The sequence below is a fragment of the Bubalus bubalis genome, chromosome 1 (genome assembly GCF_019923935.1).
Source record: "Bubalus bubalis isolate 160015118507 breed Murrah chromosome 1, NDDB_SH_1, whole genome shotgun sequence".
Taxonomy (NCBI): domain Eukaryota; kingdom Metazoa; phylum Chordata; class Mammalia; order Artiodactyla; family Bovidae; genus Bubalus; species Bubalus bubalis.
The window spans coordinates 9,363,710-9,434,990 of record NC_059157.1 but is presented as its reverse complement, the minus strand read 5'-3'; the positions used below and the strand labels follow the sequence as shown (position 1 = coordinate 9,434,990).

General features: G+C 49.8%; 1 protein-coding gene and 1 long non-coding RNA gene across 2 annotated transcripts; one reads left to right on the top strand and one right to left on the bottom strand.

Moving 5' to 3' along the window:
- Positions 1 to 25,468: 25,468 nt before the first annotated feature.
- SFRP1 (secreted frizzled related protein 1) lies at positions 25,469 to 69,388 on the bottom strand. Its single transcript, XM_006078626.4, has 3 exons — positions 68,611 to 69,388; positions 63,497 to 63,574; positions 25,469 to 28,885 (listed from the first exon to the last, which is right to left on the bottom strand). Exons 1-3 carry the CDS (start codon positions 69,134 to 69,136, stop codon positions 28,563 to 28,565), a joined length of 927 nt encoding a protein of 308 aa, XP_006078688.1. The 5' UTR covers positions 69,137 to 69,388; the 3' UTR covers positions 25,469 to 28,562.
- LOC123329709 lies at positions 28,622 to 29,760 on the top strand. The gene is made up of 2 exons (XR_006545258.1): positions 28,622 to 28,760; positions 29,535 to 29,760. It is a non-coding gene; the product is annotated as an uncharacterized LOC123329709 (long non-coding RNA).
- Positions 69,389 to 71,281: the final 1,893 nt, after the last annotated feature.

Sequence of the window (71,281 nt, the reverse complement as noted above, 5' to 3'; positions counted from 1 at the left end):
AAACAGCAGAAGGTGTCGAGGGCACTCAGAGAAGAAGGCACAGCAGGCTCGCTGTCAAAGCAGGACAGACCCAAGGTCCATTGCCAACCCCGATTCAGCTGGTTAAGTCAGCAGAGCTTGGACTTGTGCAGAAAATCCAGAGAAAAGAGTCACCCCAGCCAGAGCTCTGCAATGGAAGTGAACAGAAATGGTTCAAGTGTGTGCGTGCTGAGTCACTTCAGTCATCTCTGACTCTTTGCGACCCCTGTCCACCAGACTCCTCTGTCCATGGGATTCTCCAGGCAAGAATACTGGAGTGGGTTGCCCTTCCCTCCTCCAGGGGATCTTCCTGACCCAGGGATCCAACCCACATCTCTTACATCTCCTACATTGGCAGGTGAGTTCTTTACCCCTAGCACCACCTGGGAAGCCCAAAGAAGTCATGCCATGAGTTATCTCTTTTAAAAAAGAATAATGACAAAGAGATCTTAACAATAGCAACACTTGGCATGAGTCAGAGACCTCACTCAAGATCTTACTCTGTCCTTAACCAAGTTTTTGATCCTGAGTTGATGGCGTCATTCTTGGCTTGAAAGTGTGAAAGTTGTTCAGTCGTGTCTGACTCTGCGACCCCATGGACTATACAGCCCATGGAATTCTCCAGGCTGGAATACTGGAGTGGGTAGCCTTTCCTTTCACCAGATATCTTCCCAACCCAGGGATCGAACCCAAGTCTCCTGCATTGTAGGTGGATTCTTTACCAGCTGAGCCACCAGAGGAGCTCTTTAAATACAAGAAGGGCCATAGAGGTTATGTTAAATAGGCTGTTGGTGCTAAATAGGCCAAAGATCTGCACTCCACTTCCCCAGTCTAGGCTCTGCTGGGAAGCAGCCAGGACTACATCTCCCAGACCCCTTCATCATTGGCTCTCACCAATGAGTGGAACTAGTTGGAAGTCGTCTAGACTAAAGTAAATAAGAAATGAATGTGCCTCTTCCAAACTCTCTCCTCCTGTGTCCTGGCAGTCCTGGAACCACATGTCCAGAGCTCCCATCAGCTCATGTCCCTGAAACCTCATGTGGAGCAGTGCCCCGTCCCCATGAATGGAACTCTGTGTGAGTGAGAAGTAGCCGTTTATGTTCAACATGTGAGATGATAAGGTTTCACTGTCAAAGCAACTAGAATGAACTGATACAGTCTTGAACCTACATGTTTATGGCCAATTAACTGTTTACAAATACTTTCATTTTTGTGCTGAGAGGATGAGATGGTTGCAAATCATCACTGACTCAATGGACATGAATCTGAGAAAACTCCAGGAGATAGTGGAGGACAGAGGAGCCTGGTGTGCTGCAGTCCATGGCGTTGCAAAGAGTCGGACACAACTTAGTGACTGAATAAGAACAGCAGCAAATTTTAAAATCAAATTAAATCACATGGTGTGTTTTATTATTCTGCTTTGTTCTCTTAACATTCGATGATAGATATTTTATTGCCGTTAAATGCTTTTTCAAAATGCCATATTTATAGCTGAATATTTTTAGACCTTCAGGTTGTTTATAATTTTTAACGATTAGACAAGGACTGTGATGAACATCCTTAGACATAAGTCTTTAATCACATTCTGATTATTTTTTAGGAGTTACTTGGAGGTGACATTACTATGACAAATGACAAATATTTTTAAGAAAACTCTTATGGTTAAATTGTTTCCAGTAATGTTGCATCGATTTATAGTCCTAACAGCAATGGGTTCTTGTGGAAGCACTGCAAAACAAGTCACTGTTTTAAATGTTTTCCAGATTAATAGGAGGAAATGCTATTTCATTATTTTGGTTGATATTTCTTTGATTAATGACACTATTGACCAGTTCTTAGGTTTGTTGGCCATTTGGATTTCTTCTATGAATTGCTTGTTCATTTTCTTTCATCATTTTCCAGTTTGGATATTAGTATCTTTTTATTGACTTGATGTAATTAAGGCTCTTATTCTTTGTCAAATTTATTGTGAATATTTTTTGCTATTTTTTCATCTTTCTTTTAATGTTTATTATAGAGGGATTAAAACATAATACAGACAGTTTGGGGTTTCTTGTTGATCTTATGTAGTTAAATCTGACAGTTTCCTCTATGACTGATCCCATGGCTTTATGTTTAGAAAGCTCTCCCCAACCCAAGATCAATTAAATGTTCCTCTGTTGTTTCTTTTAAATAATTAAGAAGATTTATAAAATCATAATATATAAGAATTGGAAAAACTCTATGTTCTTCATCTTATAAATGAGACAACTCAAGCTTAGGAGGTAACATAACTCAGAAACCAAAAGACAGCCAGTGAGTAGCATAGCCAAGATTTTATTTCCAATTAAAAGTATAATTAGCACACAATAAAAGTCACAGATCTTTGGTATTCAGCTTGATACATTTCAACAATGTACATCTTCCGTAACTACCATCCACACCAAGATACAGAATTTGTCCACCATCAACATTCCCCACTATATGACTTTTCATTATAGACTATATTTGCCTATTTTGGGATTTTATAAAAATGGGATCATAAAGTATTTTTTTGTGACTCCCTTTGTTTACTTACTTAGTATAAAATGTTTAGGATTCATTCATGCTGCTTGGCCTGTAAGTTGGTAATTCTTTTTCATTGCTGAATGTACTATGAATACAGTAGTAATTAGTCACAAGGATATACTATGTAATATAGTACATTTTTTCATTCTCCTATTTATCAGTGTTATCAGTTTCTAGTTTGGAGCTTTTTTGAAAAAGACTGATGTGAATATTCTTGTAGAAGTATTTGTTTATACATGTGATTTCATTTCTCTTGAGAATGGAACTGCTGGATCATTGAATAAATGAGTGTTTAACAGCTAGGGTTTGCAATCGGATTCTAAAAAATATGCCCTAAACTATTCAACCATGCTGGCCCCTAGAGATCCAAGCATTAAGAGATAGAGTTCAAATCCTAGCTCCTCCATGTCCTTGCTGTGTAAACTTGGGGAAGTTGCATCACCTCTCAGGGCCTTGTTTCCTCATCTGCACCAACCCATTAGGTTATTATGGAGATGCATTAACACAAATAGAGCACTTAGAATGGGACTTGGCACATGATCAGTTTTTATTATTATTATAAGAGAATGTGTCTGTATTTACTCTCTCAGATACTGGATTCAGAGAATGGTCCCTCTTAACCAGTGGGAAAGGTTTCCCTGTTGAGAATATTTATGGAAGAAGACTGCCCCTTCCCACAAATTCAGCTGGACCTGCCACCTAAAGGCCTATGGTCTGGACCTAGGGTCCTCAAGCATTCCTGCCAGCTCTGAGGGTCTCATTCTCTGGTTCTTGCACTTGCCCTCGCCTGGTTCTACATACACTCGGCCTCTGTACCTGCAGGTTCCACATCCGTGAATTCAACCATCGTTGAGCATCCTCAGAGTTTGGTACCCATGGGGATCCCAGGGGCTTCCCAGGCAGCACTAGTGGTAAAGACCCGGCCTGCAATGCAGGAGACTTAAGAGACGCAGGTTCGATCCCTGGGTCAGGAAATCCCCTGGAGAAGGAAGTGGCAACCCGCTCCAGTATTCTTGCCTGGGAAATCCCACGGACAGAGGAGTCTTGAGGGTTACAGTCCACAGGATCACAGAGAGTCAGACACAACTGAAGTGACTGAGATGCATGCACACATCAAAATGATGATGATGAAATGATAAATATCATGTTCAGGATACAGGTTGTCTTCTGGGGCCAAGTCATATGATAAATGCACTTTATTTGTAGAGTATAACTGAGAGTATTGGGGGAAAGATGTTTCCATTCCATATTCATCCAGTGACCATTATCTGTCAGCCACTGCTATAGACGCAAGGACCAGACAACCGTCCCCTTGTCACTTGCATCCTTCTTGCTTCTGGGGCAGAAGCCCCAGTCTGAGAAGCAAACAGCTGACAGCTAATGAGGGCCTGGAGGTGTTGGGGGAGGGGAGGGGGGAGCTCGAAGCCACCCCAGTGGAGTGCAAGGCCAGTTCAACCTGCAAGGTCCTGGGAGAGGGACAGGGAGGCATGGTGTTGCAGAGGCAAGTGGGGTTTTGCATCTAGATGACCCAAGCAGTGGAGCATCAGGACGAAAAAGAAGGGAATCCTGCTCCAGGCCTCGCCCTGCAGCTGAGCCAAGTTCAGCAGAGACTGGATGGTGTGTTCCCTGCCCCTAAAGAGCTCGCAAATTAGTTGTGACAAGCATTCATTCAGCAGCCGGTTCAACAAATGCTTTCTTTTTTCAATTTATTTTTTTATTGAAGGATAACTGCTTTATAGAATTTTGTTTCTTTCTGTCAAACCTCAAGATGAATCAACATATAGCCCCTCGGTTTTGAACCTCCCTCCCCCCTCCCTCCCCATCCCACCCCTCTAAGTTGATGCAGAGCCCATGTTTGAGTGTCCTGAGCCATACAGAAAATTCCCATTGGCTATCTATTTTACATACGGTAATGTGAGTTTCCATGGTGCTCTTTCCATACATCTCACCCTCTCCTCCCCTCTCCCCATGTCCGTAAGTCTATCCTCTCTGTCTGTTTCTCCATTGCTGCCCTGTAAATGAATTCTTTATTTTTCTAGATTCCATATATGTGCGTTAGAAGATGACATTTATCTTTCTCTTTCTGACTCACTTCACTCTTCTGAATAAGCGTGCCGACATCCACACTAGAGAACCCATCTTCCCAGCAACCCAGGAAGAACCTGATGCCCAGCCCCCGCCATCAGAGACGGGAGGCCCCAGGGCCCAGACAGCAATGAACCTGGGAGAGTTACGAGGTGTCCTCGCCTCCCGCCCGACTCAAGTACCTGCGTGTCTCTTCCTTAAACATTGTTAATTCCCCACGTCCTGGGCCCTCGCGGCCTCAGCCCCCAGGAGCAGCAGGCCTCAGCCATAACTTTGCAAATTCAAAACATCCACTCAAGGAAGATAAATTTCTGGCTCGGGAAGAGCTGTTTCAAAGGCTCACCCAGGGCGATTGGCTGCTCCCAGCAAGACTGAGCGTCAGCCTGGAGAAGGAAAGAGTTTGTCAGCGAGTCAGAGACCTGGGTTTAAGTCTCAGCTCTGCCGCTAGCCAGCTGGGTGACCTTGGGCAAGCGCTTAGCCTCTCTGGGCTTCGGTTTCTTCACTGCTAAAAAGACACAGTTGGAGCTCTAAGGGGTACCGCAGCTCTCATCACTGGATCATTTTCCAGGGCTACTGAGGGGCCACTGAGGAGCTTAGGACAACAAAAATGGAACATCCAACAGTTCTGAATATGCAGATGACACCACCCTTATGGCAGAAAGCCAAGAGGAGCTGAAGAGCCTCTTGATGAGAGTGAAAGAGGAGAGTGAAAAAGCTGGCTTAAAACTCAACCTTCAAAAAACTAAAATCATAGCATCCAGTCCCATCACCTCATGGCAAATAGCTGGGGAAACAATGGAAACAGTAACAGCCTTTATTTTTCTCGGCTCCAAAATCACTGCAGATGGTGACTGCAGCCATGAAATCAAAAGACACTTGCTTCTTGGAAGAAAAGCTATGGCCCACCTAAACAGCATATTAAAAAGCAGAGACACTACTTTGCCAACAAAGGTCCATCTAGTCAAAGCTATGGTGTTCCCAGTAGTCATGTATGGGTCTGAGAGTTGGACCATAAAGAAAGCTGAGCACCGAAGAATTAATGCTTTTGAACTGTGGTGTTGGAGAAGACTCTTGAGAGTCCCTTGGACTGCAAGGAGATCCAACCAGTCCATCCTAAAGGAAACCAGTGAATATTCACTGGGAGGACTGGTGCTGAAGCTGAAGCGCCAATACTTTCACCGGCTGATGCGAAGAACTGACTCATTGGAAAAGACTCTGATGCTGGGAAAGATTGAAGGCGGGAGGAGAAAGGGATGACAGAAGATGATGGCATCACCAACTCAACGGACATGAGTTTGAGCAAGGTCCGGAAGCTGGTGATGGACAGGGAAGCCTGGCATGCTGCAGTCCATGGAGTCGCAGAGTCAGACACAACTGAGCGACTGAACTGAACTGAATAGTTCTCAAAGCTGGAAGTGCAAGATCAAGGGGTGAATAGGACAGTTTCCTCTGAGGCTGTGACAGACTCTGTTTCAGGCTCTCGGTTTGCTTGGATTTCCTTATAGAAACATCTCGCAATGTCTGCCTGCATGTTCACGTGCATTCCTCTGTGTGTGAGTGTGAGTGTGTGTGTGTGTGAGTGTGTGAGAGTGTGTGTGTGAGAGTGTGTGAGTGTGTGAGTGAGAGTGTGTGTGTGAGTGTGTGAGTGAGAGAGTGTGTGTGTGTGTGTGAGTGAGTGTGTGTGAGAGTGTGTGTGTGTGTGTGAGTGTGTGAGTGAGAGTGTGTGTGTGAGAGTGTGTGTGTGTGTATGAGTGAGTGTGTGTGTGTGTTCACAGTTACTCTTTTCCTAGGACATCAGTCCTATTGGAATCAGGGCCCACTCTACTCCAGTATAACCTCACCTTAACCACGAATACCAGAATGACCCCATTTCCAAAGAAGGTCACATTCTGAGGTGCTAGGAGGTTAGAAGTTCAGCATGAGTTTTCCGGGGTGGGGGCGGGGGGCACAGTTCCACTAATGACAACCCTGAGTCTCTAATCCCCCTCCCACGGGCCTCTAGGTGGACCATGACATCTGTCTATCAAGCAGGACGTTTTGAGAATGACAAGTATCACCATGAACAATTATGAGAGACGACAGGCGTAACTGGGAACTGACCCAGGCAGACTGGGATGTATGGTCCCCAAAGGGCCTGTCGGGTCCAGCAGAGGCGTCTGCCACAGGCTGGAAAGCAGGGCTCAGGACTCTGCTCCTGCTTCCTGCTGGTCACTCTGCACCAGGCTGAAAAGCACACCCTCTCCTAAGATGAGAAATGCACAGAGTAGGGGGTGGGGGAAGGCAGGAAATAGTGCCTGGGAAGCGCCGAAGGCTGGGAGAGGCTGGCACTGCGGATGTCCACACATGGGGAAAAACGTCCTGCCGTGTCAACTCTTCCCCGAGATCCAAATATGGACTTGAGCCCCGGTCAGACCTGCAGGGTGTATGTGAGACCATGTGATGCATGGAAATGTCCCCTTGATGAGTTTTCAGTCTTTCTTGAGTGACACTGATTCACATGAGTAATGAGTAAAGAGCTCCTAGGCTGTTTAGTGCAACCAGGGCTCAGGAAAGGAGGCAGTCAGCCTTCCCTGGTGGTCCAGCGGTAAAGAATCTGCCTGCCAAGGCAGGAGACACAGGTTCGATCCCTGGTCTGGGAAGATCCCACAGGCCTCAGAGCAACTAAGCCCATGGGCCACAACTACTGAGCCTGCATTCTAGAGCCCACGAGTCACAACTACAGAAGCCCACATGCCCTAGAACCCATGCTCCCCAACAAGAGAAGTCACCGCAATGACGAGCCCATGCAATGCAACTAGAGACTGGCCCCCGTTCGCCACAACTAGAGAAAAGCCCGCATGCAACAGCAAAGACCCAGCGCAGCCAAAAATAATAAGTAAATAAAAAGGATGTTAAAAGAAACAAGGAAAAGGAGGCAGTCAATCTAATCAGGAGATTTCTAGTTGTGTAAAAGGTACTTGAGACCGGAGGAGCTAAGACCACAAAGTACAAGGGACCACGCCCAGTCAGCCTGAGTAACACGGGCTGCATAAAATGAGCTCATAAGTGTCCCCTCTTCCTCTGTTTTCTAAATTTGTGTTGGATTCATGTAATTTCTTCTTTAAGTGTTGGATAGAATTTTCCAGTGAAGCCACTTTGGTCGGAAGTAGTCTTTGTGAGAAGGCTTTAGATTATGAATTCAGTTTCCTTCATTGATTGGGATCTACTCAGGTTTTTCCTTCTTCCTGAATCAGTTTTGGTTGTTAGTGAATTTTTTTACTGCACTTTCCCTGTCATCTAGGGTGTCAAATGTATAGGTGTAAAGTTTACGAGATAATATCCTCTTATTATCCTCAGATTGCTTATGGGGCCTCTCGTGTCTTCTCTTCCATGCTAGATACTGGTCATTTCTGTCTCTCTCTCTTTTTTTTTTTTTTTTTTTTTTTGATCAATCCAGCTAGAGGTACATCGGTTTATTGTTTTATGCAAGGAACCAGCTTGGAGTTTATAATATTTCACTTTTTTATTCTTTATTTTTCATCAGTTTCTACTCTTCTCTTTGTTACTTCCTTCCCTCTACTTATTTTGGGTATAATTTACTCCTCTCTTTCTACATTCCCAAAATGAACACTTAGGATTTTAGACCTTTCCTTCCTCATATAACTATTTAAAGCTATAAATTCTCCTCCAAATATTTCTTTAGTTACATTACACCTGACAAATTTTGGTATTTTTACGGCTTTAGTTTTGCTCTGTTCAAAGTACTTTCCAATTTTCCGTAAGACTTTTTAAAGTGCATCTCTAGTAGATAGCATATGGTTTTCAACTCTAGAAGTTCTAATTGGCATCTTTCTCCTCATTCTCTTCTTATTTTCTATTAGATCTTTGAACATATTGAGCACAGTCACAATAGCCCCTCTATTTAAATAAACTATTTTGAATAACTTAAATTTACAGAAAAGTAAAGCACATCTGTGCTTAAAGACAAGCACAAATTCCCAGTTTCCCAATTCCCAGTTTCTCTTAATAGCAACATCTTACATAACTACGGTACATTTCTCAAAACTAAGAAACTAACACTAGTACATTTTATGGACTAAACTCCAGACTCGACTTTACTGGATTTCACCAGTTTTTCCACTAATGCCTTTTTTCCTGAATCCAGTCCAGGATATCACACTGCATTTGGTCATAGTAGTTCCTTTATTCCCTCTGGACCACAGTGCAATATTTCTCCACCTTTCCTTGTTCTCATGATCTTGACAGTTTTGCAGAGTACTGGTGAAATATTGTCTAGAACATTTCTCCATTGACGTGTCTCATGTTTAGACTGGGGTAGTATATCTTGAAGAAGGTTAGTGGCTTCGTAGAAGTAGAGATACGGACGTGATCTCTCTCTCTCTCCAGGGTCAAGCAGAGGGACTCTGGGGTAAGAGCAGATGTCAGTAGGAAAGTTCCCAGAGGAGCATAAAAAGTGTCCCCTGGAGCTGAGAAGTCCTAGGGTCACATGTCTGACTGACTCTCAGCTGTAGACCTTCGAGGGCGGAGGGTGGGTATTCATTCAGAAAGGCGGAGTGATGAGAGGGCTGCCCTGGGAGTGGCTTCGAAAGCCAAGCTTTCCCTCTGGACCAGAAAAAGTGATTTGGAGGAGCCCACCTAGAGGCTGGGCTTCAGGAGATCCAGGCAGACAGCTCTGGGCTCTACTTCCAGAAGCAGTATCTGATGGAGATAGTTTCTCAGCAGGAAAATGAGGGATCTCCATGGGTTATTCATTTAAAAAAATAAATAAAAATGAGAGGAAGAGTCTAGTTGGAAGCACCATCCAAATTAGAGGGCCCCTACTGCAGACACTAGAAAGACAAGAACTTCACACACTGGGGGGGTCCCAGTGGGGGAGGAAGCAGGGCAAGGGAGGGGGAAGACCCCTGCCCTTTCTCCCCTGTAGGTTGCAGAGGCTGGGGGGTGGGGGAGGTTGGGGGAGAGAAGTTGAATTTGAATAAGCACTTAGCACTGTTAGATAGTCTGGACTCTGATCCCTGAAAACAAGACTCCTCCTCCGTACCCACAAGGGACCAGAAAACTATGGAAGCTGCCTGAGTTCTCAGGATCGGATCCAACCGTACAGGTAGGAAAAGCAACAGTCAGAAGACAAGAGTCTCGTTTCCTGACTTCAAACCAAATCCGGTTCACGGAGCAAACCAGTCACAAATATGTGGAAACAGGTTTATGGGAAAAGAGCTGGGACTCCAGAGAGTCAAAGACAGAGAGCAGCTGCTGCGGGCCTCCCCCAAGTCCACGCCGGTGGCCTTGCAGTGGCCAAACTGGGGTCCAGACCTGCCTCATGGCCCACAGCGCCCCCGCCAGGTGGGGGTCCGAAACGGCAGCCCCTGCTCTCACAGACGCTGTAGACGCGGGCCGGCCCCACTGTGCAACTCCGCACGGCTGAGCAGACACTGCGTGTGCCACGTGTGGTCCATCCCAAGAGGGCAATCAGGCCGGGCTTCAGACCCCAGACCTCCTCAAACTGTGGGGGAGAAGGGGGCTTGTTTCAGGAAGGACCACGGGGGTAAGCTGACGGGGTGCTCCTCTAACTCTCTGTCGTGAAAGACCAGTGGTTTTTTTCTTTTTTTTTAACTTTTTATTTTGTAACGGCCTACAACCATTAACAATGGTGTGATCGTTTCAGGTGGACAGCAAAAGGACTCAGCCACACACAGCCCTGTATCCATTCCCGCCCAGACTCCCCTCCCATCCAGGCTGCCGCACAGCACTGAGCAGAGCTCCCTGTGCTATATGGTAGGTCCTTATTGCTTATCCATTTTAAATGTAGCAGTGTGTACATGTCCATGCCAAACTCCTTAACTACCCTCTTCCCCACTTTGCTCCCTTGCAACCACAATTTCATGCTTTAAGCCTGTGTGTCTGTTTCTGTTTTGCAAATAAGTTCATTCGTGTTCTTTCTTTTTTATATTCTGCATGTAAGGGATGTCATATGATATTCTTCCTTCTCTGACTTACTTCACTCAGTATGACAATCTCTAGGTCCATCCGTGTTGCTACAAATGACATTTATTTCATTTTTTTATGGCTGAGTAATATTTCATTGTATGTATGTACCACTTCTACCTTATCCATTCTTCTATCTATGGACACTTAGACGGCGCTCCACATCTTGGCTGTTGTAAATAGTGCTGCAGTGAACACAGAGCTGCATGTATCCTTTCAAACCATGTTTTTCTCCAGGTTTAAGCCCAAGAGTGGGATTGCAGGGTCTGGTCTATCAGGGAACTCTATATTTTGAAAGCTATCATAGAAACAAATTGTTAGAAAAAAAAGTGAATAAACACAAAGCGTACAAAATACAAGCTCAACATTTGTATCCTTGGATTCGCCATGAAGTCACTCCATCAACTGCCACTCTCTGCAGGTATTTCACACCTTCAGTGACAGCCCTCCAGAATCTTGCTCCATGTAGCACAAGCTGGGTCAGCTCTATTGTAGCCACTCGCTTCCCAAGCAGTAATGGACAGACCCAGGCTGTGTCTTCCCTCCTCCCCGGCGGTCCCTCCAGGCGCCTTCAAGTTCTTTCTCAGTAGGTCCGGCTCCGGAGCATCAGTGGTTCCCACGGCATTGGCTCTGCACCCTGATGCTCTCTCTCAGTGTCCAAGCTGTCCCTTCTGCTGGGACACCCTCTTCCTGACTCGGTCTGTCCCATCCTCGCTATTCTCTGGGGCCTGACTTCATGCCACCTGCACGCCTCTTTCCGTCAAGCTGGATGGCATTGTTCTGAGGCTGCTCTGATCTGGTGCCCCCCTCTTTCCACCAGCCCTGTAGTCATTTAAGTCATGTCCTCCCTCCCCAGGGCTTCCCAGGTGGCTCAGTTCAGTTCAGTTGCTCAGTCGTGTCCAACTCTTTGCGACCCCATGAACCACAACATGCCAGGCCTCCCTGTCCATCACCAGCTCCCAGAGTCCACCCAATCCATGTCTATCGAGTTGGTGATGCCATCCAACCATCTCATCCTCTGCCGTCCCCTTCTCCTCCTGCCCTCAATCTTTCCCTTCATCAGGGTCTTTTCCAATGAGTCAGCTCTTCGCATGAGGTGCCAAAGTACTGGAGTTTCAGCTTCAACGTCAGTCCTTCCAATGAACACCCAGGACTGGTCTCCTTTAGGATGAACTGGTTGGATCTCCTTGAGGTCCAGGGACTCTCAAGAGTCTTCTCTAACACCACAGGTCAAAAGCATCAATTCTTCAGCACTCAGCTTTCTTTATAGTCCAACTCTCACATCCATACATGACTACTGGAAAAACCATAGCCTTGACTAGACGGACCTTTGTTGGCAAAGTAATGTCTCTGCTTTTTAATATGCTGTCTAGGTTGGTCATAACTTTCCTTCCAAGGAGTAAGTGTCTTTTAATTTCATGGCTGCAGTCACCATCTGCAGTGATTTTGGAGTCCAAAAAAATAAAGTGGCTCAGTGGTAAACAATCCGACTGCCGATGCAGGAGCCACAGGAGACATGGGTTCCATCCCTGGGCTGGGAAGATCCCCTGGAGGAGGAAATGGCAACCCACTCCAGTTTTCTTGCCTGGAGAATCCCATGGACAGCGGAGCCTGGTGGGCGGCAGTCCATGGGGTCACAAAGAGTAGGACACAAGTGAGCGACTGAACACACTTTCGTCGCCTGGGGGACAGCAGGATACTTGGGAGCAGGATTCACTCTTCTCTTACCTTTGCTGCCTTCATAACAGTGCCCAGTGTTTACCCAAGAGAGTTGGCTTTTATCAACAGTTGAAAACAACAGAACGATCTCCCTCAGTCTGCATGGAGCAGGCCGGGCGGAGAGAAATGGTCGTTTGTCCGTTCTTCCTACCTCCAGGGCCAAGGAAGCCCAGGCCCCAGTGGCCCCAGGCCAGAGGAAGCCAGCAGCCCTAAGGAAAGGGACTGACTGCTACGGGAACCCTTTGGAAGGACTCCGCGCCTCCCAGAGCGCTCCAATAGTGAGGCCACGAGCGGCCCCCTGCCTCAGTCGGGCAGGACGCTTCCTTTCATCTCCCTCTGGCCCCTCCCTGCCCAGCGGAGGGTCAGGGACTGAGGCCCAGTTGGCCCAAGCTGGAGATGCAGACCTGGCAGCTAGAAGACGGGTCGGCGGTGTGTGAAAGGAAGCACTTTTGTTTAGAGTCTCGTGTACATGCACAAGGCTTGATTACAGGGTGCTGAGCGGTGGGAGGAATGTGCTGCGTAAGCTGGAAAACCCATCGTGGCTTGTTTTTGTTTTATTTTTTTCCAGCATCCGAGGATGCACCGGGACAGAGGGCGGCACGCAGGCGAAACGCGCTACATTTCAACCCTGCGGGAGCTGACCCGCGTTCCCCTGCAACTCAGAAAGACTGCCACCCCTTCAGTTCTGCTGCCCAGCCGGCTTAAAGAGGCTCGAGTCAAAGGCCGCTGGAAGAGGGTGCCTGAGAAGCCTGAGAGGCAGGACGGCCCCGAAAGGATCCGGTCTATCGAGGATTCTGACCTACGCGGACAGATCCCCGACTGCGGTCCTGCCTGCGGGAGAGTCCCCGCTGAATCACGCCCCAAACCAGAGTCTCCCAGCCCAGGACTGTATCTGGCTATGAAGGGGAGACAAGGAAAATAGGAAGGTTGAGGCGGACGAGGGAGGGGCGGGGGGGGGGGGGGGGGAGGGCGGCAGGGGGCATGGGAGGGGCCAGAGGGAGAGCTTATAGGGAAGACGGTTTTTGTGCCTTTGAACATTTTTAAGGAAATACATATGACATATAATGCTGTGTAAATGTCAGGTGTGTGACATGTTGACTCAATACATGTGTATGTTATCATATGGTTGCCATTGTAGCGATAATTAACACCTCGATCATGCTATATATAATTACAGTTGCTTTTTAGTAGGTGGAATAATGAAGATCTAGTCTTTTAGCAAGTTTGATGATTATCATATGCCCCTTCTGTTTATATTCACTATACCGGCCATTAGATCTCTAGGGCTTATTTACTACTTGCTGTAACTTTATACCCTTAAACCTCATCCTATCTCTCAACACAAAAGCAGGGTGGACCATGAGAACATCGTGCTAAATGAGTTGCACAAAAGGACAAATAGCGTGTGATATCAGTGAGACGTGGAATTTGGAAAAGCCAGACTCGTAAAAGTGGAAAGTCATTCAGACATAGAAAACAATCTTATGGTTACCAAAGGGAAAAGGGAGGGATAAATTAGGAATTTGGGGTTAACATATACACACTGCTATATGTAAAATAGATGAAGATTAAAGACCTACTGTATAGCACAGGAAACTGTATTCAATATCTTGGAATAACCTATAATAGAAAGAAATCTGAAAAGCATATATATATATATATATCTCTCTCTCTCTCTCTCTCTGAATTGGGCTTCCCTAGTAGCTCAGTTGGTAAAGAATCTGCCTGCAATGCAGGAGACCCCAGTTCAATTCTTGGGTTGGGAAGATCTGCTGGAGAAGGGATAGGCTACCCACTCCAGGATTCTTGGGCTTCCCTGGTGGCTCAGTTGGTAAAGAATCTGCCCACAATGTAGGAGACCTGGATTTGATCCCTGGGTTGGGAAGATCCCCTGGAGAAGGGAAAGGCTACCCACTCCAGGACTCTGGTCTGGAGAATTCCAAGGACTGTATAGTCCAAGGGGTCGCAAAGAGTCAGACACGACGGAGCCACTTTCACTTTCACTTCCATAACTGAATTACCTTGCTATACACCTGAAACTAACACAGCATTGTAAATCAACTATGTGCCAATAAGAAAATGGAAGATTATTTTTTTAATCATCTTCATTTTTAATTTAAAATTTTAGAATCATCATCTTAATTTTTTTTTTAAATAAGAATGGAAAAGATAAAAAAGACAGAAAAGAATCAGCAAGGAAAAAAGGAAAATAAAGAAATAAAAGAAGCTGTGGGGAAGAGATGGCAAATAGGAGGTGATGTTAACAGAGCCTGTTACATCTTGAGGGACAGTGTTGCTTGGATGTGTCCCCTCCGAGGAGGGGCCCTTGGTTCAAGTCGCCGCTTTCTCCCACCAGCAAGGAGCAGGGCCACACAGGTGAGCTGTGAGCTTCTCATTGAAGCCCAAGGCAGTCCGATTCCTTTCTCTTCCCAGAACAAGTCCTGGAGGCCCAGGGGGCGCATTCAGGGCTCCACCCCAGTCCAGCCAGGGTACTGGGAAATGGCGTCATCTTGCACAGGACAGGGCATCTGCTGAAGCTAGCTGGGAAGTACATGCAGTGTGTGTGTGAGAGTGTGTGTGTGTGTGTGTGTGTGTGTGTGAGTGTGCATGCATGTGTGTGGGGAGGGACGGATGAGGAGGAGCTCAACTGCCCGGGTTGGAAAACCTTGCCCCCTGAGAATTCTGCTCACTTTCACTTTGGGCGGAGCTGTTTTCCTCTTGTAATCCCCAGCGCAGTGAGCAGAGGGGGTGGAAAAAGCACCCCGGGAGGCTTTCTTCCATGAAAGAGGCCACGAAAATGTGCAAGGAATTCAGAAATATGGGGCGGCTGCACCCATAGCTTCCAACTCACGTCTTCCTGGGCTCTGAAAACCCTCCTTTGTCCTAGAAACGCCCAGGAGAGATGGAACAGTAGTTTTTTTAAACTATTTTTAAATGTGGTAAATATATATACCAAAACTGACCATCTTTTTTTTTTAATTTTTTATAGAAGTATAGTTGATGTCCAACATTGCGTTCACTTCTGCTGTCCAGCAATGTGACTCAATTATACACATATATACATTCTTTTCCAAATCCTTTTCCATTAGAGTTTATTACAGGATACTGTATACAGTTCCCTATGCGATACCACCGGACTTTGTCATTCATCCATCCTGTATATAACAGTTTGCGTCTGCAAATCCCAGACTTCCACCCTATCCCTCCCCTCCCCTCATCCTCCTTGGCAACCACCAGTCTATTCCCAAAGTTTACCATCTTAACTATTTTTAAGTGTAGAGTTCAGTCGGGTTGAGTACACTCACTTTGTTCCCTTTTCATCTGACGAACTTGAAACTCTGTACCTGTGAAACAACTCTCCACTTTCCTGGCCCCCGGCCCCCAGCAGCCACCATTCTGCTTTCTGTCTCTGTGAACTTGACTATTCTACAGATCTCCTCTAAATGGAATCACACGGCACTTGTTATTTTGTGGTTAGTTTGTGGCTCAGACAGTAAAACGTCTGCCTGCAATGCAGGAGACCTGGGTTCCATCCCTGGGTTGGGAAGATCCCCTGGAGAAGGAAGTGGCAACCCACTCCAGTATTCACGCCTGGAAAATTCCATGGACCAAGGAGCCTGAGGGGCTACAGTCCTGGGGTTGCAAAGAGTCGGACACAACTGAGTGACTCACACTCTGTTCCTCTGTTATTTCACTTCACATAATATCCTCAAGTTTCATTGGTGTTGGAGCGTGTGTCAGAATTTCCTTCCTTTTAAAGGCTGAAAATATTCCATTGTATGGATACACCATGCTTTGTTTATCCACTCATCTCCCTTTTGGCTTTTGTGGATAACGCTGCTGTGAGCATGAGTGCACCAATATCTGTTCAAGACCTTACCTTCTGCTCTTTTGAGTGTACACCCACAAATGGAATTGCATGAATCACATGGCAATTTACTTTTCATTTTTTGAGAAACTGCCATATTATTTTCCACAACCACCCCCCTAGCTTGTAGTTTTTATTCGCATTTTCCTAATGATAATAGTGATGTTGAGAATCTTTGCATGTGCTTATTTGAATATCTCTTTGGAGAGAGAAATGACTATTCAATCCCTGGCCCATTTCTTACTAAGGTTCTTTGTTTTGTTGTTGAGTTGTCAGAGTTCTGTATATACTCTAGGTCTTAACCTCTTACCCTGTGTATGATTTGCAAACTCTTCCATTCCATGGGCTGCCTTTTCACTCTGCTATGTCCTTTGGTGCACAGAAGTTTAAAATTTTGACATAATCCAACTCATTCATTTTTTTACCTTTGGTTTCCTATAAGAAGAGGATTTTAACCAATTGCAATGACATGGCTCTTCTCAAGATGTCTTTAAGGGAGAGAACAAGATAACACCCTGTGCTGACATGTGTCCCAGATCTCAGAGCAGCCCCAACAAGCAGACATGGACCAGGACAGGAGCTGACCTTCTCTTTCCGTTGTTTCCCATGTCAGAATCTGCATGAAGTTCTAAGATATCCTTTTTTTCTTTTCTTTTTTTTTTTTTTTTTTTTTTGCAGACCTGTGTTAAACTTAGGAGTTTGGTTTTTGGCTTCTTTGTTTTGTTGTTGCTGGTTGGGTTTTGTTTTGATGCTGGGGTTTTTTGTTTTTTTTTTTCCTGTGCCTTATGAGTACACATTTTCAAGTTGTACAGCATGAAATTCTAAAGAATTAACTTCACATGTAAGATCCAAAACAAGCCACTTACTTAGGAGAAAACATCCCAGGCTTTCTGGCTGGTTCAGATCTCCATTACTTGTATCATCAGATGGGATCCTTCTAAAAAATCAATAAAGGGTTCCCAGGGGAGTGAGCCAAACGCGGACATTTAATGGCTCTGAAAGATAAGCAGCTGAAAGCATCTTTGAAGAAAGAGCTCAGCGTGAATGTCCTGGCTCTGCGCTTTATGAGTCCTAACTCTGTTCGGTGTCAGTTGCTGGGTCCTCTGCCAAAGAAACACTGGAAAGCCAGCTTTCCCCTAATTTCCTTGGTATGTCAGCAACTGATGGACACTTTCTGTGAAGCCAGACCAACCTTTAATACATTCCAATCTACTGGCATGAATTCACCACTTTCCTCTCATAATGGAAAAACAGCAAAGCTAGTTTAATAGAACTAGCTTCAAGCCAATGGTGCCCCAGGAGGTGGGGAAGCCCTCCCTCTGAGTAACTCTCCTTTCTTCTGGGGGACCCCATATAGGGTCCCATCTGCTGATTCAGAAGTCCAGCTGTTTCCACCCATTCTCTTTCTAAACCATGAAGACAAGTTACCCAAGTACTGGCAATACTGTGGAGGGGTTGACCCAGAACTACCATCATGCAGGTATCATAGGTATTATAACGTGTAATATAAGGTACAATGTATATTACATTAGCACACCTCACACGCCTACAAACATGCTAAAGGGTTTAAAAGACATTCCAGGAACACGAGGGACCATATGAGACAGGCTTGGCACTGCACAATTTAACACCCCATTATACATCAGGTATGGCGGACACTAGCAGAAGAGGGGTCTGTGAGGGGGGAGCCCCCCTCCCCGGCCTGATAGTGTAACCACATCACACACACAGACACCAACACCAATGCAAGCACACACATCCCAACACCAACTCCTGCACACTCTGACACTCACACACACACACACACACACCATCCACACACACCCTGAAAAGAGATGTGTTCCCCACACACCAGCTCAGGGCTTATTATGTTCAAGTTCTTCCGCTGAAGGAAATAAGAAGTGGACAAAAGCCCATGGCTTCCTAAAGAGGTTTGGTGGCCCAAGAAGGCACGCCTGGCTGATTTTATTTTTATCAAATTATTGTTGATGTATAATGTTGTGTTAGTTTCTGCAAAGTTATTCAGTTATGTGTTGTGCTGTGCTTAGTTGCTCAGTCATGTCCGACTCTTTTCGACCCCATGAACTGCAATCCACCAGGCTCCTCTGTCCATGGGATTCTCCAGGCAAGAATACTGGAGCAGGTTGCCATGCCCTCCTCCAGGGGATCTTCCCGACCCAGGGATTGAACCAAGGTCTCCCTCATCGCATGCAGATTCTTTACTGTTGAGCCACTAGGGAAGTCCTGTACAGCAAAATGATTCAGTTATACATACATAATTTTTTCCTATTACTTTCCATTATGATTTATTACAATATGTTGAATGTAGTTCCCTGTGCTATACAGTAGAATCTTGTTGTTTATCTATTCTACATATACTTGTATCTGTTAATCTCAAACTCTTAATTTATCCCTCCCCTACCTCATTACCCCTTCTGTAACCACAAGTTTGTTCTCTATGTCTGGAAGTCTGTTTCTGTTTTATAAACAAATTCATTTGTATCATACTTTAGATTCCACTATAAATGATATCATACGGTATTTGTCTTTCTCTTTCTGACTTACTTCACTTAGTGTGATAATCTCTAGGTCCATCCATGTTATTGCAAATGGCAATATTTCCTTCTTTCATGGTTGAGTAGTATTCCATTGTATGTATTATCACATTTTCTTTATTCACTCATTTGCTGATAGACATCTAGGTTGCTTCCATGTTCCAACTATTGTAAATAGCACTGCTATGAACACTGGGATACATGTGTCCTTTTGAATTAGAGTTTTCTCTGAATATATGTCCAGGAGTAGGATTGCTGGGTCATTTGTTAGTTCTATTTTTACTTTTTTAAGGAACCTTAATACTGTAATCCATAGTGGCTGCACCAGTGTACATTCCCACCAAGTGTAGGAGGGTTCCTTTTTCTCCAAACCCTCTCCATCGGCTAAATTTATATTAAGTCATCATCTTTTTGCCTTATTCCACATATGTTGTATGTGTAACCCATAAGAAAATGCACCCTAAACTTCTGGAACGGTTGGGCTTCTTGGGGGAGTAAATCAGTGTCTGTGGGAAGTGGTCTCTGGAGTTTCAGATGAAGGAGAGAAGCGACAAGCATGGAGTGTCCATCCCAGAGTTCCGAGTGTTCTTGTGGATAAGTGTTTATTCCTGTGAACAGATGCCGGCCTCTCTTTTCATGGACTCTGGCTCGTTTCCAGCATAGGTCAAGTTCAAATGTTTCGTGCTGCCTGGACAGTGACTGGGCCGTAAGAAAATCCAGGTGGTTCTGATCAGGTCTGGAAATACAAGGCTTGTCCAATAGAGACCTGGTTGATTCCAAAGGGAGGAATTCTTTGCCTCTGATCCAAGTTTCATTCCTGATGGCACGCCGCTTCCCGGTTCAAAGTCAAGACCTTCCATTCCTTCTTCCCACCTACCCTCCTCACAAAAGGTCATATGAAAAAAAAAAAAAAAAAAGGTTGGCTTTGAATAGAGGCCCTGAGGTTTGTACATCACCCATCCCTTGTAAATCAACATTTTAATGAGTTAAGTACACAGCAAGAAGCACAGGGGTCACATTCCTCTGAAATACTTGGGGTGGGGGTGCATTTAGCTTAATCCCAAATCAGGAAATAAGCCAGGCCTTTGTCACGTCTCCTTGGTCCCCATGTTTGGCCCAGCATCTGGGACCCCAGGTGGGCAAGACAGAGCAGGAGCTCACAGCCCTACATCCTGTAGCTGGTGGGTGAGAGCTGCCTGACAGCCTGCCTGGGCGGGGGGCAGGAAGGGGGACACCTGGCTGCATAATCGATACCAACAATACCAACTACCAACAATACCAGCAGCACCCAGATGGCCTCCCTGGCAGGCGGGCAGGCAGAATAGGAGGCAAGCGATAACGAGAACAATGAAAGGGTCTGACATGGAAATTTCATTAGGAAACAAGCAATTACATGAGAACAAACATTCCCAACGCCACTCACAATCATCCACAACACATCACAGTGATTATAGAAACGAGAGCAACAAATTGAGACCCGGAGCTGTTTGCACTTTGAAAAAACCGTCCTTCTGGGATGGAGCTATGACCCTCCCCGGGCACATGTGTGACTCTGTGTGTGTAGGGGGGGTGGGGCCGGGGTACTTTTGAAACACATGAATTTCATTTGACTTGATTTCAAGCTGGATCTCTTTCCCCTGCAGTTGAAATCTCTCTCTTGAAAAAAAAAAATTACATTTCTATCTACCAGGCAGGGAGGAGACAGTGAGTCAGAAAAGAAGGAGGATTTCTCTGGGCCTGCTGTAGGTTCAGTGGAATCCTGATAGGAAATGTCCAGACCCAGAGAAGAATGATCCCCAATGCGGAGCTGGGCTCTCTGGCTCAAGACTGGAGGTAGGATCACAGGTGAGGAGGGTCTAGGTTGCAAGTATTGAATATTTTGCTAGAGGCCTGCAAAGGCCACCGCTGTCCTACTTTTCATCAAGATTCACAACACAGTAAAGCTAGTTCCTAGGGTTTTAAAGGTGAGTTCTTTCCTTCCAACGCATTAAAGGGAAGTAAAAGCAAGTGTTTGGGTCTTGCTATCTACCTCAACTGTCCCTGTGTGTTCTCCATTAGGGGATGCCTTCATCATCCCTCTCCATCTCCACATCTTAAACAGCCTGCAGAGAGGCGGCATCTGAAAGGATGGAGGGAGCGCGAGGGAGTTACGGGAGGGCACTGAGAGATTACATGTGGCAGGGGTCCGTGAGCCAATGGCACAGCTGGGAAGCTCTAGGAAGCTAGGGGCGCCCCTGGCGGCTCAGGCAGCCAAGAATCTGCCTGCAATGCGGAGACCTGGGTTCAATCCCTGGGTCAGGAAGATGCCCTGGAGAAGAGAATGGCTACCCACTCCAGTATTTTTGCCTGGAGAATTCCACGGACAGAGGAGCCTAATGGGCTACAGTCAGTGGGGTCACAAAGAGTTGGACTTAACTGAGCATCACAGGCTGGGGTTCAGTTTTCCTCTAACCATCTCCAAGTTGCCTCTTCCTCCTCCACTTCCTCTTCTGCAGGGGTCTTGGGGGTCTCCCCCAAGCCTGGCCCAGCCCAGGGTCTGATTTGCTATGCAGGGGCGGGGTGGGGGGGGGGGGACATACTGCTGCTAGATCTCACTGAGTAACCTGCCAGGATGGGCAGCCAGAGCTGGATTCCCAGTGGCCTCTGCTGCCATACTTGGGAGGGAGTGATGACCCCCAAGGAATCCAGTTAATTCTGGGGAACCCACGCCTGGCTGTCTCTGGGCCACACTGTGAAATACACACTTGAGTTTTGGCATACGATGCCTTTTTTCCTTCAGACAATGGGCTCAATCTTCTAAGCAAACAGGCTAAAGTACCCAGATCTGCACAAACTCTCTGGGGGACTCGAGGGCAAAAATGGAAACTGAGACCCTTAAACTACCTTCCACTCCCAATCTTTTCCCAGGTACAAAGAGTGATGGTGACGGTTGGTGTGAATTGTTAAAAGGTACAACAGAGGTGGGACTGTGTTCAAGATGGGGTATCCTCTTCTTTGTAATTCTCACCCTCTCTCTTTTTAAGGAAATCTAGTATGTAGTTCTTGGAGAAGGCAATGGCACCACACTCCAGTACTCTTGCCTGGAAAATCCCATGGATGGAGGAGCCTGGTAGGCTGCAGTCCATGGGGTCGCTAAGAGTTGGACACGACTGAGCGACTTCACTTTCACTTTTCACTTTCCTGCATTGGAGAAGGAAATGCCAACCCACTCCAGTGTTCTTGCCTGAAGAAACCCAGGGACGGGGGAGCCTGGTGGGTGCCATCTATGGGGTCGCACAGAGTCAGACATGACTGAAGTGACTTAGCAGCAGCAGTATGCAGTTCTGAGGTTTGATGACTTTATTTATCTTTAAGTCCTGACTTCCAGGGACTCTCAGAGCAGCCTCCAGCCCAGGATTCCACCTGGCTGGCTGATGGACTGCTAGGCTCCTGGAGCGTGCTGTTTCAGAGCTCGGGACTCGGGAAATCCAGGGAAGAGAGATGGTAAAATCAGTCCTTGTTGCTCATGGATGCCTACAGCAGAGCTCTGCTGAAATGCCGGAGGGCAGGGCCACGAGATTTCAGAATCCTTCACCCCTGCCCCATCCACCAGATCCAGCGCTCAGGTGATGGGAAGGTCATCTTAATTTAAACCACGTGGTGGGGTTTCAGCTGTGGAAAAATTGCTGGATCCTGTCTCCTACCTCCCACCTCCTCCTTCCCTCCCCTTAAACGCACACATGCAACTTTCCCTCCCTTTATTTAAGCAAACAACTTTCTCGGTGATTAAGTACAGCCTCCACTTATCTAAATAGTCCACAGATGTATAAAGACACAGGCGCTCTGGGCTTCTATTTGCAGCTTGTTCTGGTACCCATCTTCCCCAAACCTACAAAGAGCAGCCTTCCTGGGCCTTCACTGACAGAAATTCCTCATGCCTGGTCCCCCAGTAAATCAGCCCTGTTGGGCAGGCTGGCCTCAATTTATCAAAGAGGTGGGATTTCCCCTCCAAACACTTCATCCCCCCACCTCCACCCCTCTTTTCGTGGCCTCTTCCATAACCTGAGCTTGAAGCTGCGCAGATGTGAGCATCCCAACATGGAAGGTTCCCGTTCTGTTCTCAAATCCTGATACTGTTGGGCAGTGGAGGGGAACACCAGCTGGAGGTGAACTCCAAGGCCCCCGCAGTGGGCCGGGCCTGGTGGGGAATGAGGAGTGGGGGAAGGTTGGTTAAAGAGCAGAGGCAGGATGGCTAATAGTTTGCTTAGCAATTTTTTTTTTAAAGGAAAGGACTTTGGGGGAAAAGAATCACCCCCTAGAAAGCTAAGACAAAAGTGAACTCTGAGTGGACAGAGAGAATGGGCTCGTAGCTTTGAGTTTCCAACTGCGACTCTTGCAGTTTTTCTTTCCATCCCAAAGTTTGGTTAATATTTTGAGTCCTGACCCAAAAGATGGCATTAGTACCGCTGGAAGCCAGGACTCGGCTGAGCGGGCGGCCCTTCTCCGTGTAGCTTGGAGCCTCCCAGGACCAGCAGCGTCAGCTCCGCCCCTCACTCTGGAGCCAATCAGAAATGCAGAACTCCAACAGGCTTCAGATCTGTCCAATCAGAACCTACATTTTAACGCAGTCTCCAGGTGACTCACATGCACATTAGAGTTTTGAGAAGCCCTCGTGGAGAGCCTGATGTACCCGCAGTAAAGGAAAGAGTTAGGACTGAAGCGACTTAGCAGCAGCAGCAGCAGGTTCATCCCCTCCCTGATGTACCTCTTTTGATTAATACCTAATAAGAAAAGAACTTCAGACTGTGCCGAAGCAATCCGAAGCGTGTGAGTAGGAAAAAGGAGGGATGCAGTGTGCGTTCAGTCCCTTGAACACTTTGCAACTGTAACCCACTAGGCTCCTCTGTCCATGGAGTTTTCCAGGCAAGAATACTGGAGCGGGTTGCCATTTCCTACTCCAGGGCATCTTCCTGACCCAGGGATTAAACTCCTGTCTCCTGCCTTTACCATTGCCCCACCTGGGAAGCCCTGTAGGTAGGGAAAGGAGATGCCACAATAATTGTTCACCTCTCAACCCCAAGCCACTTATGTCCTACAGGATGTTATGGAAAGAACGATCCCATGGACTGCTGGCGTCTGGTTAACCTGGATCACTAGTTCAAAGCTGAGATCCTAAGGCCCCAGGGAAAACCTCCCGAATCTAAATTTCTGGGACTGGACAGCAGAAATCACACGTTAGCAAGCTCCCCTCAGTGACACATGCTAAGACTTAAGAATGAGTCTCCTTATATCCTCTGAGTACTGTAGGATGGTTGGTACAGATTTCTCTTTCTCAGGAGAGAAACTGAATTGCTAGCACTTCTGGCTTCATCATAGCCTTAGACGACCCACCTACCTTGGATAACATGTTGATCCTTGATCTCTTTCAGCCCGAGTTGAAAAGCACCTGTACGATTCCTTCAAGAGGTGTGAGTGCTACGCACCCTGAGGGCAAAGCTGCTCTTGTTGGTGCTAAAGCATCTTTTAGACATGAGGCTCAAGCAGTCGTGACCCTTATACACCCCAAACTCCAGGACAACACCAGCTGCTGAAGCTAGAATGCCTTTGTACACACACTTCACCATCTTTCTGATGATCTGATTTTTAAATATTCACAAGAGCAATGAGAATGTATGGGTCATAGTGGTGGGGTTCCACTGGGATGACATTGACACCCACACCTTAAGAGCTTAAGAGACACCCACAGCTTAAGAGATTTTCCGTATCAGCCAGAGGGGAACAAAAAGGCAATGTCAATCTTTTCCTTGGTCAGGCTGGCATACGTATGGGAAAATCTGCTACTAGAGCACAACTTAATGGAATTTTTTGCAAGTCTTCTACCAAGCCTTAAAGATGTGTCTCTGTGCTTAGGTGTGGCCTGGGGGTCACTTGGGAGAATTTGTTCACTTCTGGACAAAACTGCCAGTTGTCTGAGGTTTGGAAGTGCCTTGTTAATCAGGAAACAAGATGAAGTTGTCCCTCTCATTGCTCACAGAATACAAAGTCACACCAAAGAACTCCTTAGGCAAGAAACCTGTAGCCTAGATGGGACAAGCTGGGCTTTGTCAAGTGCACCGCCTGGGTCCAGAGGGAGGACCCAGACCTTCTGATTCAGACCTTGTTCCCCCAGGACTGGGTCTGGTTCCAGCAACACCAGTGACCTGGAAGCCCCAAACTCTCTGAGCAAACTTAGCCATCTCCCATCTGAGCGTCTCATCTGTTAACAGGGAAGATATAGTTTCCTCTAAGGCTCACTCCAGCTACCAAAGAGTTTTCAAATTTTAGTTGGAATTTTAACATCGAATTTCTGGAGGGGAAAGAGCATCTGAAACCAAAAACATAGAAAAGAAACTCAGGCAGGGTTGAAAAATACATTCTTGGAGAGCAAGTATTTAACCTTCTCTCTGATCTGGAACACACAGCCGGGAGAAACTTCTGGAAGTGATTCAGGGGAGCAGGTGGTTGGTATACATGGGATGGGGTGCTGGTGCCTTGGGGCCCCCAGGTACTCTACCATCCCACCATGCCCCGTTACCGTTTGAAAAGTATTGAATGGGGGCCAGAAAACATCCCTGGAAAAACTGAAGAGAAGGGATATGTGTGTGGCGGAGGAGGGCAGAGGGCAAACGGTGTGCCATCCCGGGGGGGAAGAAGTCACCATGCACATTACCACTGATTAATTGAGTGATTTTAGTCAAGTGAATATTGATACATGGCAGGAAAAGCATGAAAATAAAATGAACACATATGGGAATTACTATTAACATAAGTGATAACATCAAAACATCTGGTAAAATGCAGTTTAAAAAAACACACACACAAATGAAATGGAATGTAAAACATTTTCACAGTATTCAAAGCATGTATAAGGGATTTAGGTTCTATAAGAGGAGTGCTACACGGAGGAACTAGAGGAAACAGGAATCTCGTCTGTATCCTATGTATCTGCTGGTGACAGGTCAGGGGACCAGCACGTTGTTCCAGGGGAACCTTTTCTAAACCAGAGCTCCTAAGCCCAAGACATCCACACACTTAGGGCACAGCAACTGGGTACTTGGAGTCTGCTGAAAAAGACAGATTCTAGGTTTGCACAATGGTCTCTGTCATTTACAGATGACATGCCTTAGGGAGCCCTTGGTGCTAATTCACAGCCACCCAAAGCCAAGGGTGACAGAGGATGCTCTACAAATAAAATGCTCTTGGATTCTCACCTCACTTTCGTCTTATTTTAGATGTAGCTGAGTTTTGCCCGTGATCTCACTGGATTCCACCCAGGATGATGATTTTAAACCACCCTGATGATTGATGAAGACAATCGTTGCACTAGCAATGATTACCACATCACCTACACCACTCTTCTGCAAAGGAGTGAGCAAGCCCGCGAATCTCCAAGTTGGTTCCAGCATATCCTTTGTTGAGAAAAACAATGGTTTGTGATCCACTGCAGCTCTAGACCCAGAGCCTCCCTTCACCCTAAACTGGCTGACGGGTCACAGCCCAGGCTGTCCCATGTCCACAGGGAACCTCAGGTCCGGCTCTGTGGCCAGGGTAAAACCTGCAGCTGCAATTCACATCTCCAATTGATTCTGAATTCTCATCTGAAAACACCACTTCCTACTTGAGAATTCCCATTGAGAGTCTACCTATTCACTGATAACCTGTCTAGAGTAACCGCTGTGCCCCACGCGAAGCTTTCCTAAGGCCCCCACCCTGAAGAGGCCCTGTGACATGACACCCTCTGTCCAAATAAGCAGATACATAAGAACACTGAGCTTTTGGGTTAATTAATCAAAACTAAGACCCAGATCTAGGCTTTCATGAATTGCTCTGAATTTCAGTTGACAATAGGAAAGGAGGATATTTCTAATTCACTAATATATATATACACACATTTTAAAAAAAAATCATCCAAAATTACAGGCAAATCACATACAATCCCCAACACTTTATGATTAAAGGTCAGAGAGAATAAAAAAATGTATTAAACAATGGATCACTAATTGCCAGGGTTCATTAGGTCAGGATAACCCTCAAGTAGGTAACAAGGTTGGCAGGCTGGTTTTCAGACTGTACTTTAGGAAGTTAACAGAAGGAGCCACGGGGTTGATGAGTCCAAGTTCCACTGCAGCATCAGATTCACCCAGAGGGACAATCACGAAAGTCCTCGAGGTGTTACAGAGAATTAAGAATCCGAATGAGGAAGAAATTAACATTAATTGTTTGGGGGGAATTACTTCCTATACATTGAACAAGAGGAGTCAAGTTGCTTCCATGAATGGGTTTATGTACATCACTTATTAACACAACGGCTGTGAGAATTATCTTAGGGCCCTCGGGGAAAAACCGCAGTTGCTTTGCTTTCTAAATTCCCTCCTTGGAATGGGGACCTTTGTAGCTTAACTTTCCCTCTGCAGAAATGAAAACAAAATATTTTGTTAAGTGCAGGAGGAGAGGCAGCCAGGCTATTCTGACTGTCTCTGATCTCTAGGCAATCAAGTTCAAAGGAATCCATTCGTCACAAGAAAGACGGGAGTGGGGCGCACTGCAAGTTTAAATGAGCTTGGTGTTGGGCCAGGGTGACCCAGAACCCCTCAGGAAGGAGAACCACAGCTATGCTCAGGAGAATCCACCTCCCACAGAAAATACCCAGAAAGACAGCTGCTCAGCTAGAAAGTGACCTCAACGGCATGCAGAGTCCCCCATCTTGCCACACCTTTCCAAATGCTCCACGGAGACTTTTTTAAACAAACAAACAAAAAAACCTTGAAGAGTCAGTGGGTCTGTTGGTTGCTTTAAAACAATGTGAAATAAACAAACAAGGGAATTAGATTAACAAGCTCTTCACCCAATGACAGTTCGCCCTAGACTAGCAATGTGCTGGACTGTTCTAAATTTTCTTTTTTCTGTTTTTCTTCTTTAACTCTGTTTTTTTTCTTTTTTTTGAAAACCACTAACAATTGCCTTCCCAGTCTATGAGTCATCACCTCTGTCACCCAAGGCAGGCCTGTGCTGCCCTCCACGTGTCAGGAGGCGAGATTACGGCAGGGTCTGATGGTAACCACCTCCAGGGCATCCGAGACAGGCTGGTCCGTCTCAAGGACCACACAGAGGTGGGGAACCAGGCACTGCACTCCCTTGGGCTATTTCGCAAGCTCCCCCTCCCTGCACCGGTCACTCTCTGGAGCTGATCTTCATGGCGAGTGTGGTGGTGTGTTTGTTTCTGTCTGAACAATGGACAGAAAGAAAATTCCTCTGGAACGGAAAGCATTTTGCCAAGAGTTAGAATTTTCTAGTTCCAAAGGTACAGACTAGCTGGTAGGTCCATAAACGGTGTGCAGTGACACGGAGAGCGTGGCAGAAGCTAGCATCTGCTGCCCTTGCTAGCTCTGGCTGCCAGCCCCCTTTCTGGGCCAGCAGCGTTGCCTTTTTTAGTGACTGTGTCTCTGGTGGACCCGGCAGGCCTGTATCTCCCTTTCCCCCCTGGGGATGTGCTGCTCCACGTGTAGGTCTTGAGAAGCTTCCTAATCTAAGTGGGTTTCTCACCTGGGCATGCGGCTTTAAATATCGGCTCTACCTGTGGAGGGGCTGGAGCCTGGGGAAGGCAGGAGGGTCATGGATGCTGCAAAGCAACTGGGTTACGCTGCCCTCCACCGCGAAGGAGCAAAGCGGGTGGAGGGGGAACCACCGGGGGTCCAGGGGCATCCGCTCAGCCCTCACCCCTCCCCTCACCCCAGGCTCCCTCCCCAACCCACCCCCCCTCCCAAGAATCACTTGAAGACCGACTGGAAGGTGGGACACTCATGATTCTTCATCTTCTTCATGAAGGTCTTGAACTCCTTGTTTTTCTTGTCCCACTTGTGGATGGCGGTCAGCAGGTACTGGCTCTTGACCTTGCGGCCCATGATGAGGAAGTGGTGGCTGAGGTTGTCCAGCTGGTGGCAGGGGCAGTCGGCCCCGTTCTTCAGGTATAGGACCAGCTTCTTCAGCTCCTTCTTCTTGATGGGCCCCAGCTTCAGGGGCTTCTTCTTCTTGGGGACAATCTTCTTGTCGCCGTTTTCCTTTTTCACTTCTTTGATTTTCATCCTCAGGGCTAGAGGGGCGAGGGCAGGGAGGGGAAGAGGAGAGAGTTTTAGAACACGGCTTTTCAAAAAGCTAGTGAGGAGCTGCTGGATAGCACGGGGGGCTCAGCTCAGGGCTCTGAGATGACCTCGAGGGGTGGGATGGGGCTGGGGGGAGGGAGGTCCCAGAGGAAGGGGATATATGTACACATATAGCCGATTCACTTGGTCGTACAGTAGAAACTAACATGACATTGTAAAGCAATTATCCTCCAATTAAAAAAAAAAGCACGGCTTTTTATCCGCAACCACAACCCACCTGGGGGCTGAAGAGCAGGAGAAATAAAAAGCAAAGAGCACCTCAAAGAGGGAGGCTGTATGTGTCTATTCTATAGATAAGGACCAAGGTCTCAGGCGACCTTCACACACAGATTCTGCCCCTTATTTTTGGTGTATTTGATGGTATCTTAATAGTTGCCACAGGATGTCATGAGTGGCTTAAACAGATGTTCAAAACCAAATCATGTGTTTCTTTTTAAAAACTCTGGGACTCAGACGGTCATACAATGCTTCAAGAGAAGGGGACCCTCTGAACCAATCAAGGCCATATAATCTAATGGTTCAGACCTCAGCACTCAAAAGAAAAACTTACCCTGAGTTTGTTGTTTTGTTTTTTTTTAGGAGAAAGTTATTGGTTTAGTTTTTTTTTTAACATCCAAAGGACCTAAAATTCAGGCTCTGGAAATAAGACAGATAAGACCTATGTGTGTGCTGACAGCAAGGGAAAGCTAACCGCATCAAACATCAGTGTCCGACTTCAGCATCTGGACTGTGGTCCCAACCACGGTGCCTCCAGGAAGTTCAGACAGCAGGTACCACGGACAGGCTGTCCACCACTCATCTACCACTAGACGGCGCCACTAATGGGCTATCCTATCCACAGCGTAGACCCACAGAACCAAACTCGACCTGGACCTTTCAACCCACTGGAGAGAGTCCTGGTGGGGTCTGATGGATAAATCCAGGTGGCGGTTCCTCAGTTCCAACATGGTACCCGGCCTTCTTCCATTCTCAGCCTGGCTCCCTGCAGAGAGGGAAAACCAATCCTTTGGCCAAGTCCACCTTCTCATCTTTCTGTCTCTACGGAGCCCAAGCCGACAGTGCTTGGGTGTTACCGTGTGGACAACACACTCCCGTGCTGGCTACAACAGGGTTAACTGGGGAGGGTAAATTAGCGTGGAGACGTCCTGTAATTGGAAATGCACCAAGAACACAAACATCATCCCCATAACAATCAGCTCCTCTCAGAAACTGGCCGGCCAGGGATCACCCCAAAGGAGTTGGAAACCATTTCTAGAGCCTGGTCACCAGATGCTATGTCCATCCTCCAAACTCCTCTGAATTCCAAATCACCAAGCCCTCTCTTTTAAATAGCTCCAAGCTTCCACCCACACTCCATGAGGAAAGACTTGAATCTGAACTACAGAACAGTAGCTAGTGATTAGGAAAGCATCTGGATGTCAGCAAGTGTGTTGAGTATTCTCCAGGCACCTCTTCCATGAAACCTAATAACTCCACACAGAAGGCGCAATTATTCCCCCCATTTAACAGATGAGAAAACTGAGGTGTCAGCGTTGCCTTTACTTGCCCAGAGTCATTGATCCTAAACTTAAACTCATGGACTGAGTGTCCACTTGTAGTTACCATGCTGTGCAGGCTGAATTCCAACATTCTTTATAATGAAGCTGACATTTCAAGCATTGATTAAATGGACCAAGAAAATAAGGGAAAACAGTTAGAGCTCTCTTCCCAGGTTCAGCCACATTTCAAAATGGCTTTTACTTAATGAAATGGTAAGAGTTCCTCCCGGTTGAAAGGAGCTATTCCGGCCAAGGTAACACTGCATGCGTGATGGCTTTATTATTTAATGTTTAGTTGAGTAAAAGCATATTCTTGGCCAACCCAAGAATTAGGAGGAGGGAGAAATCCTAGCACAAATCTTCAGGGGATGTGTCAAAGTCAGGAAACTAAATGTGCTCCCATCACCTTCTCTTACGGAAAGGGTTCTAGATCTCCAGCCTCTGGGCCCCACGTAACACCCCAGGCCCTCAGCCTGGATGAAAGACTTCAGTCCCAAGGGTGGCACAAGTTTTGGGGACCAGTCCAAGCAGCAGAGGGCTAGCCCTCACCCCGGAGGCTGGACACACCTGCATACACAGGAATGTGCTGAGCACAGTCTCCCAAGGAGCTCCTGGCTTTACCCTCCACCACCCCTGCCGAACCAGTCGCTGCCCAGCTCTTCTGATTTCACTTGACTCCCCTACCCACCCAGACCCTGAGGACGAGGCAGGAGAACCCGCAGGTGGGAGAGCATCAAATAGGAAGCAGCACAGATCACCCTCTGGGACCTCTGCCCGCTCACTCGTGTCCAACACTTTGCGATCCCGTGGACTGTATAGCCTGCCAGGCTCCTCTGTTCATGGGGATTCTCCAGGCAAGAATACCACAGTGGGTAGCCTTTCCATCCTCCAGGGGAATCTTCCCAACCCAGGGACCAAACCCAGGTCCCCCGCATTGCAGGCGGACTCTTTACTGATTCAGCCATCAGGGAAGGCCAAGAATACTGGAGTGGGTAGCCTATCCTTTCTCCAGGGGATCTTCCTGATGCAGGAATCGCACCAGGGTCTCCTGCATTGCAGGCGGATTCTTTACCAGCTGAGCTACCAGGGAAGCCCCAATGTCTGCCCAACAGGCCCACCCGGCTCGCTCCCCTGGTTGGTTTACAATCCTTGTACCTGGTGGGTCACCTAAGAAAAGACTTCACCTGTGTGAGTCTGTAGCTCACTGAACAAGAAAGTTCTCCTGGGAATAAGCCCGAGAGACTCCCTGCCAGGCTTGGCGAGTTCGGCTCCATTTCTGCCCACCCCCTGCGCTGCAAGGACCCACTGACCCGAGGAAAGCAACCAGGACTTCAGGGAGGTGAGGCCATGGGGACGCATGTCAGATGACCCTGGACTACTTCCCAAGGTCTAAAGCCACGATCCCAGTGTTGCTGTAGGAGTGATCAATGACATCACTGCAGGGGTGGGGGGCGGGGCAAGAAATGAGTGCATTTCCGGGGACAACTGGGCACCTCCTTATCTGCAGAGAAGCGAGCCATCATCTGGGGGAAAGAAACCCCAGGACAGTCATTCTCTCTGTGGCTCCGACATCATGCACAGCAACCATTGTTCTTACTGATGACAATCAAGACAAAGGACTCAGGATGACAACCAAGGCCAGGCTCTGTAAGAAGAGACTTGGGACTCGAACCCACACCTGACCCCGAAGAGCACGCTGGTTCCCACTACACCATGACGGGGTTTCAAATGCTAGTGCTCCAGTGGAAACTATTTCCTTCTTTTGATTGTGTTGCTTTTAATCACAACTCAAATCAAAAAATTAATGTTCCTTTGCCATGACCGTGTCAAGGAATTTGGTTTACATAGGTGGGGAGAGGGGAGGGAGAAGCCAGTGATGGAAATGTGTTTTGCATTAGACTCTCCGCTTCTTGCCATTTGGCTCACTTTCTTTTTTTGAGGTGGGAAAGAGGAGGCACATGTGGCCAGAAATTACTACCATCTTTTCCATCTTCCAGGGGTTTATTTTAGCGATGCAGATTACCAACGATGTTTGGATAGGCGATTAGCCGTCCCAGGTTGATTTCCCCCTGCCTTGTGGCTATGGGTACAGCCCCCCACCATGCCACAACCAGGGGCTGCTGGGTTGGGGGGCGGGGGATGGGGGACTGACCCTCACCTCCTCTCCTCCCCCCACCCAGCCTCCACCGCGGGGACAGCCCGGAGCCCCAGGGACTTCGCCCATGGACTGTGTTTGCATCACATACGGTGCTGCTGTGCAGGTAGGAGAAGCCCGAGGATGGAGCGGCTGGGCTTACAGCTGGGGCGCCGCTGGAGTCCCCGGTCCTGGGTTCAAACTGCGTTCCATGTTCAACCACAGAAGCTGGTTTCGAGCTCCCAGGGTCTGCATTTTCCATCTGCCTGCAGGCCCGGCAGGGTGACCATCCGGAAGGCCGTGCTGGGTGGTCCTGGGCTGACAGCGGCACCCATCCCCGGCACCACGGCCCCCACCCCATCCCTATGCTTCTCTGTCTCCTCCCGGGAATGTCTCCCCTGGTGATGAGTCCACGTCTGCCTCGGGCCCTTGATCTCAGCTTCCCTGAGCTAAAGCGAAACAAACAAAAACAAAACCCTTCTTTGGGTTTTTTTTTTTTTAGCAACATCTTAATATCCTCAGACAGTAGAATAGGACTCCTGCCTCTCACCTTGCTGGTCACTGCCAGCAAGAATTCAGAGACCAGATACTATGAAAACCCTAAACTTAAGGTCACAATTAGGGCCCTCTGGGTCTTGCTCCACAGCCTTAAAATTAAATAACCCCTTCCAACAGGGAGCTCAGTGCACGATGCTCTGTGATGACCTAGAGGGGTGGAATGGGCGTGGGGGGGCGGGAGGGAGACTGGAGAAGGTGGGGTTATATGTGTACATACAGCTGATTCATGCTGTTGTACAGCCAAAGCGAACACAACATTGGAAAGCAGTTATACTCCAATAAAAAAAAATTAAAAACAAACACAATCCCCTTCTATTCAGATAGACTTTGAAAGCTTCATTCCATGTGCAGTCACCAAAACCATATTTTTTTGCTCACAACTGATCTTCTCTCGGTAGCCTCCCCACAAGGCCACATAGAAGTTTTCTGAGGCTGAAATGAGCAGTGGAAGTTCATTACACTCATCCCAAACCCACAGTGGCTTCAAAGCCGTCTCTTGCTCCTGACCTGCTTATGCTAATGAGGCCGCCATCCTTCCAATCACCCGGACAGGAAGCCTGGATGAGAGGCCACAGTTGGCCAAGGGCCAGGCATTTACAGGATCCACTGTGAGGAACTGCGGCAGGAATGCAAGAAAGGGCCCCGAGGGGGTAGGTGGGAGGGGGCTGAGTCAGTCCCCAGCTTTGTGACTCATCTGATCACTGATGATAATCGTTGCAGTGAAGAGTGAAGTACAGAGAACAGGAGAGACGAGGGACCTTCCCTGGGGAGTTCCTGCAAAGTCATCAGAAGCATGGATGGAGAACCAGGTAGCCTGGTGTCTCTTGGAGAAGGTGCTTTTCACATGGAAGCAATGCTCCTTGATCGCCCGTGCTGTTGAGTTTAAAGATGAGTGTGGGACCGGAGCACTGGCCTTGGCAATGGTGGGGGCGCGGGGGGCTGGGTGCTGCTGATGACCTGTGGGAGCCAGAACCAGAGGGGTCGAGGGAGAATCCCAGAGAGCTTAAAACCAATGGGACGGAAAGACAGAAGGTTTTGCATCCTCAACCACCAAGCATCCGGAATGTTTGTGAGGCGTTACCCCTGGCCACTTCTTTCCAAACATCTTGCCGAAGGTTGGGCATACGATCATTTCCACTCCTCTAAAATTACAGTTTAAAAAAAGTTATAAACATATGCAAGAAAATGGTACAGAAACGAGGACATCACATCTAGTGTAACAGAAAGCAAATGGATGGTGGATCCCGACTTGACGAAGAGATGTGGAAACCCAGCTGCTGACAGAGGGGGGTGAGAGCAAGAAAGCCACCAATTCACATGGCAGGACCCAGAAATGCCCAAGAGCTAGGGGCCACTGGGTGCTTCTGAATGGGGTTACGGAGACTCTATTAAATATAGGAATTGATAAGCCTGCATCAATGCACCCAGATCCACGAGCCAGGCCGTGAGTCCAGATGACCACCCCTCACCCACTCCAGCAGCAGCCAAGAGGTTTAATCTGTACAGAAAGTTCGATCCAGACAGACTGGGCTTGGGTACGCCTGACACACAGGAAGATGGGGTGGGAAGGAACAGCAGCCCTGACGGCTAAGGGTTCAGTGAAAGCCTGCAGCGAAGAGTGAGACTCTGAGCGACAGCCCCAATCAGAGGATCCCGGAGGGTTCTATCTGAAAAAACTAGCAACCCCAAAGAGAAGACCCACAGCTCCCTCCAGCGAAATTCCAAAATGAGGCTCAAAACTCACAGGACACGCATACACAGAGTTCCAACTTAGTGATTTACTCTTAAACTCAAAAGGATCAGCAGGCATTTAAAGGCAAGCCTCTAAATGTGAACAAGAGACTAAAACATACAAAACACACAGAAAAAAAAAAAGAAATCAGAGATGACAGAGACAAGGTAGGCTGCAGAAGAAACTTTTTTACAAAGATAACAAGATACTGTATTCACGAAATGAGAACAGAATTCTGTGGAGAGGAATGTTCAGAGAACCCGAAAAGCATTTGAAATTTCAAAAGGTAAGAGCAGAAATAAAGAATGAAACTCCTGTGCTTTAAGATAAGGGTGGAAACATTTCCTGGAAAGCTGAACAAAATGACAAAGAGATGGAAACAGGAGAAAGAAAGATAAAAGAAAGCCTCAGTCCAGGAGGCCCAATGTCTGAACCAAGAAAACAAATAACAGAGAACCAAGAAAATACCAAAGAAATAATACAAGAAAAATTTCCAGGAAGGAAGAATACAAGCTCTCAGATTAAACAGTGCCCACATCAGGAAGATCCCCTGGAGGAGGGCATGGCAATCCACTCCAGTATTCTTGCCTGGAGAATCCCCATGGACAGAGGAGCCTGGTGGGCTACAGTCCGTAGGGTCGCACAGAGTCAGAAATGACTGAATCGACTTAGTATGCAGGCAGAGGTCAATGAATGGGTTTTCCCAAGCAGCTTAGAGGTAAAGAATCCACTTGCAATGCAGGAGACTCAAGAGACGTAAGTTCGATACCCTGGAGAAGGAAATGGCAACCTGCTCCAGTATTCTTGCCTGGAGAATCCCATGAACAGAGGAGCTTAGCGGCTACAGTCCCTTGGATCAAAAAGAGATATGACTGAGTGACTGAGCACACACAGGTCAATGAATCATGACATCTAGAAACACCAGGGATAAGGAGAACTTACAAGAATCCTCCAGAGAAAAAGACAGAATACATCTACCGCAAAGTGCCAGGCATCAGAATAGCACAGGATTCATCCACAGCAACACTAGAAGCTGAAAGACAATGGAGCCATGCTTTTAAATTCCCAAATTCAGGGAAGAAGGAATAGTTAGGATGTTTGGGATCAACAGGTACACACTGCTATATTTAAAATGGATAACCAACAAGAATCTACTGTGTAGCACAGGGAACTCTGCTCAATGTTACATGGCAGCCTGGGTGGAAGGGAAGTTTGGGAGAGAATGGATACATGTATATGTAAGGCAGAGTCCCTTTGCTGTTTACCTGACACTATCACAACATTGTTAATTGTCTATGCTGCTGCTACTGCTGCTGCTAAGTCGCTTCAGTTGTGTCCGACTCTGTGTGACCCCAGAGACGGCAGCCCACCAGGCTCCCCTGTCCCTGGGATTCTCCAGGCAAGAACACTGGAGTGGGTTGCCATTTCCTCCTCCAATGCATGAAAGTGAAAACTGAAAGTTAAGTCACTCAGTCGTGTCCGACCCCTTAGCAACCCCATGGACTGCAGCCCACCAGGCTCCTCCGTCCATGGGATTTTCTATACTCCAATATAAAATAAAAGGTTTTTAAAACAAATTCAATACTGAGCCAAACTCAGTGGGGGTAAGGAGAAGAAAGACAACTTCAGACATTCAATGATATAAATAAAAAGTCTTCCATGTATCTCTTCTTGGGAAACTGCTCTAAAAATGCAACCCAGGATCAGGAAACTAAAGGTCTAACGTAAGATAAAAGCAATGGAAGCCTTAGAATGGTTTTCCAGGACAACTGTGTGATGGGCTTAAAGCTCAACCAGTGCAGATAGACACAGGAGGAAAGAAGGGCCAGGCAGATTGGATGAAAACCTGCAGGAACGTTTGGGACTGAATTCATAACATAAGGAACCAGGTAAATAAAATGAGGCAACTACCATCTCAGGGAAACAGTGCATAAGAAAGGAAATATAAATGCAGTACACACACGACTCAACTATAAATTATATTTACATAATTACAACAAATTAAACACTGAATATCATTTTAACCAAAAATGTTAAACTGAAAAGAATGGGAAGAAGAGGGAATAGACTATAAGATAGACATTATCAATAATAGAAAATGAATAGTGTTTAAAAATTAAGAATTTGATTAAAAACTAAAAATTGTTTAAAAATGAAAATTAAGCAAAAGATAAATCTTTGTCTTCAATCGTAGAGCATCAATAAGTAATGTCTAAAAATTAAGTTAAAATTAAATATGGTTTGTAAATGAAACAACTGACAAAGGATTCATCTCCAAAATTTACAAGCAGCTCATGCAGCTGAATAACAACAAAAAAACAAACAACCCAATCAAAAAGTGGGCGGAAGACCGAAAAAGATATTTCTTCAAAGAAGACATACAGATGACCCCCAAACACATGAAAAGATGCTGAACACTCATTATTAGAGAAATGCAAATCAAAACCTCAATGAGGTATCACCTTACACCTGTCAGAATGGCCCTCATCAAAAAAATCTGCAAACAATAAATACTACAGAAGATGCAGAGAAGAGGGAACCCCCTTGCACTGTTGGTGGGAACGTTCACTGATACAGCTACTATGGAGAACAGTATGGAGATTTCTTTAAAAACTAGGAATAAAACTGCCATATGACCGAGCAATCCCACTATTGGGCATATACCCTGAGAAAAACATAATTGAAAAAAACACATGTACCCCAATGTTTCTGCTTTGTTGCTCAGTCATGTCTGACTCTGCGACCCCATGGACTGTAGCCCACCAGGATCCTCTGTCCATGGGATTCTCCAGGCTAGAATACTGGAGTGGGTAGCCATTCCCTCCTCCAGGGAATCCTCCCAACCCAGGGACTGAACCTGAGTCCCCTGGATTCTTTACCATCTGAGCCATCAGGGAAGCCCGCTATTTACAGTAGCTAGGGCATGGAAGCAACCTAGATGTCCATAGACTGATGACTGGATAAGGAAGTTGTACATACATTACAATGGAATATTACTCAGCCATAAAAGGAATGCAGTTGAGTCAGTTCTAGTGAGGTGGATGAACCTAGAGCCTATTATAGAGTGAAGTAAGTCAGAAACAGGAAAACAAATATAGCATACTAACACATATATATGGAATCTAGAAAAACGGTACTGACGAACCTATTTGCAGGGCAGGAATAAAGGCACAGAGGTAGAGAAGAGACTTTGGACACAGCAGGGGAGGAGAGGGTGGGACAATGTGAGACAGCGGCACTGAAACATATACATTACCATGTGTAAACAGACAGCCAACGGGAGGCTGCTGTATAACACAAGGAGCTCAAACCCGGTACTCAATGACCAGCTGGCAGGGTGGGATGCGGTGGGAGGTTGGGGGGAAGTTCAAGAGGGAGGGGACATGAGCACTTATAGTTGATATCCACTGCTGTGTGGTAGAAGCCAGCATAATACTGTAAAACATTTATCCTCCAATTAAAAATAAATTTAAAAAAATTAAGTATGGTCTTTATTTACTCCATTTTGCTAACTCTAAAAAAAAAAAAAAAAAACGGCTAAAATAGCTGAAAATTACTTCCTCTGGGTTGTGGGAATCAGTGGTTGGAAGGCATTGGACAGAGGCCTGCAGTTTTTTGTTAAAAGCCTTTTAATACTATTTGACATTTTAAATTGCATTTATACTGAAGTAAAAAAACTTAGATTTAAAAAAAAAGCTTGCTGTCTAGTAAAGAGCTGAAATGTATATAAAATGTCAATGAATCACAAAATGGGAGCTCTTAAAAGAAACACAAAGATTACAATTCCAGGCCCTTCAATCCCTATTCAACTAGAGCAGCTTAGCTTCACTCGGGGCTTCTCAGCAAGGGTTTTGTTTGAGTAGGAATTCTACTTTTTCCACCATTCATCTGAGAGGAGGAGGTAGCCTACAGGATTTGTCAACCCGATCATTTTTCAGATAAAATAAAAAAAAAAACCAGTTACGTTAGCATTTGGATTATTTACTTTGAACAGGACGAGATATTCAACCTGGTTCAGCTGAATTGCCTGCCCAAGGCTGAAGGTACTCACAAGCTCTGCTGGGAACCCTGTTCCCTGCCTCTCAGTCAGACCTCGTTACTTGAGGTCACAGGGCCTCCCAGCAAGGAGGAGGACGGCATGGGGTCCCTGCAGATTCTGGGGACCACTGGCAATCAGATACACTGTCTCCAAGAGATGCTAATAAAAAACTCCTGGGGCAAGTAACCTCTGACATCACCTGATTCCTAGTGACTCGCTCTCCTAAATTCCTTGCTCTGGCAGACAGGGCTGAAGTTCCCAAACAGATGATCTGAGCAGCTGGGGTGGGGATGACAAGACTGACTAGCTCTTCCCCAAGTGTCCCGTTCGTTCCCCGCCCCCAGGACCAGGAAGGGACCACAGTTTACATCCCCCATCCCATCCAGCCTCCCTGTGGGGGGAGAAAAAAAAAAAACCTATTCAGAGAGCGGACCTCACTGTGCAGTAAGACAGAGACGACCTGATTTTCTACCTTCTGGCCCTTCACGAGTCTCTTGGGTGGGCAACCCTGAGGCACTAAGTGCCGTCCCCAAAGCCGACTGTGCAAATGAGGTTTGGTCACCCGCTCGTAAGGGCGGGGCCCCGAGAAGCTGAGGCTCCTTCCAACCCTCAGCAGAGGGTCCGGGTTGCAGCAACGGGTCCAAATGAGTCCTGCTGAAAAAGCCCTGCAAAGGCTGCTCCACAGAACTCCGTTCCCAGCAGGGGCCAGGGTTTGCATCATTAATTCCTTGAGCAAAGCAAAGGGGCTTGCGCTTGGTCACAGTAACGCAGACTCTCTCCCCGACCACAAACCACACGTGGCAGATTTACATGCACCTCCTAACTACAGGACAGATGCTACAAAAAAAAAAAGAAAGAAAAACCCAAAGAAAACAAACAAAAAAATTATTGAAAGCAGATTTTCTTTTTCTCTCATTTACAAAAAAAAAAAAAACCCAGCAGACGTAGAAAATGTTCCTGAGCAATTTATTTGGGGCAAATTATTTCATTGAAATTGTCCTGTTTTCTGGATCCCAGATATCTTGGGGAGTTGGTAGAGGGGAGTAAGTTAAGGCAGGAGAGTAGATTTCGGAACTTTATGCCCCCAGCGCCGACACACTCACAAAGCCCTCACACACACAGCCGGGCGTGCAGCGTCCATGTCAGCCATCCAGAATCCCACTGCCTAATTGCTTGATTTCATGGATTGTGTTAAATCCCCACTGATTGAAGCTAATGGTGCAAAATGCAAGCCCCACTATGAGAGCAAAGGGCTGCCTGACGTGGTTTTATTTGGGACAGCGTGTGCACTGGCGGCCCAGGCAGCAGGGGCCCGGGCCCATCGCCTTCCCAGGAGGACTGCGTCCCCAAGCAGGAGGCAGAGGAGAATAGGAGACTCGCTTAAATAAAGTCAATCATGAGGATTGATGGAATCTTGGCTCCAAGTTCGGGCCAACTGGCCAAGGCAAACAGTCCTCCCAGAGGGGTCACTGGTTTTCCCTTCCCCTGCATTCCACCCCCCAGGGTTCGCCCACATGGCATGTTGGAGTGTGCAATGGTCTCTTGGACAGAAAAAGATGGGGACTGGGTTTCAGAAACAGGACGAGGAAAATGTAAGCCAGTCCAGACTCTGAAAGATGCTCCAGAGAGGAGTCCTCAGGATCTTCAGGGAGAGGGCTGGTTAAAATGCAGATTTCCCAGAAGCCCCCACAGCGGCACTGGGATGGGGCCCGAGAATCTGCAGTTCTAATCTGTTCCCAGGCGATGCTGATGTTGCTGGTCTTGGGACCACACTTGAGAACCACCGGTTCAAAGGGTGGGAGGGTGGGGATTGGGCGGGCTGTTTGGTCGATCACCTTGGTTATTCACACTGTTGTACTCTGAGGACTCTTTCTTGAATGGTGTTTGAACTTTCTGGAGACCCAGGACAGCCCTCCAAACGCATTAATGCTCAGGCTGAAGTCAGCATGGGCATGTCCAAGACCCGACTGACCTCAAGCAAGCGGGTCTAGTGCCATTTTCAGAATCACTGAGGTCTCGGGGGCTGCTACCCTGCAGGAGTGGAATCTTGCAAAGTCAAGAAAACCAAGGCTTTGACAGCAAAAGGCAGTATATTTCAGAGGAAAGGACTCTAAGCCCAGAATCGGCCGACTCCAGCCTCTGGTTGGGACTCCATCACTAACCTCTGTATCAATCACTTTACTTCTCTGGATCTTCATGGAGCCACTTGGACCAGTTCCTATCGACTTCCATTCTAGCACTGGCCATCTGTCTAAACCTTCACGTCTCCTTTCTCTGTCTTGAAATCCAGCTTAGATCCTCCGAGGAAAAGAACCCTCCGTCTCGGGTGGGATGGGCTACTCTCACTTGCTCAGTGTCTGGGGACCCCGCTGACAGTGGTCACAGGTCAGCCCACAGGGAACACAATGCTCAAGAGTCCAGCAATGGCCATGGCATGGTCTAAACTCAAGAGACAGCCCCAGCAGAGCATGTCCCAGCTTGGTGGCAGGCAGAGCTTCACAGAATCCCATCTCACGGATACGAGAAGAGGTCCTGACCCCTCAGCTGGGAGATCCCTGGATCAGCTATGACTTTCACCTCTGAGAGCCCATGAGAGGCATACCTCAGCCCTTCATCGTTTTCCTAGCTGATCCCTCTGCAGGCAGAGGGTGTGCTCCAGGGAAAACTGTTTTTCCTAGGCATCCTTCCAGGCAAGCTCCAGGCCATCTTCTTCCAGAAGCCTCCCCGACCCGGTCCAGCCTTGACCTTCGCGCCGCCCCCTACCGTCTCTGCACGGTGACCTGGCTCAGGTGGGCGTGGCCATGAGCGTGCTTTCCCACACCCCCACGTGAGCTCATGCAGACCCGTCCATCTCCCCAGCCCCGTCCATGGACTAGGGGGTGCCCCACACGCCCCAGAGCTCGGCTAACACTGACGGGATACACCGATGAACCGAGATGTAAACAGCACAGGCTGTCCCGAAGGTCACGGCCTCACTGGTGAGACTGGTGTTAATCACAGAAACCCCGGCTTCAGCGGCAACAACATCGACCAACGGATATACTCGGCAGGCCAGGCCCTGGTCTAAGCTCTTCCACACGTTAACTCGCCGAACCCTCAGCCACCACATGGGGCAGACGCTTCTGATCTTACTGACCGGGAGGGATCAATGAGGCGGGATGACTTGAGAAGCTGGCCGAGGTCCCACGGGCCAATGGCAGAGCTGGGGTTTGATTCCTGGGAGTCCAACTCATAAATAATCTCAAGGGGAAACTAACTATGCCAGGAGGAGTGGGGCCTTGGCCGGCACCGTTCCCCACCTGAAGCACAGATGGTGCTCAGCTAAGGTCCAGGTAAACCAACCCTGTGTGCAGGCTGGGCAGGCGGCCACTGCATCTTGTGTGTGTGTGTGTGTGTGTGTGTGCGCGCGCGCACGCGCGTGCACACGCGCACTTGGTCATTCAGTCACGTTCGACTCTTTGTGATCCTATGGACTGTAGCCTACCAGGTTCCTCTGTCCATGGGATTCTCCAGGCAAGATTACTGGAGTGGGTTGCCATGCCCTCCTACAGGGGATCTTCCCAACCCAAGTACTGAATCAATATCTCTTATGTCTCCTGCATTGGCAGATGGATTCTTTACCTCTGAGCCACCTGGGAAATCATTTCTTACTTTGAGCAAATAAGATGCTCACAGCCTACAGTTCATGACTCCTCCTGTGGGTGTTCAGAGGCTGCTTTCTGTCCTTTAAGAGGGGCTGCTGCCTCAGGAACAGAAGCAAGGCTCCACAGCGAGCCCACAAGACACTAAATTAAACATCAATCAACCCAGGGTGCATTCAACCAGATTTTCCATCCAAAAAAATTTTTCGATTCCCTGTCATCCCGTGAAGTTTCCTGGGGTGTCCAGCAGGGGAAAGCCCAGGTCATGGGGTGGGGGGCGGGGGGGCGAGAGCTCTACAATGGAGCCTGCAAAACAGGACACTTCAGAGACAGAAAGAGACGCTGGGACAACAGAATAAACTGGGATGGTCCTGGGCAAGGAGGATAAGTGGCCGTCCTAACAAGGAGGTGGCCCATGTGTGAAGGGGGGATGCATGTTTCACAGATGTGGCTGGAGTGGAGGTGGTGGGGACAGGCCTGGTGGGAAGGAAAGGATGGAGTCCCTTCTCCTTCTCCTGGCTCCCAGAGCTGCCAGGCAGGTGCAGAGGTGCAGCCACTGTGCAGAACAGCATGGAGGTTTCTCCAAAAACTAAAGATAGAACTACCATGACACACCAATCCCACTCCTAGGCATATATACCTCCAAAACCCAAAAACACTAATTCAAAAAGATATGTGCCCACCCCCCTCCCAGGGTTCATAGAAGCATTGTTTATGATAGCCAAGACATGGAAGCAACCTAAATCTCCACCCATGGATGAATGGATAAAGATGTTGTACATATATACAATGGAATATTACTCAGCCATGAAAAAGAATGAGATTTTGCCATTTGTAGCAACATGCATGGACTTGGAGGCCATTATGCTAACTGAAATAGGTCAGACAGAGAAAGACAAATACCATATGATATCACTTATATGTGATCCTTAAAGTCTAAAAAATGCAACTGGTGAACATAACATAAAAAATAAAGCATACTCACAGATACAGGAACAAACTAGAAGTAACCAGTGGTGGGTGCATGATAAGCATTGAGGAGTGGGTGTTATAAACAACTGGGGTAAGACAGGCTCAAGGATGTAGGTACAACACAGGGAATATAGCCAATAATTTTTAGTAACTATAAGTTGTATAAAGCAATAGATAAAATATAGAGAGCTGGCCTCTTCTCCACTGTCGAGGGTCCCAGCTCCTGCCGAGCTCAGAGGGTGGGTACTCCCGGTGGCTGGTGGAATCAGCCCCGAGCTGGGTATATACTGGCTCCTGCTTCCAGATCCTCTAATCCTTTACTGAGTCTCTTTTCTTTCTCTCCACCCACCGGGAGCCTCACACACAGGTAAGGGGCGCAGATCTGGGTCCTGAGAGCCTGGGGGGAACATGTGCGAGGGGAACAGAGCAACAGGATGGGGAGCCCCACTCAGGTCTCCTTTCTGCATCTCCAGGAAAGCCATTTCTTAAAAAGAGCATGCGTGCTAAGTCACATCAGTCCTGTCCAGCTCTTTGAGACCCTGTGGACAGTAGCCCACCAGGCTTTTCTGTCCATGTGATTCTCCAGGCAAGATTACTGGAGTGGGTTGTCGTGCCCTCCTCCAGGGGATCTTTCCAACCCAGGGATCGAACCCTCATCTCCTGGGTCTCCTGCATCGCAGGCGGATTCTTTACCACTAGGGCCACCTAGGAAGCCCTTATCAAAGAGATTTAAAAAAAATAAATAAATACATCATCAACAGACTTGCCTGCGGATGTGGAAACTGCTGCCCTCAGGGTCAAGTGGGCCCAGAGGAGCCCCCCGGCCAGAAGGGGTGGGTGCGGAGCACAGACTCCAGCAGGAGCCTTAATCGCACCTCTGACCTACCTCCTAGACAGGGAGAGAATACATCTATGTTGTCTAACCGCCCCGGCGGTCAACGTCACCTCAGCCCTAGCAAAGTCTTACAAGCCGAACTCAAGTCTGCTGCAGACACAGCTAGAATCTCCCACGGAGAGTACCCGCCACCTCTGGTGAGCAGGTGGACACCAGCAAGAAAAGGCTGGTATTGTCCGTACCCACAGGGCACCCTGGGTGGAGGCCCCAGTGTCCATCAGGAAGAAAATACAGGACACATATCTCATCGGATAAGCGCAGCCCTTCTTCCTGGAGGTCAGACATCCTTCCACACGCCCAGGAACCTCTAGAAAGAGTAAGTGTCAGTCGGGCTCTGGGAATAAGAAGTAGCCAAGTCCACCCAGGTCCAGGGCCCCCTCCTCTAGCCCAGAGGTCTTTGTGGACCCGTTTCTACGATGGAGGGCAGGGTAAGATTTCCTTTGAAGAAAGGTTCTGCTTCATGGCATGGGTGTGTTTAAAGGACACAGAGCAGGCTCACAGAAGCACAGTCTGAGAGCAACGTGGGGTCAGAGAGGCCACCCAGCCAAGCTGTGTTCCGGAGATCAGTGAACAGGGGCTGAGAGGACCCTGGTCTCAACCGCCCACAGCTGATCGGGAGCTAGAACCCAGGCCCCCGCTGCCCTCTCCCCTCGATCCCCAATCACTGCCTCCAACACACACTCCAGCTCAGAAAGAGGACCCCAGCCCCACGGGCTCCTACCCTACGTGATCACGCAGGCCTGGCCCCTCCTTTCCAAATGCAAGCAATCCTGCCCCTCCCAGAGGCCAGGACAAAATGTCCCAAGCCAGAAAACCGAGCTGCTAAACAAGTAGAACCCCAGCTCTCTCTCTCTCAGATCTGGCACTTCCTGCAAGAAGCCGTGGCTGCAGTGAAGGAGGAGACGGGGGGCAGAGGTCACTCTGCTGGCCCCCCACCCCTTCAAGGAGAGCTTAGCCCCTCCCTCTGGCCCAGGACCACCCACCAGACAGAACAGCGGGCTGAGGCCTGGCACCCCATGTCTCCCCAGCCCAGGACACCCTTGCTGAGCAATCCTGGGGCCTGCCCGGGTGAGTCCCCAACCTGCCTTCCTCTGGGGGCCTTTTGGGGTGAGGCAGGGGCTTGAATGGAGGGAAGTGCTCCTATGCCTCCCCTCACTAGAGTGACCCCCCGCCCCGAGAAATGGGCTGTCGGATCTCACACCCCTGATGACCACACCCAGGGGGATGCCAGCAACCCCAAAAGCCACTACATGAGTAGCTGCGTGTCAGTGTCTGTGTCAGAGTTTTGGGGTGTGGGCCCCCCTGGAATTTCCATACTCAGGGCTCCCTGGGAAGAACAGGCAGATTCTCAGCTCTGGCCGGGGCTCCTCATGCTAAAGCCCCTGGGCCCAAGGAAGGAGCACAGTTTTCAGCTGGTCCAGACCAGATTCCACCCACCGACCCACTGGGAAAGGGGGCACTGGGATGGGATTCCACTCACCAACCCACTGGGGAAGGGGGCACTGGGATGGGATTCCACCCACCGACCCACTGGGGAAGGGGGGACTTGGATGGGGATGTGAGCAGAAGCAGAGGAAAGTGCTGGTGCTCCGCGGGTCTGATAATCAGAGCAAGGAAACCCGCCAGAAGACACATCAGGTCCATAACGAGAGAAGGCTGCAGGCGAAGAGCTGTCCGTCACCTGCAAACCCCTGTCGGCCACCACGCCGCCTGCTTCCAAAGCAGGCGGCTGGGCTCCACAGCCTCCCCGCTCTGCACACCCAGTTACACAACTGGAAAGGCCAAGCCCCGGGAAAGCTGTTCTCGGAGTGGGGGGTACCAAATGGTCCCGCATGCAAGGAGCAAAGGGCAGGAGGGAGGCCCACCAGCACCTTCATTCAAGCCCCATCAGCCTCCTCCCTGGCAATCAGAGGACCAGTCCTAGGAGTCAGGTGCTCCAAGCCCTCTGGCCTTCATCACAAATACGCACATCTCCAGATGGCTTCAAGGATCCATGGTGCCTACCAGGGTGCCCTCCTGAAGGGTCTATGTGTGAGGTTGGACTCCAGGCTGGTACCCCAGGTTGCTGGGGGCCCCAATGAGCTGGGAGCCCCAGCAGCTCCTCCACTGACCTCCAGAAAACCACGTGAAGTCCTCCTGAGAAGGAAGGTTCCCCCCACCCTCCCCAGCGAAGCGTGTCCACAGGAGCTCAGCCAGCAGGTGCCCCGAGGACCCCGGAGCCCTGGACTCCACAGGGCTGGAAGGGATCAGAGGGTTGTGTCTCCCGCCTCCTGCCCAGTGCAGGCAAGAGGCCATCCAACCAGTCAACAGTGCCTGGGGTGGGGACCCCACCACCTTGTGGGTTAAGATTTTGTTGCCTCAACAAGCCAGGTTCTATCTAAGCGACACAGCACATGACTCCCCTTGGCGGAGCAAGCGGGTCCCAGCTCTCAACCACCATCCCCCTGACCCTTGTTCTGAGGGGCAAACGCAGCCTCGTCATTTTAAAGAGGATATAGGAAGATCATCTCCAGGACCCAGGGAAAGCGGGAAACACCCAACCTTGACCCCCATGGCATCAAACAATGATCCCTGCAGCCTACGGGCGGATGTTTCACAGCTCCTGCCTACACACAACACCCGAAATCAGCCGCCACCACCTAAGGGATGCTGAGCGCTCGCCCCGCTCGGCGGCATCAGCACAGGAAACCAGCGCACAGGGCCTCCAGGATCCGGATCACGGTCTGTCACATCCCACGTCATCTCGCACAGAACTTTGGGGGTTTTAATAATTTCATTTACTTATTTTGGGCTGGGCTGGGTCTTCGCCGCTGCTTGTTCTCCAGGTGCGGCGAGCCAGAACTACTCTCTAGTTGGGCTGCGCAGGCTTCCCTTGTTGCGGAGCTCGGGCTCCAGGGCGCGCAGGTTTCAGTCGTTGCCACATGGGGGGTCAGTAGTTGCAGTTCCCGGGCTCTAGAGCTCAGGCTTAGTAGTCGTGGCACACGGGCTTAGTTGCTCCGTGCCTTGTGGGATCCTCCCCGGGTCACGGATCAAACCTGTATCTCCTGCACGGGCAGGCGGATTCTTTACCGCTGAGCCACCAGGGAAGCCCAGAAGGCTTTAGTTTTGTTTTACGGTTGAGTGGATATTTTGTCTCCAGCGGGGGCAAACTTGAGTCTCAGGGTGGTGAAGCGGCTGGCCCGAGCTGACACACTAGGTAGGACCAGGCCTTGAACTCAGGTCCTTCCGATGCCGCAGGCGCTGCTTGTTCCTCCTGATGGACTCTTTTTCTCTGTCCCAGGGACTACACCAGTGCCCTTTACGACAATCCCTGCGAACCGCTGGAATCCGCCAAGGAAGTGGCTCTTGCCCAGAGAACCAGCAGTTCTAAATGGACTTGCTGCAAACACTGAAACCTAACAAAATCGGCCTGGCTAGCATCTGGAGGAATAAATAAAACACGGGGGACTGGACCGCAGAGACGGCTGTTGGGCGTGCCCGGAGGCCAGCTGCCCAGGAGTCCCTCACGGGCTCTAGAGTCTTCCCGGGTCCGGGGTAGGGGGAAATCGTTAGCAGGTTATGGAAGGCGCCCCTCTGGAGATGGGGAGGGGGAAGAGGGGGAGAAGGCCTCTGATGTTCACCCGTGGAGGCTCAGCCCCTGGAGGGGTGGCTAGCACGCATGCTCGCCAGGCAGTCATACTGTGCACAGACCCACACATGCGTGTGCAGCGCACGGCTACACCCACCCTCAGACCCGCCCACACACTCAAATGTGAGTCCACGCGCATACATCGCGCTCGCACCCCGTCCCAGGCTGCCCCCTGGTCCCGGGGCTGCAACCCCTTGCCTCCCCCTTTGGGAGGCCCCAGACACCTGGGCCGATGCAGCCCTGCAGCCCCGCAGTTCCCAGCCGGCTTGCCCAGCACCGTGTGTCCGCCGCTAAAGAGGCCTGCAGAGAAACGGGGTGTTTACGACGGCTCATAATGACCCCACGCTGCACTGCCCCACGTGCGTGCCGACGGTGAACTCCAGCTCCCGCCCCGCTGTGCCCAGAGGTCTCCCGGGGTCCTGACCACAGCAGAGGGCCCTGCCCGGCTGCCCTGGCCGCATGCTGAGCTCATCTGAACAGCCCGATAGGGGTTCCTTCCAGTGGGTGGCCCGGCCCCGCCAGAGATGCCCTGAGCCCACAGCCCCCAGCCCAACATCTCCCCCAGACGCCTGAGGTTTGCATCACTGCTGTGGATGCCAGAGCTTCCCTTTCACCTTCCTCCTCCTCCTTTCTCCTTTTCTCCCTGCTCCCCACCCCAGGCCTTCACTTTAAAATGGGCTCCCCATACCCAGAACAGCCAACAAGACAAAAAGTTCCTTCCTTCCTCTCAGCATCCAAGGCCCCAAGCTGACCTTCCCCGACACCAGGCGTCTCATTTCTAGACACTCGCCCCCATACACCTTACAAGCTGACCACAGAGGTTCACCATCCCTGGCACCCGGGTGACATCACGCCTCTGAGCCCTGGTCGCGGCAGAGGCCTCCCCTTGGAATATTCTTCCGACGTCCACCATTTCAGCCTACCGAGCTTCGAGCAGCTCCTTGGAGGACAGTACACGGTGTCCTCTCTCTGGAGTGGCCCCCATCCCCCACCTTCTCCCCAGGAAGACCTGCTCCCTCCTCTGGGCCCCCGCAGCCCCAGGGCTTCCCTCCTACAGGGATCTCAGCATTGATGACATGATCTGATGTTTGTCTCTTTTCTCCCCTCCGTCCCTTCTAGATGGTCAACCATCTGAAGGCAGGAACCACACCCCAGTCATCCTGCCCCACCGCGCATCACCAGTCCTGAGTCTGCACCAGACACAGCCTCCATTCAATTCAATTTGCCTTAGACTAACTTGAGCACATGGCTGGTTCCATGACCCACTTCTCTCCTGAGGGCAGGAACACCGCACCGACTGGCACAGAGGGGCTGGGTGCCAGGCCCCTGAGAGGCAGCATATGAGCCCCTTGGTGGAGCCCCCCACCCCCGAACGAAGCTCTGGCCTCAAGCTGGCTCCGAGAAGAAAGAGGGGGAGGTGTCCTGGTTCTCTTACAAGCTCATCTGGAGACACACCGCGCCCCCGCAACACTCCACCCCGCCCCTAGTTCACCTCTACATTCACCAGCTCCCACCAGCTCCACTGAGGCCTGAGAACACAGGCTGCTCATCTCCAAGAGGTAGCTCGTGTGGGTGTGCTAAGGACTGAATCTTTGCGACCCCATGACTGTAGCCCACCAGGCTCCTCTGTCCGTGGGATTCTCCAGGCAAGAGCACAGGAGTGGGTTGCCATGCCCTCCTCCAGGAGATCTTCCCCACCCAGGGATCAAACCCTGGGTGTTTGATCCCTTTGATGTCTCTTAAGTCTCCTGCATTGGCAGGGCTTCTTTACCACTAGTGCCACCTGGGAAGCCCCAGGCCTTCTCACTGAGAATGCAATTTGAAAAGCTGCACACGAAAAGATGGGTGGAGCTGCCCCCACTAAAAAGCACCTGTGTGCTGGTAAAAGCTACCTTCTGGCTGAGGTCTGACCTTCCTGGCCAAGGGCAGAGCACCCGCAGGGAGGAGACAGCTGCTGTCTCTGGCTTTGACCGTCAGGGGACTCCCCTCCTCCCAGACTTTGGGAAGAAATGATAATAAACACTTGTGTTTCTGGATGTCTGCGGATCCCAAAGCCAGCAGAGGCAGCGAGGTCCTCAGCAGAAGCCCAACAGTCATCTGTTGGATGACATCCGTGCAAGAGTGCGTGCCTTCGGCGGATCGTTCAAGTTTTTAAAGGAAAACACGGGCACACATCACACCCCTGTCTTTAAATGAATGCAAGCTAAGAGTAAAGGAAGGAGCTGTCGCCCTAGAGGCTGGGTGCTCGCTGGCACCTGGCACATGGTGGGCAGCTGAGCCTCCATTTTGAGCCTCCATCTCAGAACCGAGGCCAACCTGTGACTCTCCGGTCAGCCCCTCCTTGTCACGGAGGCGGCTGCACGTGGTCTGGAGGCTGCCCTCACGGGCTCAGCAGCGCACAGCAGACCACCTCACTCCCCGGGCCGGCGGGGCCTCTTGCCTCTGGCCCACAGCCACACTGGGTGGGTCATTCCTGTAATACACCTGCTCACTCCAAATCCTGCTCCCTCTGGGATCCCAGCACCCTTCCTGGGTGGGTGCTGGAAGGGACTGCCTTCTTCCTCACGCCTCAACTCAGCCCTTGAGCCCCCCTGAGTTTTGGCCAATGCGAGCCCTAACAGGATACCGAATTAGCTGCCAAAACACAGAAGACCTTCTCTACCCGTGATTTACCTGAATCAGGTTTTGTCAACTTACAAAATACTATTTGACACCATATGATATGACTTATATGTGGAATATAAAATATGACACAAATGAATTTATCTATGAAACAGAAACAGATTCCTGGACATAGAGAACAGACTTATCATTGCCAAGGGGGATGGAGGGTGGGGAGGGATGAATTGGGAAGCTGGGATGAACAAATGCAAACTATTACATGGAGACTGGACAAACAACAAGGTCTTATTGTAGAGTACAGAGAAGTGTATTCAATATCCTAGAACAAACCATAATGAAAAAGAATGTATATATATGTATAACTGACTGACTTTGCTGTATAGTGAAAGCTAACACAACATTGTAAATCAGCTATATTTCAATAAAGTAACTTCTTTAAAAAAAATTTGTTCAGTCACGTCCAGCTCTTTGTGACCCCCTGGACTGCAGCATACCAGGCTTCCCTGTCTTTCACCATCTCCCAGAGTTTGCTCAAACTAATGTCCATTGAGTCAGTGATGCCATCCAACCATCTAACCCCCTGCTCCTCCTGCCTTCAATCTTTCCCAACATCAGGGTCTTTTCCAATGAGTCAGCTCTTTGCATCAAGTGGTCAAAGTTTTAGAGATTCAGCTTCAGCATCCATCAATCCTTCCAGTGAATATTCAGGGTTGATTTCTTCTAGGACTGACTGGTTTGATCTCCTTGTTGTCCAAGGGACTCACAAGAGTCTTCTCCAACATCAGTTTGAAAGCATCAATTCTTCAGCACTCAGCCTTTTTTATGGTCCAACTCTCACATCTGTACACGACTACTAGAAAAACCATAGCTTTGACTAGACAGACCTTTGATGGCAAAGTGTTGTCTCTGCTTTTTAATATGCTGTCTAGTTTTGTCATAGCTTTTCTTCCAAGGAGCAAGCATCCTGGAAATTTTAAGTACTATTAATATTTGTTTTGGGCTTCCCTGGTGCTCAGACGGTAATCTGCCTGCAATGCAGGAGACCTGGGTCAGGAAGATCCCTTAGAGAAGGAAATGACAACCCGCTCCGGTATTCTTGCCTGGAGAATTCCATGGACAGAGGATCCTGATGGGCTACAGTCCACAGGGTTGCACAAGAGTCAGACACAACTGAGTGACTAACCTTTTTCACTTTCAATATTTGTTTTGAGTCCTAACTCCTTTCCCACCCTCCTCTCCTGACATCAGGATGCCTTTCTTCACTGTCTGCTGTGCTGCGCTGTGCTTAGTCACTCAGTCATGTGTGACTCTTTGAGACCCCATGGACTGTAGCCCACCTGGCTCCTCTGTCCATGGGGATTCTCCAGGCAAGAATACCAGAGTGGGTTGCCATGCCCTTCTCTAGGGGATCTTCCCAACCCAGGGATCAAACCCAGGTCTCCTGCATGGCAGGTGGATTCTTTACCAGGTCTGAGCCACCAAGGACTGTCTGCAGTCATCTTCATTTCCTCCAGAGAAACACTCTGGATGTATCCAGCTCCCCTGTAGACCCTGCCCCTCCCATAGGCCTGCAAGTTAGAACCTGGCACCAAAGTGAGAAAACAGACAGACAAGCCTGGCCCTGGCCTATCTCATCCTCCAGGTCCTTGGATCTGCTGACCCGATAGGGTGCTGAGACCGTAGCAAGACACAGACACAGACTGAGGTCTGAGAGGCCCTCGTGGAGCCTGCAGGAGGGGACTTGCTCCACAGAGGGGTGTCCAGCAGCTGCTGAGGGTTTCAAATGCTTATTCCAGGTCCCATGTCTAGCTCTGCAGCCACAGACACAGAAATAGGGATTTCCTTCAGCCCTAACCCTAAGGGCTTTCCCAATGGCTCGCTTCCCTGGTGGCTCAGAGGGTAAAGCGTCTGCCTGCAATACAGGAGACCCAGGTTCAACCCCTGGTTCGGGAAGATCCCCTGGAGAAGGAAATGGCAACTGGCTCCAGTATTCTTGCCTGGAGAATCCACTGGACTGAGGAGCCTTGTAGGCTACAGTCCACAGAGTCGCAACGTGTCGGACGTGAATGAGCAACTTCACTTTCACTTTCTTTCACTTTCAGCCCTAAAGCCAGCTCCAGAAGCCAACTGGATTTGCAGTGGAAGACACATCAGTCGATGAACTCATTTTCCAAGGGCTCAGAGAGCACAGAGAACACATCTGAGGGACCCCCGGGAGGAAACGTCCCAGGGAAACCGCTCATAGAAGGGCTAAAGAAAACAGGAGAGAGAAAAATCCCTCTGGTAATCCCGCCTGAATGAGAGCAAGCCTGGTTTAGGGAAGCTGCTTCCTGATTTTTCCCCACTGCCAAAGTACTGTTTTGGAATCTCTCTCCAGCTCACACACATCCTTTCAGAATCTGTGGTGGATGATTCCCCTTAATTCCTGCCCTAAAGAAATACTCCTTTATTCCCCTAAGTATCTGCAGGCCTGGAAGATTTCATTTCCCGCACAGCAATCCCTGAAGAGTTGTTGAAGCAGCCAGCCTCCCACACCCGCAGCCCCTCCAACAGCAAGGGGTAAAAGACCAATGCCATCTGCTCTCAAGACTCAGCATGAGCGCAGACCCCCATCCGAAAGCCCTTGCAGGTGAACAAACGTCATCTCTTCTCGGGTCCTTGCTTCTCCTCCCTGACCCACCAGGGAAATCAGGGTTGGCAGGATCCAGGACAGAGCCTGGGTCACAGGTGGTGCCCACAGACACTTTCCAACTCAGCCATGCCACGAGGACCCCGACCAAGACCAGGGTGATCCAAAACCTCCAGCCTCTGGGGCTGAGAACAAGCAGCTGATAACTCAGCCCCTCCCTGAAAGGTCACTACAAACATCGGCTCAGGAAGACCCACAAGGCCTGGCTTCCCCCTGCTCCATCATCCCCATTCATCCGTTCATTCCCTCCCTCGCTCAGACAGGTCCCAGGCACACACACCGCCCTCACAGGGCTGGACCTGCCCCTTCCTTAATCCCAAATGAAGCCCCCCAGCCCCCAAGGAGCACAGCCAGAGACCCCTGGGAAGTATCTCAGCCTTCTGAGACCCTACTTCTAGCTCAGCAGAATCCACCAGGCACCACCCCCGACCACCACGCCCCAGCTCCCAAATCCTTCAACACACCCAGCCTCCTGCCAGTTGGGTTCAACAGGTCTCTATTTGCAGGGAAGCCTAAACTGGCCACTTCTGGGCAGGCTGTGAGTGCAAGGCAGGCGGGAGGGGCCAGAGGCTGGCCTGCTCCGAGCCAGGGAGGCCGCGGTGCCAGCACTAAGTGGCATTCGAGCCCCGGGAGGCCCACGATGTGGGGGCAGCTCCGGCACACACGTGGACTCTGGCGGCCCCACCGGCCAGGCTGCAAGGCCAGGGCCTCCAGGCTGTGGCGAGAGTGACAGAGCCGGTGACAGGCCGGGCCTCGGACACCGCAGAGCTGTAGCTCAAATATTTATCGTGTGCATCTGGCTTTCACACGGAATTTGCCAGTTACCAGTGTTTACCTTGGTAGAAATTCACGGGAAACCTTCGTCTGAACAGGCCCGGAGTTTATTTTACTGCCAGATAAACAACTTTCTTTGATAAATCATCCATGTGACAGTGTTCCTGAAAGACTAAACAAAGATTTCAAGTGCAATCTATAGGCCTTTGAGCAGCCTTCCAAAGCTAATGCATGTTTAATTGGCTGCTCCAAGCAGGCTGGGGCAGGGCGAGGGCCTGACGTCTCTTTGGCCACTTGCTCTCCTTTGAAAAATAAATACGGATGGGAGCTTCTGGCTCATTTCTGCAAAACTGGAAGAAATTAGCCAATATTTAAATGCTCGTTTGCTTCTGAATATGGCCTATGTTTTTGCTAAGGGCTGTGTATTTCACAAGTATCACAACTGCTGGGGGCAAAAATGTGAAAAACTACGCAGAGACAGTGCTTGGGAAAAGTAGACACACTAAGGGCCGAAAGAGCTCCCTTAGACTCAATACATTATGAGCAGAAAAACTCTTATCAGGAATAAGATTTCTAAAAATCACCCCAGAACAAAAGAACAAAGTTCTGTGGGCGTGTCCTGGGATTAGCAAAAACTCATTCCAAGCTCCATGTGCCCCGCGGTCATCATTGTCCGATGACTTCAGTCTTACAGTGCCTTTAGGGTGTCATTTAATTAAAGCCCGGACTGCCTAACTTCTAGTATGTATAGGGTTGCTTTTTGTTTGGTTTGTCTGGGTTTTGGTTTGTTTTTGGTTATGTGAACTTTAGCACCTTGAAGCCATGTCAAGCTTTTAAAAGTTCTCCTAAACGGGTTTTGTGCAAGGTCTCTCCTGTTTAATCCTCTACTAACCAGAAATCCATCAGGACATTCCATTCCATTTCCTAACACTTCATGCCAAGCAAGCTGATTTTATTAGCGCTCCAATCCTCCTACGGAGGCCAGTTTCCACCCTGAAATAATTCTTTCCAATAAGAAGAGATAATACTGGTCACGGCTGGAGCCACTGCCATGGTCCAGGAACTGAATCCACTTGACTGACCCAATTCCCTTCCCAACACAACCGCACAGGAACCACTGCCCACAGACGATGGAGACAGGCTCAGAGAGGCTAAGAGACTTCCTCGCGGTCACTCCGCATATAAAGGTGGGACTTCATCCCAGTCTGTCTGGCCCAAAGTTTATGTTCTTTCTCCTGGATGGCACGGCCCACCTCATGATAAAGAAACCAATGGATTACGGAGCCCCTTCCCTGTGTCAGGCACAGACATCAGTCCATTTATACCGGGCAGACTCTGAAAGCGCCCAGTGCCCCTTCCCGGAAAGCTTCCTCTCCCATTCCCGGCAGAATGGGAACGCGATGGGCATGAGGGAACATGAAGGTGGATGGGTGTGGAATCCGAACCGGCTACCCAGCTAAGAGCTGCTGGGAATAAAAACGGCAAGGGATGCCAGGTGGAGTGGCCTTGGGCCATCTGATGAGTAACGCCTTTATCTGAGTTTTATTTCCCTCCATCTGTAAGCTGACAGCCCGAGACGGGCTGATCTCTGAGGTCCCATCCAGCCCATCAGATCTTCACAGTGGCACAGGGGTACGGAGGAGGAGCAAGACAGCACCCGAGCAAATGGGTGGGCAGCCCGCCCATCCTCAGCTCATCCCTTACCCCCTCCTTCTGTACCCACCCCCAGAAGGCTCCAGGGAACACAGGTGAACTCGAGGGTAAACCCTTCCCTTGCCCCCCTACTTCTCCACGACTGTTTATATACACATCGAATGATAAGGAGGATACGATGCTAAGTGAAATAAGCCAGACCCGTAAAAGGACAAACAGTGTAGGCTTCCACTTACATCCAGCACCTGAAATCGTCAGAGTCCTAGAGACAGAAAATAGAGTCGGGGGCTCCGAGACCTGGGGGGTGGCGGGGGCGGGGCGCGGTGGCCAGTGCCTGGGTACAGAGTTTCAGTTTGGGATGAAGAAAAATAGTCAAAGAGGGACGGTGCTGTCTGTATCACAATGTGAACCTTTTTGATGCCACTGAACTAACTGTCCCCCAAACATGATGAAAACGGTGCATTTTATGTTATGTATATTTTATCACAGTGCAGTTTTGTTTTTGTTTTTGTTTTTTTTAAGGAGAGCAAGGCAGTGGATCGGAGCCACTCAACAGGAGAATCACGGGATGGAAGGTTGAAAACCACGTCAAGCGGCGCCCAAACCATGCAGTTTGGCAACTGACTGTCTCAAGAAATGACCTCGTTGGAGCTGCACTCATCACCGAAGAGGGGAAGCCGTCACGTCCTGAAGCAGCAGTGCCCCCACCTAGAGCACCAACCCAGCAGGATGCCAGCCACGGGAGAGCTAGCTGGAAACAGCTTCTGGAGAGGTTTCAACCCAGAGCCTGTGGGCTGCAGCCCCAGCTTCTCTGGTGAAGGGAGGCCTCGCCTGTTGGAGACAGAGGGCTGGGCTGGGTTGGGCTACTCCACTCTTGGCAGGACCACGGGGATGGACAGTCAGTGAGTCTGGTCGGTGTGGGGGCCCAGGCCTGGGTTCCGTACACCAGCTCATCTGCTCCTGAAAACCCATCCTGGGGTATCAGCTGCCACTTCGTGGGGAAACTGAGGCCTGGAGAGGTTCCGAGACTTCCCAGCATTGCCAGGTGTACGAACTGGGGCAGAAGGAGAAATGAACTCAGCTCCCAGAGTGCTACCCCAACCTGTGGATCCTGGCTTTTGAGTCTCTCAGTTCAGTATACGTCTTCAGGGTCAAACATGCTAAAGAAAAGTGTTGCTATGGACTTCCACCTCATCTAAGTACTTCCTGCCAGGAGACAATGAGATGTGCAGAAGGGGTGCTCACAGAGGGGAAAGTCGGCTCCTTTCCCAGCTTCTGCTCACAGCTCCTTGACATGGCTTCAGAGCGCAGAGTGGTACCCATCTGCCCGGGGACTGACGCCCCCAGTCAGGCCCCTAGCTCTCCACTTGGATCCATGGGTGAGCAGGGATTCACCATCACGACCCACCAGGCCCATTCAAGGGTGCTCGAAAAAAAAAAAAAGGGTGCTCGAGGGTTCAGCCATGGTCTCTGCACAGAACAAGCCACCCCCTGAGTCCCTGGAGGACTCAGGATGGACCGCAGGCTGAGAGTTGCCTTGCCAGGGCACTTAAAGGGCTGACTCTGTGTTTCCTTGAACATGAAACGCCACACAACTCCTTCCAACTATTACCAGATCTGTGGACGGGCTGTGTATTTTAGAGACTTTAAGGGACAACGAAAACCAGTTGCCTTCAGCCCAACAACTCCACCCCGGGGTTACCTTGCCATCATCTATGTGCTATTTAATTTTATTTCAACTGAGTAATGATAAATCAACTGAACTAGATTTTTGGATATTAGGGTTTTCTTTTGTTTTTGACATATACACTCAGTTACCCAAAACAGGGCATGTACTTTCCCTCAAACTTAATAAACAAATGCACATACTCGTTTGGAAAGGAGCTTTCTCCTTATATATATAAAAAAAAAAAGGCCATAAACAACAAGGTCCTACCGTGTAGCACATAAACCATAATGGAAAAGAATGTGAAAAATATATATACATGTATATATAAAAGTGTATATATGTATACTTATGTATATAAAGTATATATAATATACTTTATATATGAATCACTTTTCTGTAAAGGGGAAATTAACTGCTGCTGCTAAGTCACTTCAGTCATGTCCGACTCTGTGCGACCCCATAGACAGCAGCCCACCAGGCTCCCCAATCCCTGGGATTCTCCAGGCAAGAACACTGGAGTGGGTTGCCATTTCCTTCTCCAATGCATGAAAGTGAAAAAATAAAGTGAAGTCGCTCAGTCGTGTCCGACTCCTAGCGACCCCATGGACTGCAGCCCACCAGGCTCCTCCACCCATGGGATTTTCCAGGCAAGAGTACTGGAGTGGGTTGCCATCGCCTTCTCCAGGAGAAATTAACACAACACTGTAAATCAGCTACACTTCTTTTTTTAAAAAAGAAGAAAACTGAAAAACAAAACCAATGCTCCATTTTTTGCCTACAAGGTGCACTTACTGCCAGAACAATATCATTTGTCTATTCTCCAAGTTTCCATAAGAACTAGTAGAATCTAATAACAGCCAAAAACGAGGATAGACAATGGTTAGGTCAAGAAAAAAAAAAAAAAAGGCCACCCTGTACAAAGAGTTGAAATGTAAGTCTAAATTATCCCAATTTGTATTCATCTGGGGATATTTTAATATTAAATAATTTTAATATCATTTTTCTCACTTAAATACAGCCCAATCTTATGATTTAAATGTACTTGTGCCCATTTAACAATTGTGAATGTTCAGGAAAGGCACTTTATGCACACTGTAGAAAATCTAGGATTTATACTCAAACGTGTACTTCCTATTGTAATATTTTTGGAGTTAAAAATTCCTATATTCATCTATCTTGGTGGATTTTCAGATGATGCATCCTAAAATCAAGTTGTAGTTACTTAACAGAAAATAAGCTGGAAATTAAACCACTTTAAAAAAAAAAAAAAGGCCAGTTTCCATCTCCCAGTCATATCGTGTCATCCATACATGAGTCCAACAAACTTTTATTTTATGCCTACCGTGGAACTGTGCAATCACCGATCTAAGTACACACAGGCCTTATTTTGTTCATTCTAAGACACAGATTCTTTTCACATTTTAACACGAAGGATGTGTCCCTCTGTAGGCAAGGCATCGCACATGTGATGGATGGCGCATCTTGCTATCAATGGGTGTCTTACAGTAGGTAAAATATGGTACCAGAGACAGACCCTGCTCTCAAGCAGCTTACAGACGCTGCAGTTACCCTCCTGGCAGCTACATCTCCTCCTCTGCAGGAGGAAACCCAAGGTTTGGCTTGGAAAGGCTGAGCCTACTTTTTGCAAGTAATCAAACATTCCGAGTAAAACTTTGCGCCTCCAAACAGTAGCCCAGCCAAGACACCTTGAAAGCAGAATGAGGCAGAGTGAGAACAAATTGGTGAAGGTCCAGGCACCGCCGAGAATGTTCTTCTAGGAAATACTCCCAAATGCTAACGGTGAGAGCCTTTTTTTTCTTTCCTCTTTGACTCGGTTTAGTGTTGCAATGTACAGTTTTACTCTTTATGAGGAAACATATAAATGAAAAAAAAAATGTTCAGAAGGCAAGAAAAATGTCTAGGGGGGCCAAGAAATCTTTTTCCACAGCCAGAAAATACTGGACTAACAAAGCAGCCACCTGAAATCTCAGAAAAGAAGCCAGCACAAGAGGAAGCTGTGAACTATCTTAGCAGAAGTATATGATGCTTTCTGCCCATTTCGACCAGAAAAGCTTAAGGGTGTTTACGGATCCAGAAGCTCGAGAGAGTGGCCAGAGCAGGGATGGGGGTGGGGCGGGGGGGCGGAGGGGAGGTCCTAGCCCCCCGTCATAAATCAGACCCTCCCATCCCCTGGGATAAGCTGGGCTGAAGGAAAGATGGTTATGGGTGCTGAGTTGTTAACAGCAGGATTACTAAGTGTGGCAGCTCGCAAATAATATATTGACCCCGTCGAAGAGAAAACAGCGGCACCCTGTTGTCACGGAGCAGGAAAAGCAGAGCCAGAGCAAGCGGCGGGGGCCAGGCGTCCTGAATGGAGCCCAGCAGGCACCCTGGCCGCCAAGCTGAATTCAGAACCTCTTCCCCGGCTAACTTTGGGCTGCCACACATCTGGGACTTGATCCGGGCTGATCCAGCTGCATTCCTGAGCATCAGCCCACAGGTGTTTCTACTGAGGCTTTTCCCTGTCGGTAAGGGGGGGAAAAATGTACTCTCAACTGCGGAGGTACAGTGTAGGGGTGGAGAGAACCAGTGGGCAGGCAGAGCTGCCAGAGAGTTACAATCGCACCTCCCGGGGAGGTGGTAATAGGCCGGGTAAGGAGTCGGAGGATGACCGCTGGCAGGAGAGGGCTCGGGAGTGCTGACCCCGAAGGAATGGATCCCTTGTTCCCCGAGCTCCCAAAGAGCCTTCCAACAAGCTGATGTCTTCCCACCGGGGATGTCAAGGCCGTTTAATGCAAAGTTTGATCCCTCGAGTGGGGAGTAAAGCATTCTTTTTCTTCTCGGCTGTGTATCAGCTTGCCTCGCTGCATTTCTTTGTCTCCTAACTGAATCCCATCAGCGTGGCTGACTGCCTCCCTCACTTGAAATGCACTGAGCTAGGAAACAAGTTTCTCAACAAGGCTGCATTCTCCAGGGTGCTGAGAAGGGCAGAGCTGAACTCAGCCCCTGCAGAGAAAGAGAGAGAGAAAAAAAATCCTCTCTATTGCCTTATGAGAATACAATACACACACACACACACAAACCATAAAAGTCTCTCCTGCATCCAGATAGGGAAGCCTGGCATCCAGCCCCGACGCTGTTCATCTTAAGTGGAAAAGGCAGCGTGTCAGAAAGAGAACACCAGGGGAGCAGGTCATATTCCTTCTTTGTGAAATAAGTGGACTTGATAGGATGACCCAGAGGACCCAGGAGAACTCCAAAGTTCTAGGCACTCAAGAAGGAAACCATCTTTGGGAGAAAGGAACACAGTCTGAAACTGCTAATCAGATTGGCCAAGCCCAGACTGGTTATTAAAATAAGAGACACTCCTGGTGCCTGCACACTGCAGGGAGCAGGTGGCCAGCCGACCCAGCAGGGACCTACTGGCACCCACTGCGGCGTGGGGAGGATTCATCTCCCCAGGTGGGTTATCCTAGCCCCCTGAGACCCTTGCCCTTCACTCAAAGATCAGCTTTCCCATTCACATTCTTTCCCAAGGTTTGCCTCTTCAGCCTACACCTAGGGAATGACTCTAGATTAACGAGCTGCCACAAAGACCCTCAACAAACTCAGGTTGGCGAGTTCCAGGGAATCAGAGCAGAAAGACAACCGATTCTCTTCCCAAAGCGCCAGAACATCCTTTGCCCTGCATCGCCAACAGCGCCCCTTTCAGGCGGCGAGTTATATGACTCCATGATTCCCCAGGAAATGACCGATTTCATGTGTGGTCAGAGTTAAAAATGAAATTTTTTAAAATTAAATCTTCAGCTATGCTAGGTCCAATTTGGGTACATGTAGTCTAGCATAGAGCTCTGAGCTCGAGAAATGCTGAATGACCGACTGGACGCATGAATCAGTGACCGGACTCCGCCTCCTTCGCACACTGGTCCCGGGAGATGGGATCCCAGCGTCAAGCATCCGCTCATACACCACCTTTCAGAGATGGCTCTAATAGGATTCCCCGGATTTGCTGAAACATCAGGGAGCCAACTTCTCAGAGTGTGGTGATTTACACTATCAGAAGGGGGTCGGTGAAATCTAAATGCAGCGGCTGAGTATTATCCAACCCCTCCGCCCCACCCCCTCCCACTCCCACGCACCCCCCACCCACCCCCGCCCAAGGAAGGATGCTTTGGGATCACGGCTGCATGCAAGCTGATTCTTCCTGTCCCTCCCCCCTACCCTTTGCAGCAAAAGGTTTCTGGTGAGGACTTCTGAGGGATTTTATTTATGGTCTTTTACTCAATGCCCAAATGCCTCTTTGGGAAGGAATCTTGCGCCATCTGTGGAAGGAAAGCTTGTCACTCCGACAGGTTAGGGCCATGCAGACCCGCCAGCCTCGTGGGCGTTGGGGTCCCCTTGATGGAGTAAGAATGTGAGCCTCAGGAAGCAAGTATCACCCCGGTCGGACAGAAGGAGGGTCATCAGAGTTTGCCAACACTGCTGCGGGTGCTCTCTTGCAATTTATTTGAAATTCATTTAAAATGGCAAACAGAAGAAAGGATGTGACTCAAATACAAGCAGCAGAAGGCAGGGCAGACAAACCTTCCTAGAGCTCGTCCACCAAGAACCAAAGAGGCAGGTAGAAATACTTAACGCAGAAATAGGGCATGAAAAACGTGTGCATTCTCAAGGAGCTCTCTGGGCCCACTCCTGCCTGCAATCACAGTGACAAGTACCCTTTCCTTCAGCGTCAGTGTGTGCACCTCTCCAACGGCACTTTGTCAGCCTAAGGCCCGTTTATGTGCATTACTACACATGGTTAATGAAAACCCACAACAGGTAGCCCTGAATGCACATAAAGATTTCTTTTACCTATCATTTACACTTTTCCTGGGAGGAATTCTGAAAGAGATCCAGCCTCAGGGACACCATGGCTGGGATTGTGAGAACCTCTCCTTAGCAAAACAGCCCTGAGTATTAAGTCACTCATTCGTGTCTGACTCTTTGTGACCCCATGGACTGTAACTCACCAGGCTCCTATGTCCATGGAATTCTCCAGGCAAGGATACTGGAGTGGGTTGCCATGCCCTCCTCCAGGGGATCTTCCCAACCCAGGGATCGAACCCAGGTCTCCTGCATTGCAGACACTCTTTACTGTCTGAGCCACCAGGGAAGCCCATGACATGTTTCCTGGGAGGAATTCTGTAACAAATCCAGCCTCGGGGACACCGTGGCTGGAATCGTGAGAACCTGTCCTTAGCAAAACAGCCCCGGCCGCCTCTATTTTATACATCAGCTCCATACAAAATAGTAGCAGGCTGAAGGGAGCCGACCCTTCAAAAGGATGCAGTTCATGTCTACTTTTCCAGAGGACATACTTTCGAGGTGTCTGAGGCTCTGTCTTCTGAGGAGCAGAAGACAGGGACCACCCTTGAAAGGTCACCTGAGATCAGGCCCCGGGCCCACATCCAGCCCTCTTCCTGGGGCTGCAAATGTGGACCCAGAATTCCCTTTTAACCCAGAAAGATTTGGGAAGAAGGGAGGGAAATTCCCCCCACTGTGGGGATGTCATTTTACTTGCCAGGAAGTTCCTGAGAGCCCCTGCCCCCAGGGCCCTAAACGCCAATGACCCCCCTCCCGGATCCTGGGCGGCATGGTGCTGACACCTAGGGGTGGATGGAAAAACAGCCATGCGGGAAGCCAGCCCAGCAGCCTGGTTTTTCCCCAGCTCACCCCAAATCTGCCTCCCTCTATGCCCAGAGAAGGTCCCCCCAAACCCATCCAGTGATCCCACACACGGAAAGGCAGAAGCCAAGTTTGTCTTTTCATAAAAAGAAGCCAGTTCCCCACCCTATCTAGTCTCCCATCAGCCTGAGAAAAGCAGCTGTCTGGGGAGGATGGAGGGAGAACACGTATCTCCAAAAAGAAGCTCCGAAAGGCTCTGCTCCAGGGACGCAGACCAGGAGGAGCCAGGGACGCCCAACCTCCCGGAGGCAGCCAGGGCTGCTTTCTTACCAAACTCGCTGGCACAGAGATGCTCGATGATGGCTTCAGATTTCAGCTCGTTGTCACATGGAGGACACACGGTCGTGCCTAGGAAAGGAAAGGGGAGGACAGGAGCTGAGTGATGGGGGGCAAGGATGCTGGAGGAACTGCCCCCGGGGCAGACAGAGATCAGCCTCAGGACCAGGCTGGAAGGGGGTGACAGTCTTCTGGAATTTCTGAAAGGCAATCCCAGAAAAGACGAGTCCTGGAAACCCAGGCAGACATCAAGTTCCTTGAAAATTCAGGGACTAGAGCTACTGAAGAAGGAAATGGCAACCCACTCCAGTGTTCTTGCCTGGAGAATCCCAGGGACGGGGGAGCCTGGTGGGCTGCCATCTATGGGGTCGCAGAGTCGACACAACTTCACACGACTGAAGCGACTTAGCAGCAGCAGCAGAGCTACTGAATCTAGTACAGCTATTCAGATCAACATTATCTGGGGCTGAATGGGGCGGGTCCTGTGAATCGTGTCTTGAGGTGGTGGGTCCCTGGGAAAAGCTGACTTGTAACCAAACACCTCTATCAGAGTTTGTTTGTTTGTTTCCTGTTTTCTCCTCTCCCCTTGAAATACCTGCCTGATTCCTGCCCTATTCGTGTTCCCAAACTCCCCGATCCATCTGACCAGCTCTCCATGAGCCAAGAAAGAAAATCAGCCAAATTCACAAAGCCCAACCAAGGCTCTGAATGCCCCTGTCCAGAAGGGCTGCTGCAGCGAGATCCTGCGGGGCGGGGAGCAGGAGGAGCTGGGTGGGGGCTGGGGGGGCATCACCAGCCCTGCTGCCAAATGGAAGGACCGAGTGGGACAGGGAGACCCTCTGTTGCGTTTTCACACGGTGAAGTACTTTGAAGAGGAGGTGTGTGTGCCGCAGGCATGGGGGGAACTGGAGGCGACTAGGCCCCAGGGGGAGGAGGCTTTGGAAGCCAGGGCCAGCGGATCCTCCCGGCCAAATGCTGCAGATGCTGGAGGGGCCCCTCCCCTGGTAAACGGCCTCCTGTGGAAGAGCTGGGAGAAAACCACGCAGTGGAATCGCCAGAAGGGGAGGTGGCTTGTCACCGCCGCCGCCACTATCCCCCCGTCAGCATCAGCATCGCCTCCATCATCTATCAGACGTCTTGGAGTTTTATCCAGGATGTAGGAAAGCTTGGGCACATCTTAAGGGGCTTCCATCCAGCACAGTAGCAGAGGCCATGAGCTTTGGGAAAGTCACAAAGGAGGACGGTGTGCTGAGCACCTTCACTCCCATTAAGGCTCTTCTTCCTCCCCCTCCCTCTCTGTGGCTCCTACGGCAGCATCTCCTTCACCTTGGAGCACTTCTGTGGTCCAGAGAAATGGGCAGAGCCTCCCATGGCAGACAGGGAGTCAGCTAAAGCACTCCCGGGCCGGTGCTGCCCCCCGGGACACAGCTGGTCCCCAGCGCCCGGGACGGGGTGCCTGACCACGCCCCGCTTCCAGGCAGGGTCCCTGTGAGGCCCAGCAGAGGCCATACGCTTTCGTCTTTGCTGGCAGACCCCTCTCCCACCTTGATGCTGGGCCCAGGGCCACGCGCCATCCAGACTCCTTCGGCAGCAGGACCACTGCTGCTCTCCAAGCAGAAGACGGTAGGACTATCTTTGGACCCAGAGCCTGGAACTGTGCTTCTCAGCCGGAACTTAAGATCAGATTCCAGAGATCGTGTTTCTGACAAAAGGGAAACACTTTCCCGGAATTGTGCAATCTGATTCTGGCTTCCATGGGGAGAAAAATGGAAAGGAAGTCCCACCATATATAGGAAGGACCATGGTACCTGCCTGGGGAGTGTGGACTGTGCTGGGGGGCTTTCCTTGTTTGGGTTAAAAAAATTTTTAATGGAAGTTATCACAGGGCAAAGTTCAATGACTATAATCTGGCCAAACAAGCGGCAGGGCAGGACTATCCGAATGCAAACATGGGGTGCCCTCGGCTCACTCACACCACCTGGCTTGGACGCCCTGAGTTCCCCGACTTGACTGCAGCCCAGGGCTCTGCACACCACTGGGCATTGTTCTCAGTCCTATCGCCACGTCTGGCCCTCAGCGACCCCCGGGGGGCAGGAGGTGGCTGGGATGAGCTCAGTGTATTTTCCCCAGCCCGCCTCAACTTTTCTCACAGCCAGCTCTGAAGGGCAATATTAATTTGTGGCCTCTCTAGATTGTGCCGGGGCGGGGGTTGCGGGGGGCAGCAGGCAGCCTGAGCACAAAAAGTCAAACCCACCCAGTCATCCATCAGAGAGGCAGGACGAAATGGCTGTTTTTAGACGCATTTAAAATGTTTCAAGTGAAAGAAGCAAAAACCAAAAGGTGTTGTGTTTCATCAATATTTAAGGGGAAGAGGAGTGCAACACTGGAATCAGAAACACGTGGGTTTTTTTTTTAATCAATGCACACGCATGCACACAATACACACACACACACACACACACACACACACACACATACACACACAGCAGGTCTTCCCTGGCCAGCTCCTCAATACAGGGAAGGGACCTTAAGGAAGGCTCTAGGGAAGAATGAGGCACCGTGGCCTCTGCAATCTGTGCCTGAAAGTCAGGCTGACTGAACGCACAACATGCCTAAACAACAACAAAATAAAACTAAAAGTATGTGCTCGCTCACAGAGCTTGAATCAGTAAAACCTGGCAGGGAGGAGGAATGACAATGTATCGGCCTGAGAGTGCATGGGTCTAATGCAAGTGCAAGATTGAGAAATAACTTCTCTGGAAAAAAAAAAGAAGTGCCTCTCCCATAATCAATGCTGAAGCAGCTTGAGCCTCGGCTTTTTGGGGGTGCAGGGGAGCCTCCTTTGACTCATCTCATTATCAAGTTGATCTTAAATGATGTGTGGCCCCAAAGGCCGGCCCCAGTACCCTAAACAGTACTTGCTCCCGTATGTGAACAGAAGCCAGCCAGCCGGCATTCAGAGACATGTCACTGCTTTGAAAATCCCATTTTAATTTTACAGAATAAAAAGAAAGAATAAAAGTCGGGCATGTGGACTTGGTCACCTCCAAAAGTACCAGTTCTTATTCTGGAGGCACGAGCCATAAGGGATGAGGACCAGGAGTCTGGTCTCTCCCCCCGACCTGCGTGCACACACACACATCCCTCCCACTTCCAGGCTCAGCTGACAGCAGGGGCCACGCAGCCCCAGGGGACGCCTTTTGGGGGTTCCTCCCACTGAGGGGGCTGCAGTCCCAGGTAGGAGCAGTGCCTCCAGCAGAACCTGTCACCAGAAACACGGTGGGGAGAACCAGGTCCCAAGTTCCACCCCTGACTGGTCCCTTCGCTGTGTGGCTGGTCCAGTGGGCTACCTGAGCACTTCTGGGATGGAGAGGGGAGGGGAGATGGTGCAAAGGGGAGACTTTGGGAGGGGGCCAAGGCGGGCAGCAGCCAAGGAGTAAATGGCTCCAAGAAGACAGCATGGATTTTGGTCTCCCTTCCCTCAACCACCCCTGCTTCTGGGGGGGTGGGGGGGGTGTCGAGCCAAGAGGATTCTTGTCCATGCATAAGGAGGCACCCCAGCCAGTCCCCCCACCTGCCAGTCCCCCTCAGAAGGTTTCTGTTGCTGCTTGTACCAGACAAGGGCAGTTGGGGGTGGGCTCTGCCCCAGCAGAGCTGGCTGAGGTCTCTGGGGGTAGGGCTGGGCTTCTCTCCCAGGAGAGGAGAAGGAAAATCCCATGGGTTCTATCCAGACAGAACACCAAGGGCTTAGTCTGCTCCAGGTACTAGCAGCATCTCCCTGAAGGTAAACCCTGTGCAGACCTCCAGAAAGGGTGAGCACGGGGCCCAGACCTCGGGCTGTTGCCCTGTCCACCCACCAAGCCCATCTCCACATCCCCCACTCTGGACTTATCTCCGCCCTTCCTGAATAAGCAAAGGCATTCAAATTTCAGGGTGCCCTTCCCCGGACTACTCCACCCTCATTCTGGGGAGCCTGCCCCGCAGGAGACATTCCTCCTCTGGCATCACTTGGAGACAAGCTGAGCCAGCAAGCAACAGGTTTTTCCACTCCCCCCCCAACCCCCCCACCCCACCACACACACACACCTTAAGCCCTTTCCTCAAAAGCCCTAGAGACGCCGGCCCTATGCTGGGTGCCCTGGGCACACAGCTCTCCACCTCTGATCACTGGCAGCTCTTTGAGCCTCAACTCTGCTTCCGAAGAAATCGGGGTTGAATTCATTCCTCTCAAAGTCAGGCGAGGGTGCTGGGGTGTTGATTTATTGGGGATTTTCTTTTCTTTTTTTTTTTTTTTTTTTTTTTTTTGGCTTGTTAACTTGTTTTGCTCTGTCTTGTGGCCTGGGGGTGGGGGGTGGCGGGGTGATGTGCCTTCCTCCCCCGTCAAGAGCTGCCCTTTACCAGGGAGGGGGTTCTGAGAACAACCTCCTGCCCTTCCCCGGGGCTGTTAGGAAAGTCTTCAATTTGCGGTCCCGCTCCCCAAGGAGAGCAGAACAATGAGCTAATGACAATTTTATCTTCCTAATTACCTGAGGATTTGTGTGAATGAGAGAAGCAGGGGGTATGCAAGGATGGGGAGAAGTCTTTCCCAACCACCCCCCTCCCTCAAGTCTCCCGAAGCTGTTACCTAAAAGGAGGAAACAGCCTTGCAGTTTCTAAACTTTTTTTCTCGGCTTCTTCTGCACCAGTCCGGGAGCTACTTGGCTGAATGACTAGCTAAGAAAAGCGATTTAAAAAAGAAAATCCTCCTCGAACCTAAGAATATAAACAAAGCTGCACCTTAGCATTTGCTCGGCCCTCCAGAGCTTCCCAGATTTAGAGTTTGGGTTGTGTTTCCCGCCCCCAGCCCAGGGGGCATCTCTTCTACGGGGTTCAAAGCTCCGATGGGGACTCGGTTCCCTCCCAGGGGAGAAAAGCACTCTCCTGGGACCCGGAGCTAAAGCTTTGTTTCCTGGAAACTGGATTCCCAGGGCAGCGGCTCCACGACCCGCAGCGGGTGCGCGCGCGGGGCTGCCCAGCCGGGCACCACCTCGGACGTCTCGAGGCCGTCGGGCAGGGCCGAGGGCACGTCCCCCAGGCCCGGGGCGCAGCCCGGGGGACCCTCGCCTCACCTTGGGGCTTGGAGGCCTCGGTGGCGTTGGGCGGGGTCATGGCGATGCAGACGTCGCCCTCGGGAAACTTGTCGCACTTGAGCATCTCGGGCCAGTAGAAGCCGAAGAACTGCATGACCGGCTCGCACGAGTCGCGCACGGCCTCGCAGAGCCAGCGGCACGGGTAGATGGGCCGGTCCAGGCAGACGGGCGCGAAGAGCGAGCACAGGAAGACCTGGGTGCCGATGTGGCAGTTCTTGTTGAGCAGGGGCACCCAGCTGCTGGCCTGCTGCTTCACCTCGGCCATGGTCTCGTGCTCCAGCAGGTTGGGCAGCACCATCCTCTTGTAGCCCACGTTGTGGCACAGCCGCAGGTCGGCCGGGATGTCCACGCACTGCGGCGGCTTGGTGTAGAAGCGCCCGCTCTGGTAGGCGCCGATGTCCGACTGGAAGCTCACGTAGTCGTACTCGCTGGCCGAGCCCGCGGCCAGGAGCCCGGCGGCCAGCGCCAGCAGCGCGCCCGCCGCGGCCCAGCGCCCGTCGCCCATGCTCGGCGCCCCGGCCCCCGCGACGCGGGGCGTCCTCGGTGGTCTCCCCGCGCGCGTCCCGCCGCGAACTTGCAGGAGCCCACCCGCCCCACGGCTCCGGGGACAAAAGGCGCCGTCCGCACCCGCGCCCAACTGGGCGGCCGCGCGCTCCTGCCCGGCGCTGGCGGGGCAGCCCAGGAGAGCTGCGCGGGGAGGCGAGCGCGCGGCCCGAGTGCAGCCCAGGCGCCCGAGGCGGCGGGACCCGAGTGCCCGGCGCTCCCGCGGCCGAGCCCTCCGAGCCGCGCCGGCCAATCAGCGCCGGCCGCCGGGAGCGCTCCGGGCCCGCCCGTCAGTCACCCGCGCCGCCGGCCAATCGGCTCGCGGGCGGGAGGGCTCGGCTCCCCAGAACTCAGCGCAGGTCAACACCCCTTAAAAACAAAACCAAAAAAATAAATAAAAGAAGGAAGAAGGGAGGGAAAACGAGGAAAAGACAAAAAAAGAAAGAGAGAAAGAAAAAAGGAAGGGAGAGAGGGGATGGAGAGAAGCGTGCGGAGGGTAAAAAGGATGCGCAACGCTGCAGCTAGCTTGAGTCAGATCTCAGGAAAGCAAGGACGCTTAACAGTACTTGCAAGTCCATGAGCTAATCGAGACTTTTTTTTTTTTTTTTTTTTTTTGGTCACTTTTCCCTAACTTAACGCAGCAGCAGACTGCTTTCTCGGTGTTGTTCTCTGTGGCTGCAGTACGGAGAGCGGCCGTTGCCGACGGACCGGGGCTCAGGAAGGCTGTAGCGGGGGAGGTCTGCCTTTCCATCCCCAGCCGGTGGGGCTCGGCTCCCGCGAAGACCCGGGGAAGGTGGAGTCCGGCTGTTTGCTGGCTTTAAAAGGCAGCTGCGTTTCCAGGTGAGACAACCAGATGATGGCCCTCCGACAGTCCCGAGGCAGTGTGGAAGGGAAGGGTGCGCACAAAGGTGTTGATTTGGGGAGGACAATTGGGGTTTTTTTTTTTGTTTTGGTTTTTTGTTTGTTTTTGTTTTTTTTTTTTAAGAAAAAGAAGGGAAAAAAGAGCCCTGCTCAAGGCCCAGCCCGACAGCACGTCTGTGTGTGCACGCATATGCACATTGACATGTTTGTGGTCTAGAAAGCCAAAACATTAAAAACACATGTGCACTTATCAGCGTGGCTTGTGTAAATATCAAGTCCATCACTCAGGCACACATGCTACACTCAGAGCCGGCCCAGGAACCTCAAGTCAAAAACCAAGGGTTCCTGTTCAGACAGAGGCGAGAGAAAAGTCCCAGCAGAAACAGCCCATTCTTTCCATCCAGCCCACTCCCCACACCCCTCCTCCACCACCCCAGAACAGAGGGTGGTCCCCCTGCCACCCTCCGCCTCAGAGTCCCTGGGGATTCTTTGTAATGAGGCCCAAGCTCCAGAGAGCTAGGAGTGTGACCACGACCAACTCCAGGGACAGGCAAGAGCAACAGCTGTCCCTGAGGTTGGCTGGGTCTCCACACTGCTTGTGTCCCGAAATTTGGGGTGGAGAAGGGGCGCAGAGAAAGCTGTAGACCGCATCTGAGTGGCGTGGCACTACCCCAGGTGGCAAATGGGCCACCAAGCCCAGAGCTGAAGGCAGACACCAGAGGAGGCGCTGCCTTGCTGGGGGAAGCTGACTTTGGACCCTGCAGACCAAATTTCTTGATGGACAGATTCCAAGTCAAACGACTGGAGTTTTTCGATGAAGAGAGGCTCTTAAAGCAGTCCTGCGCCTAAAGATATAGTGATGCCACTGTGCACCCAGGGAATGTGTGCCGGTGGTCAACTTCTCCATCACTTCTAAGCTGATGAAAGGTGCTCTAAAGCAAGAGGGGCAATGCGGAGGGAAAGAGATGGGGGAAGAGCAAGACTCCTTCGGGTGGCAAAGGGTTAATCCCTAAACAATTGGTAATGCTCAGCCCAGAAGCTGGGGAAGACATTCCTCACAGACAGAGAAGAGACCACAGGAAACCAGGCAACTGTGTCTCAATTCAAGGGGCAGTTAGAGAAAAATGCAGTTTGGTAGGGGTCCTTTTCTCTCCTAGAGGCAGGCCCTCGGTCCCAAGGCAAATGTGTCTGTTTACTCACTGCCTGCAAAGAGTTGTGTTAGCAGATAACATCCTGTCAGCTCTGC

What these genes read in the sequence shown, in the direction of transcription:
- SFRP1 (XM_006078626.4), bottom strand. Translation starts at nt 69,136, where the DNA reads ATGGGCGACGGGCGCTGGGCCGCGGCGGGCGCGCTGCTGGCGCTGGCC. An exon ending in CGAGGCCTCCAAGCCCCAAG is followed by an intron (nt 63,575 to 68,610) that starts GTGAGGCGAGGG and finishes TTCCTTTCCTAG; the next exon opens with GCACGACCGTGTGTCCTCCA. An exon ending in TCTCTGTGCCAGCGAGTTTG is followed by an intron (nt 28,886 to 63,496) that starts GTAAGAAAGCAG and finishes TCGCCCCTCTAG; the next exon opens with CCCTGAGGATGAAAATCAAA.